The sequence below is a fragment of the Ctenopharyngodon idella genome, chromosome 18 (genome assembly GCF_019924925.1).
Source record: "Ctenopharyngodon idella isolate HZGC_01 chromosome 18, HZGC01, whole genome shotgun sequence".
Classification (NCBI taxonomy): Eukaryota; Metazoa; Chordata; class Actinopteri; order Cypriniformes; family Xenocyprididae; genus Ctenopharyngodon; species Ctenopharyngodon idella.
Window position 1 is genome coordinate 19,885,396 of NC_067237.1, and position 72,089 is coordinate 19,957,484.

The following is a 72,089-nucleotide window of genomic DNA, read 5'->3' on the forward strand; positions in this document are numbered from 1 at the left end:
AGGGGGATCCTTTTGTTTCTGTTTTTATTGAATGACCTGTGTGGTTAGACCCTATTAACTCTACACCCAAAATAGCTCTGATGCTTATGGAGATGAGAGCTTCTTTGTCTTCACTGTAGTAAAACTGAGACAGGTTGTGTTAAATCCTTGTTGCCTAGTCGAAATGCATATTTTAGGTTGGATGCTGGAGCTCTGAGCTGAGGCAACTTGCAAGAAAGTGATGCAAAGCGTCGTAGACTTTAAAGAAAAAGAGACAGGAACTGAGGAGAAAACAACTTCAGCACAGGATGCCACAAAATGAATTCAGTCTGGGAAAAATGAAACAATTTATAATCTGTGAGCCACATAACAGTATTTTAGCTGATATTTTCTGAGAAATATGTGGAGTGATGTCTTGTTAGGCTAATTTCTGGAAATGTGGTGTGTTTTATGGGCTTGTGGGTAACCAACGCGTGAGGAGTAGCTGTACCCGTAGAATGATTTAAGTTTGTTTTTACAAAACTTTATCACAGGAAAAATACTTTTTAAAAAGCCCTTTCATGTCAGGCAAAAGGGGAATTTACATTATTATATGTGGTGCTTTACAAGTTACTTTAGAAGGGAACAGACACAAAGGATGGAGGGCTCATTTAACACTAAAGTTCCATATAAACCTTCAAATGAATTTTTAAAGCCAGAATTGTGTTGTGTGGAACAAAATGTGTTTGCCTCATGCCTTCTGCAAGTAATGAAGTGACATGCAAGAATTCCTGTGATATGGTGAACCTTAAAGTTTCAGGGAAAAGGACAGTAAAAAACTCTCTTAAAAAAGTGATGGTAAAGTTGTATCAAAGTAGGCCTAATAAAATACTAAGACGGCTAGGCTATCAATATACAGGTCTATCTAAAAAAAAAAAAAAAGGGCTAATAAAACTCAATGTTTGCATCTATTTTTGTAGAGTTAAGGCCCGTTCACACCAAGAATGGTAACTATAAAGGTAACGATAAAGATATAGTTCTAAATATGAAAGAATATCACCGTCCACACCACAGATATAACGATATAGAGAAACAATATCGTTGGGATCACTTTCAGAACGATTTTTTCCCATCTGTTGAACGATAAAAAACTGACAGCCAATCAGAATCCATTTTAATTTAAGGGCTCGCGCATTTAAAATGGCAGACGACATTGTGGAGAAGTTAATCGCTGAGGTCCAGAAAAAGCCACCGTTTGACAAGTCAAACACCCTTTTCAAGGATACTTTAAAGAAAATGGATAGGCCTATATGGAAAACAATCGGTCATATCTTCGGAATAAATGGTGGTAAGTATTAACGATATATGCCAGCCTAGCAAACAATGTAAAATAAAATTACCTCAGGTATCCAGCGCTAGTTTCGACAACATTGTTTTGCTTCCTTTGAAGTTGCTGTGACTAGGCGTTGTTTTTAATTCCACTATATTGACTTCCGTCAGCTAAATTCTCTGCTAGATTAGATCGATTGCACCAGCTATTCACTCGAACATAGCATGCTGAGGACATCTGCTGGTTAAAGCCGTGTAAATGCAACAAGAACAGCAAAGACACACACTTTGAAACCGCAGTAGCGCGTGAGTTTAGAATAAACAGACCGTTGTTGTTTGTTGGTGTGGACGCAGTTATCGTTATAGTTTTCTTTATAGTTATCGTTCTTGGTGTGAATGGGTCTTTAAGGACGATAACTATAACGATAAATATTAGCGTCCACACACAGCATCGGACGATATCGTTATGTTTATTCCAAGCGCGCGCTGAATTTTGTCGTCTGCCACTTTAAATGCTCGAGCTCTTAAAGGGTTAGTTCAACCAAAAATGAAAATTCTGTCATTAATTACTCACCCTAATGTCGTTCCACACCCGTAAGACCTTCGTTCATCTTCGGAACACAAATTAAGATATTTTTGATGAAATCCGAGAGGTATATGACTCATCCATAGACAGTAATATAATCAAGACTTTCAAGGTCCAGAAAGGTACCAGTCGACTTGACTACAGTGGTTCAACCATAACTTTATGAAGTGACTTTATGAAAATACTTTTTGTGCACAAAAACAAAACAATAATAATGACTTTATTCAACAATATCTTCTCTTGTGTCATTTTCATACGTTGTTTACATCCAGCGTTTCCAGGTTCTACGTCAGAACGCCGACTCGTTATTGGCCGGCTCCTGCGTCAGCATCACACGCATGCGTCGTGCTGCTTACGTGATCAGCTGTGGCCAATACTGAGCCATCATTCGGACGTAAATACGGAAGCCTTCACTGTACTTACTGTGTCAACTGCGTAAGGATACTGACAGGGAAGAGAAGAGATTGTTGAATAAAGTCGTTATTTTTGTTTTGTTTTTGCGCACAAAAGGTATTCTCGTCGCTTCATAAAATTAAGGTTGAACCACTGTAGTCATGTCGACTGTTTTAATGATGTCTTTAGTACCTTTCTGGACCTTGAAAGTGTTGATTAATTGCTGTTTATGGACGAGTCATATACCTCTCGGATTTCATCAAAAATATTTAAATTTATGTTCCGAAGATGAACCAAGGTCTTACGGGTGTGGAACAACATGAGGGTGAGTAATTAATGACAGAAATTTCATTTTTGGGTGAACTAACCCTTTAAAAGCAGGATGGATTCAGATTGGCTGGCGATGTTGTATCATTCATCAGCTGGAAAAATCATTCTGAAAGCAATTCCAATGATATCGTTTAACTGTCAATATAGTTGTGGTGTGGACTCTGCTATTTATATTTAGAACTGAACCCTTGGTTATCGTTATAGCTATCATCCTTGTGTAAACAGGCTTTTTAGACTAATTAGTATTTGCTCTAACTGAAATTAACTGCATACAAAGCTAAAAGGAAACCAGACAAATGGAAAATTTGTTTGGCTTATTGCTCCATGCTTGAGCTGTTGCAGGTTACTGGTTAACAAGTGTGAGGCGGATCTTCACATTCAGGCTCAAACCAAGTTAAACAACACATTTGACAAACCTTGTTTTCATTTAAGACTTTTATTTATTGCATTTAGAAATGGATTTATTTTAATAATCAAGAACGAAGAAAAGTACATTTACGATTTGATACTCTTCAGAAACAAAACAAACATTTACAATTAGCTCAGACATAGTCTTCTTTGGAAAGAAAAGTGGTTGTCGATATAATAAAACATTTTTTTGTCCAGTGTTTAGACTAACAAACATGCCAGACAAAACCAGGAGAAGGTTAAAGCATGTATTTTAAGACGTGTTCAATTATTGTAGAATGCTAAGGGGAAAAACAGTGCAGAAATAACACTTCATTTCAACCATTTTGCAGTCACTTCAGCAATTGTTTGCATTTAACACTTTTTACTTCATATTCCTTTTCTTCACTTTACTTCCTATTACTTTCCTTCAAAGCATGAATTCAGATTTGTATGAAATACAACACTCAGCAATTGGAAACATTTAGAGCAAAGACAGCATAGAGACAGAGAGAGAATCACACACTTGACTTCAGTTTTAGACTAGTCAGAAAAGAACCGCTACACCATAATTTAATAATTCAATACAATTCTTATTGACCCTTGGATGCTGGACACAAGTCCTTCACATTGACATCTAGTAGGAGCATCAAGATAAGATAAAGTCACACTGAATTTAAGGAAAAGTCACAAAATATAATATATCATCAATATATCACTGTAGCTTTAAGATATTTCAAAGATACTCTTCAAAAATTTCATGTTTAAACCCTTCATGATGTGTGGCACTGCAGTTTTCCACTGTAAAAACCAGTTAATAAAAAAAAAAAAAAGGTGTGCATATGCGACACAATAAAAAACAATCCTCAACCTCAGAGAGCAGCAACATGGCAACAGTATTCTCCTAACTCCACACACATCCTGTCTCACACATACATTCAACCCTTATACAGTAAATATGCACAATTAGTGGTTAGTACATTAATAATTCTCAAAATATAGGGACGTTTGAAACATATTACTCTTATTAAATCAAAATATGTTTTTTTTTTCTTTCTAAAAATAAACTATTTCAGGTGAATAATTTGCATACAATATATACAGATGATAGTATATAATAAATGAACAAAAAACATTTTCAGTATTGGAGCATAAACATCCATTTAACATCGTCATATATTGTTTATTTCATTTAAAATCTTTGGGCTGATTCAAGCACAGCTAAATCACTTAAAGTTAAACCCAATATTTGAGCTCTGTGAATAGAATTTTTAAATTAATAATTTTAGGAAATTTTTAAAATGAAAAATATTGAATTTTTGATATGATTACATTCCAAAAATAATAGGTCCAATGTGATATACTGTGCCAGAAATGTTCAAGCTGCCTGATACTTTCAAGAGCAATTATGCATATTGAATTACAGACTTTTACCAAACAACTGGAATGTTTTTGGGGGTAAAGGAAAAATATCTGTGCAATAATTAGAGCAATAACTAATTTGTGGAATGGATTTGTGGGGGACTAACTTTACTGCCTCCTTCATTAGGAGCAAAGAAATTTTTCCCCCATCAATCTCTGATTATCTTTCTGTGCTTCCAACGGAAAAGCTTACCTAAAACTTCAGATTTCAAGTTAGTTTGGAATGTCAGAACGGATGCATACACCAAGAAACATTTGATATATTTTGTCGTCATGTTCCATTGAGGTTTCAAGGCTCCGAGGAAATGGATCAAATCAAAAGGTGCAGGGAGCACATTCCCTGTATAGATGTGTTCACACGCAGGGGTATCCGGGGGTGTTAAAAGATCTCTTCAACAGTGACTCTGAGTGCACAATTTAATTCACCTATGAGAAAGAAAAGGATTTAAATAAGCGGATTAGGTACATTAAAAAGAATATCAAGTTTCAAGCATGAGGAAAAAGTTGTCAAACTGGTCTGAACTAGTTTGCCTCACTATCAAACAGCCACATTGCCAATAAAAAGCTGATAAACCGGGAGCCATGCCCAGCAAAAAGGAAGCAGGTTCTCAGTCAAAGAACAATTGGACGGAAGGGAGAAGTCCACTCTTGACGCTCACTAACCCTCCAAATAACACAACTATTTCCATTGTGACCCGTGAGGTCACTCACCAAGCACATTCACAGTCAATAAACAACTACTGGCTTTAAAACACTAATCTATTTAATGTGAGTATAGCAGTGTGCCATGTTAGTTAATGCACAGCAACACAAAAATGATCATTTAACAACATTAACAACAAAAGTCTGTCAAAAGCGAAACATTGGCATGCATTTTTAGCATGTGAATACTTTTCCATATCAAAATGTTTAAATATTAATTTAAGGCATAGGGACGCATCTTCTATTAATAGTCTGTTTTATTCTGATGAGACAAAAGTCCTTAGAAAATTCAATCTTGGATCTATTTTTCTGCACCATTTCCTTGTTGCTCACACTATGTTGATACTAAGTTATTTAAAGTTTAGTGTTTACTGGAGAAGAAATATGTAGCTGCACTGCAGACAGCATTTATTACCAGACATCAGGAAAGAAACAGAATCTTATTTTCCTGGTAAGGTTGAAGGTATTTGATAGGCAGACTTGAAAACATTTAAAATGTGAGCCAGACCCACATGCCACTTGTTTAAAACCATTATTCCCCTTCCCATGAATTAGTTCTTAAAATGTCAATTTCATTGACAAGCAAGCAAAAGTAAGGCACTACAAATTAAATCACTAAAAGATGACAGAAGTAAATACAAGAGATCTAATTCCATGTCATTGCACATAAAGCAAGTCTTGTTAAAGCTCTCACCTGTATTTGACATCGAACAGGGTCGAGTCGTCATCTTCGTCATTTTCTTCATTTAAAGGAGCCATCTCTACGCGCTCGGCAGGAGTTGTGATAATGTCATACTTTCGTGTTTTTCTGATCTTCTTTGCCGATCTATTCAAACCAGGATTAGAGAGAACATGGTGAGTGAGGTTATGACCACCTGTATGTTTAATAGCATATGAGAGTTTTCCAGTTAGGTGAATAGCAATTAAAAATTCTGATTCATCTATATGATTCCGATTCCTTAAAGTCACCATGATATCAAAGTTGACAATTCTTGTTTTTATGGAATATTGCAGTAAATGATTTATCCGTGCACATCTTTTTAAAATTCATGTGCCCTCATAATCTTTAATCAAAATAACTTCCCTTCCCTCTTGCAGCAAAATCTCTTTTCTGATGACGCGTTTACTGGCTTGAGGGCGGGACAACCTGTCACTCACATGAGATCACAGCAATAACAAACCACAACAATCCAATCAAACCAATTCCCAATGGACAAAATCAAATCCTGCGACTCCCGCTCTACATTTTTTCTTATTCGAGAAGCCGTTTCACTTGGATATACGTCACTATTAACGATTGTTTTAGTAGTTTTGAAAAAAGAAATGGCCATTTACTTCCGTCCATAGTCTGTTGCCAAATGAGTTCGTTTCTGAACTGATAGCTTATGAATCAGAAATAATACAATTGTTTTGAGAGGTGTTTTTTTTTTTTTTTTTTTTAAGAGGTAACATGTTTTCCAATCACTGATCCTGGCTATAAATTAAATAAAAATACATAAGAATACAACATAACATGTGGTAACGTCATTCATTCATTTTTATAAAATACCACAACAAAAACTCATAATGTGTACCTTTAATTACATGTTGTTTTTGTATTGACAAGTCAGTAACTGCATTGTTTTTAAGTCTCACGAGCTACAACATACCACAAACATATGGTTAGTGTTTTGATTCACTACAAAGAACCGGCTCTTAAGAGTCATTTGTTCGGGAGTCAGACTACACTGTACATTTTTTGCTATATAAACCGATCTGGAAACACTGTCAGAGTAGTTTAGTTTCGTTAGCATCTGCAGAAGAATTTACGTTCGAGGACCGATAACGGAACCGAACGTCATGAAAATCATTAAATTGCAGTATTTTTAAAAATGTCTCCTAGTACGAATAAGATTCTGAATAAGATTCGGTTCTCGGGTTCCAACCAACAAGCGAACCATCTGCTTCCAAAACCGTTAGAGGATTAAGTCAGGGATAACAAGTCAGCGTTACCAGACAATCCAGAATGTTCCTAAATTGACAAATTGTGTATAGATGTTGTGTTTAGGTATTAGGTACAATTCTGTCTTGTAGCCTACAGTTACACGAAATCTAAAGTGACATTTACCAATGAATCGAAAATGACGCCCTTTTCAATTAAAAGTACGGTGGCATTTTCTTAAGAATAACAGATGATTTGCACTAGCACTCAGACTAACACAAACATAAACCATTTAAATACATGCCAATTTATATATTACCTGAATATTTTTATGACAAGGCACGTGATAAGCAAGGTTGTTAATACGCAGATAAAAATCGAAATGTTTTTGATGGTAGGAAGATCCCTTAAAATGGTAGAAATGCGAGATCCAACCGCTGCATCTGTTGTATTAGGATGTGATGAATAGTCTTCTTGTGGGGGTAATGTTGAACTCAAATGCGTCGCTGAGGATGGACGCGTATGTGGCTCTCCGTTCACCTCCTGAGCAATGACAATAAGAACCACAGCAAAATAATATGGCCACATATTGTTTCCCGATTTAATCCGCTTACTTAATGTCTTGTGTATTGAAAAGAGTCAGTATAAAGAAGCTCTGCGCTCTGTAACTCGAAATGCGAACAACAGCTGTTTGACGAATGATGGGAAATGATGCTCTGAGTCTGACATCTCAAATATTCTACAGTTCACAGTCGGTGGTCAAACATGTCCAAGATCTCGCGAGTATCTTCTCATAATCTGTCTTCCACTTCTCGAGTGTTCCGTTTCATTCTTTTCGTTTGCATTCACACGCAGCTCGAACCGTCATCCAGGATGTTTTCCTGGGAATGCGTGTCGGCAGGAGGAAATGTGGATTATCCACACCCGGAAGAGCTCCGGGAGGGTCCAGAGAGAGACGAGGAACCAATGTGCATCAGCGTTTGGCACCAACGTGCTGTTATGGAAGAAGAGCGCCTGTTGATAGTTGTGTTGGCGAAATATTGAATTTTTTCACGAGATTATACACCTTAGACAATCTTAAGAATACATTTGAATCTATTTGTGTCATTTTATATTCCGTATCTATCTATCTACAGTGTTGCATTGCTTAGTTACTTAAGTAATGTGCTATGTTACTTTTGTGTTACTTTTCCTCATCTGGGCTGGGCTTTCTTGTTTGTTTTTCAATCGTAAAGACCCTTTCACACCAAAAGTGATATGAATAATAAAGAAATGAACACCTGTACAGCTCAAACAAAGAGTAACTTTTAAGTAATTAAGTAATGTGTTAATTTACTAGTTACTAAAAAGTAATCTGAAAGTGATCTATCTATCTACACTATACTGCCAAAAGTTTTGGGACGCCTGCCTTTACATGCACATGAACTTTAATGACATCCCATTCTTAATCCGTAGGGTTTAATATGGAGTTGGCCCACCCTTTGCAGCTATAACAGCCTTGGGAAGGCTTTTCACAAGGTTTAGGAGTATGTTTATGGGAATTTTTGACCATTCTTCTAGAAGCACATTTGTGAGGTCAGGCAGTGATGTTGGCGAGAAGGCCTGGCTCGCAGTCTCCGCTCTAATTCATCCCAAAGGTGTTCTATCGGGTTGAGGTCAGGACTCTGTGCAGGCCAGTCAAGTTCCTCCACAACAAACTCGCTCATCCATGTATTCATGGACCTTGCTTTGTGCACTGGTGCGCAGTGATGTTGGAACAGGAAGGGGCCATCCCCAAACTGTTCCCACAAAGTAAATGAAGCATTAAGAGTTCCTTTCACTAGAACTAAGGGGCCAAGCCCAACCCCTGAAAAACAACTCCACACCATAATCCCCCCTCCACCAAACTTTACACTTGGCACAATGCAGTCAGGCAAGTTCCATTCTCCTGGCAACCGCCAAACTCAGACTCGTCCATCAGATTGCCAGACAGAGAAGCATGATTCGTCACAGAGCACATGTCTCCACTGCTCTAGAGTCCAGTGGCGGCGTGCTTTACACCACTGCATCCGACGCTTTGCATTGCACTTGGTGATGTAAGGCTTGGATGCAGCTGCTCGGCCATGGAAACCCATTCCATGAAGCTCTCTACCCACTGTTCTTGAGCTAATCTGAAGGCCACACAAAGTTTGGAAGTCTGTAGTTATCAACTCTGCAGAAAGTTGGCGACTTCTTTGCACTGTGCGCCTCAGCTCTGTGATTTCACGTGGCCTACCACTTCGTGGCTGAGTTGCTGTTGTTCCCAATTGCTTCCACTTTGTTATGATACCACTAACAGTTGACCGTGGAATATTTAGTAGTGAGGAAATTTCACTAATGGACTTATTGCACAGGTGGCAACCTATCACGGTATACCACGCTTGAATTCACTGAGCTCCTGAGAGCGACCCATTCTTTCACAAACGTTTGTAGAAGCAGTCTGCATGTCTAGGTGCTTGATTTTTTACACCTGTGGCCATGGAAGTGATTGGAACACCTGAATTCAATGATTTGGAGGGGTGTCCCAATACTTTTGGCAATATAGTGTATCTATCTGTCTGTCTATCCTAAGGATCCTTAAGAAGGAACAAATGTGGGTAGAAACCCATGTTTATTTGGTGGGTAAAGTGCTTTGCAAAGAGGCTGTTGTTGAAGTATGATTCATTAAATTCTATATTTAACAGCAACATAAATCATGAAACCCATGTCTTAGCAGAGAAAATATCTATTTCTCAAAAAGGGCATTAAATGTACCGTAGCGAAAACGGCCTGCTTAATTTTAGAGAGTGGAAAATAGCTGTGAAAAAATACTGTTTATATCGCAATAAAACCTTTACTAATTTCTAACCATAGTGGATCTCAGCAGAATAAATGCATGATTTGATCTCTTAAAGTCATAAGAGAAGGAAATGGGTTATTGTTGGATTTGGCTTTCCTGTTCCATCCTGTTATTTAACAAAATTTAACAGGGAAGTCCCAGTCCATATGTTCTCCTAAATAAAAAAGCATATAATATGATATTTTTACATCAATAATATGGATTAAAACCAAACATGTATGAGTAATAAGTTTTTTTTTTTTTTTTTTAAATATTAATAATGATAATAATACATGAATACCCTAAACAAAGAAAAAGATTTTAACTTTAGATTTCACAAACTGTAAATTTAAGCAGAGCATACACCATTCCTGGTGTATCAGACTGCTAAATAAGTTAGGCAAACAAGATTATGATTTTCTGGGAAGTTATTGAATTATTTTCAAAGTGACACACTTCTAAAGAAAGAGAAACATTTTTAAGTCCTCCTGACTACCAGCTATGGAATTTTGTCCTCTGTAGAGGACATTATATTTTAGCGAATTTCTCTGAGACCTTACATGTCACTGTTTTAGCTCTGGATGTCCTGTAAAGAGCACATTCAGGGATTTTCAGAGATACCAAATGTTCAGAGGTTTCACCATGACCACTCCTGGTCTCCTTGGTCTTTAAATGGCTGACATTAATTTAGTGATCAAATTTAACACCCTTATGGAAATAAGATAATATTTTGTTATTATAATTTACATCTAACTAATTTTCAAATTGTTTGTCATAAATCAACATCTCAGGAAAATGTTATAGTGTTTCAAATCAAAATATGACTTTCTGTTATGAAACAGGACATTGATTTCATTTTGGGAGACACAACAAGTGGGAAAGAAATTATATATCAATATTTCTATGAAATATTAGATATTATTATGAAAATCTTGCCAATTATTACTCCCGTAATTACACTTCTTTTTTCATTACATGTTGCTATAAGAAAACATTAATATGCAAATTACATCCAGCGTGTAGTAGATACATTTGTATATAATGGAAAAAAAACAAACATTTATGACCATTTTACACACATATAACATATAAAGCAAAATGGTATATCAAATCATTCTGTTATATCTTTCATAACATAGTTGAGAATCATCTTTATACAAAGTTTGGTATAAAACATCCTGAAACCTAAAAATTGATTTGTGATTTTAAAAAAATCCCATTGTCTATTCATGCCTTATTTTATTTTTTTAAAAATTAAGTCCTGGTGTCCACTATAGAGGACATAGCATAGCACATGAATAAAATATAATTTTTCAAAAATTTAATTTTTAAATTTTTTTCTTATGCTCTAAACCAGTGGTTCTCAACCGGTGGGGCGCGAGTAGGCTACAGGATGGGAGGGAAAAAAAAATTTTTTTTTATCACTAAACTACTGTCATAAAAAGTTATAGTTTTGTATATACATAACTCCTGAATAAAATTAAAATGTGTTTGGACTGATTTAAAAAAAAAAGTTTTGAACAAATTTGATTGGTTTGTCGATAGTGAGCGCAAATGCAGGTGATAAGCGGTTTTATTAAGCGAGTCATTGTGTCGTTCATTCACGATTCGTTCAAACGTCCGATTCATCAAGAACGAGACAGATGTTTGTGAATGGGTCATTGGATCTTTGACTCAAACGATTTGTTCAAAACACTGAATCATTCAAAACGCGATTGAGTGTTGCTGTGAGATGCGCTATGTTGTGATCTTTGTTTGAATTCATCGGATCTATTTTCGCTGCTAAAATAGACCAAAACAGTCATTATTTCGTCTAAAATGTAAGTGACTTAATATTATTAACTTGGTTGTTGAACTGTCATATCAGTGTCACATTTTCAAAAACGAGGTGATGGTAAATTAAGTGATGGTCAGTTGTCAGCTCTCTTGGTCGTCAGGTCGTGTGATGAATGTTGCTGAACTGTATTCAAATGTTATAAATATAAAAACACCACATTTTGAAATTTAACTGCAGTATGTCAATTTAGTTTATTTGTGTGTGCTGCGCTCATAGACTTTAGAAAACGGCGCTCATTTGTTTGATTTCTCCTCGAGAAGCTGCGCAAGCCTCAAAAGTTTAAGGTCCTTGCACCCTGACTGAGTCCGAAACTGTCGTATTCGTTTTTTCATATTCGTCATTTGGTGGCTCTCAATTGTCAAAAACACCCCTCAAAATATTTGCTACGGGTGCGAAAAATGCAGAAAATCGAACCATCCGAATTAATTTTTATGACGGACGGAAGTTTCAGAGGCTGCAAACGTATAAAACGTGAGGTCGTATTTAGTTATATATATGAACGAATAAACTAGTCAGAATGTAGGCTACAGTTAAAGCTTTCCTTTACCTGCAAGCTTCTGTAAAAAATGCAGATGATGCCTACTATTAGGCCTAGTAATAATAACAATAATAAAGCATAAATTAATATCAGAGGTCTGGTGCCAATTCCCAATTATAGCAATAGCCTAGTAATGATAATAGGCCTACTGATGATAATAATAATAATAATAATAATAATAACAACAATAAAGCATGTAACCTCATATAATTATATAGCAATAGCCTAGTAATGATGATAGGCCTACTACTACTCATAATAATAATAATAATAATAATGCCTGCAAGCTCACTTTAGAAGTCTGGTGCTACTGCCAATTATAACAGTAGCCTAGTAATGATAATAGGCCTACCTACCGCTACTGATAATAATAATAATAATAATAATAATGTGGGCCTAAAAATAATAGCCTAGGGCTATCTATCTATCTATATCTACTGGGTCCCCTACTGCAATGAACCAGCTTTGGGGGGCCCAGCTTGCAAAAGGTTGAGAACCCCTGCTCTAAACAATGTAATGACATAAAAAAAAAATTAAATTCACAAAACTTTTTTTTTCCTGGTAGTCTGGAGGGTAAGAAAATTAAAGTAAATTAAATACATAGTTTATATTAGCCACATGATGGCGCTATCTACACAGATACAGTCAGTTGACCTTTCTGCCGAAGAAATCTGGGGCCGGTTGCATATTTTTTTTATTTTTTTTTAGGCTATAATTACTTTATTATAGTTATTATAAAGTAGGTAACACCTTCAAAATATACATCACTGTCTGAGATAATGGCAGAAATACTTATACATGTTTGATGCACCGAAATGACAGAAGTGTTTTGTTGTGTGCTCGTGTCAAGCACAATATATAAGTGCACTTATATACACACAATATTCAGTGCACTTGTTTCACTGCTACTTAAATGAAGCATCACATACAGTACAATAGATTTACCAATGAAGATATACATCCTCGGATAATACAGGCAAGTTCTTAAGAAGTAATCCGACTTCATCAGTAGTTATGCCTCCGTCTGTTTACAAATGTAGCATTTTTTGCACACCTACTTAACAATTATTTGAAATTAATCAGTTTTTCAAGACAAGGTTACCCTTTAAAACCCAAATCTCAGAAGCTCGCTGTTTAGACGAAGCTCAAAAGAATGAGACACGAATTATATTTAGGCTAATTGTAACATTTTGCATCGTGACATTCCATCATGTGTTTGTATTTGGGCTGGTTGCATATACTGCTAAGATTAGTCTTACAGATTAGTCATCACATTTTTTTCTTTAAGACTTTTTAAGTCAGCGACATTAAAAAAAAAAAAAAAAAAACTTCGATTGGTCTAATTTGAAAAAAAGTAAGACTGATTGCCCCTTGACTTATCACCATTATGTTAAGACAGTATGACCCACTAGGGGCAGTCAGCTTACTTTTCGGTATCAAATTAGACCAATGTACATTTTCACGTAACTGACTTAAAAAAGTTATGAACAGTCTTAAAGAAAAAAATTGATGACTATGTATGTGTGTCGTCTCCCTTAATGTTACATCTTTGAGCCAGGTGTAACACTTGTATGACTAGTCTCAGCGGTTTATGCAACTGGCCCCAGATTATTTCAAAAAGCAAATTTTAAGATATCTTCAACGTCAGACTCATTGCACAAACTTTTTGATTTCAAACAAAAAATGCATAGGGCACTGGTTGATCCACAGTCCAAATAACACCACAAATTTCATAGAAGGCCACAAGAGGGCTCTTATTTATCTTTTTATTATTTTTCAGTCCAAATAAATTTCACATCTTTGTTTGATTCAGTACTGCACTAAAAACAGTGTTCCGATTTGTGTGCTGAAATAAAGGGTCATAATATAGTGTCATTTATTTATTACAGTATTTTTAGTTCTGAAAAAATACAGACATTATGGCATCAGGTTTTGACACCTCTTTCTATCAATACTTGGCTTTTTGTTTTTTAAATGGTATGGCTTGTACACAAATAATCTACCTTCCATTACTTCCATGAAATGTCCACCTGGTTCATTTGTGGCCTGTGGCACCAGTGCCTACGTGGCATGACTATAGAGGAGAAGGGAAAGGGAGCCAAGGGCTGATACAATTACAGTTGCTAAGTAACCAACTGCGGTATGCAGACTAGCTGTTGGAGAGAAATGAGCCCTTGACAGAGCTGAGGTTCTGTTACTGTTTTATATTTATATTGCAAAAATGTTTTATATAAACTATGGATGTTTGGTTTTGACTGTTGCAACTTGTACATGAAACCTTATGTCATAAAATAAACACCGTAAATTCTAATGATTTCACTCAATTGACCCCTCGCCGGGAGTTTGATTGACAAAGGATCTAACCGATCATAACGGCGAATCCGCCATTTTGTCCGACAAAACAGTCAGGAGTTAGAAGATTAACCTCGGTGGACTTGAACTTGAAAAATGGTGTGTACCGACGTCTTTCCGCGTTTGAAACAACATTCTATCTCATGTTCATTCATGTTTATTTGATGCTATAAATGAACTAGTAGGAAGAGATGATTGGTTCACGAGCCGCTTGAGCTGAGGCGCTATAGCAATCTGTCACGACACATTAAAGAGCCACAAAACGGTTTTTATTGTTCGAATTTTTTTTAAAAATTACACAATTTGAAAGCTGGGATTTTGTTTAATATCATAAGTAACCTGCTCTATCTTGTCTTTCGACGTGTTGTGAGTGTCCTCTTTGCTCCGCAATGTATTTTTCACTCTGTGTGGCGTGACAACGCAACAGTAACTAAGGGGGGCGGGTCTTTGCGAAGGGTCAATTAGCCTATAGGTTTTAATTAAATAGCAAATTTGTCTGAAATGTATAACTCATGAAATTACTTAATAATAACCCCATGAATTACAATAAGTAGCCTTTTAAATTAAATAAATAAAAATAATAATAACACTAGTAATATTCCACTCGGGGCCTTCTGTGCCAACTCACTTCAAAATATTTTTAATCCACAAATATAAAACATTAAAGGGATAGTTCACCCAAAAATGAAAATATTGTTATCATTTTCTCACCCTCGAGTTGTTCCAAACCTGTATAAATTTCTTTTGTTCTGCTGTACACAAAGGAAGATATTTGGAAGAATGTTTGTAACCAAGCAGATCTCGCCGCCCATAGAGTACCTCAGGGATGACGTGTTTTTGTAGGCAAAACCCGGAAGCGAGTTAGCATTTTAGGACTTCCGGTTCCATCGCCCCCAAGTCAATGGGTTTTCTGAATGGGTTTTTGCTAAATCGCATGAGGTCTGTGGTTAACAAAGCCTCTAAATATTTTTTTCACGTTGTGATCTATGACATAAAACACACCAGTTATAACCCGCTTGTGATTTTTTTTTTAAACCTTTATTGTGTCTTGAAAAACGGCGGTTGCTAACAAATTGCTAAAAGGGACTACTTCCTTTAGCGGGGACTTTAGACGTCATCATGACAAACAGGACATTTGGACAGCATTTCTCATGAAAAAGTGGATAAGTATTCATACACAGTGCAGATCATAATCAGCGAGCATGTTTTTAAATAAAGTTGTTTTTTAAGTAAAGTTTGAGGAAGCTTGGTGGTGGTGACGTTGATCCGCGACCATGGTGTGCTGTAGTCCGTTTATAGCCTATTGTTAGCTTTTTATATCTGACGACTTTATTTAGGCTTCATAATGTATAAATGTGGTGTTAACTTGTAAAGATTATCTTGATAGACAAAACGTGTAAGTGTCATAAACCTTTGTTAAACACAGAGCTTATTTTTTGCGATTTTCCAAAAGTGTATGGGAAAAATGCATAGGCTTTCGATCGAGGGAACCTGTGCGCCGCTAACTTCCGGGTTGGCCTACAAAAACATGTCATTCCTGAGGTACTCTATTGACTACCATAGTATTTTTTCCCTATATGGTCAATGGGGGCGAGATCTGCTTGGTTACAAACATTCTTCCAAATATCTTCCTTTGTGTACAGCAGAACAAAGAAATTTATACAGGTTTGGAACAACTTGAGGGGGAGTAAATGATGACAAAATTTTCATTTTTGGTTGAACTATCCCTTTAATGTCTCCACAACTCCCTCATTAACAAATAGACACAAAGAAGTTTGATATTCAACATAATACAATATCACAGATTACTTTTTTCCAGAGACGCCTTTCCTTTTTGTTTCCATGCAAATCACCTTGTATGAATTCATATGAAATTCAACACCTCGTGAAATAGTAATGCCAACTCATGAGATTAGGTTGGAAATTTCTTATAGCCTATGTTTTTAGAGCAGTTTTCAATTTATCAAATAGCCTGTATTATCATTATTATTTAAAGAGACTTTTTGAGAAAATTTGTCCAATAACATTCAAAGATGCCGCTGCATTTTTATGTCAATTATTCATACTCACATTCTTGTGTTAGCAATTTTATTTTTTCCAATTTATTTTTCTTTAAAATTAACTTTTGAGGTATTAATGTTGGTAAATCTTCAAGTAAAGTCTTTTCAAGTAATGTTAACCACAAACCCATAAATCAAAAGTTGATTTATATAAATAAAAAACAAAGACAACAAATGGCCCCAAAATGCTAATCCCCTTCTTGGTTTTATGACTACAGTCTAAACAGCTTTGTTATATAAAATCATGTCTTTATATAAGTGTAAGTTACATTATGTAAGTTAACTATACAATATGGCTACATTAGTTGTACAGTAAGCTATTTTATCAGTTTTTAGAATGATTTGCTGTTGTATCCTATTTGTCGTTAAATTGCAGTGTTGTCAATATGCCGGTGTAAAAAATTAGTATGTTTTCGGTCACTGAAATCAAAAGTTAGTTTACATACACAATCATGGATGCTGCGTTTCTTCTACCCAGAATGCTGCAGTGAGAGGAAGTTGTCTATGCTTACGCTGAAGCTCAGGGCTGTCCGTCCACTCGATCAGTATAACAGCACAGAGAGGACGAGGAGCGCACACAGGAGCGAAGAGACAGCGGTGAGGGGCGAAGATGGCGATGCGGCGCGGTCTGAGCGAGAAGACCTCATTAAAACGAAGAATGTCAACGAAGAGAATGGCGTCGACCTGCTCAGATGAAAGAGCAGATCGCAACGGTGAGAACATGGTAAGATTTCATTATAAATTTAACTTAGAAACGTGTTTGAGCGAGTGGTACAGACGCACCAATATGGTGGAAAAGGAGAGGGTTCGACGAGGTGTTGTAAAATGGCCATGATGGGGCCATTGCCAAGTACTGAAAAAAGGCATTCCGTCGATTTAATCGACGATTTTGAGGTAAAAACATCGTGAAATTGTTAGGAAAACAATGGATGGATATGTTGCAGGAAGACTGTGAAGATTTCAACTGGCAGCAACGAAGAGAAACAAGGATTTAACTGTCTACGCATTTTAAATTCGCTTTGTCCTTGAGAGGACAAAATGTCCTTGTAACATTCGAAAGCGGAAAAAATATATTATATTGAAATATTGTTGTGATAATGCACTAGTGGACGTATCATTTCCAGTCTCAACATTTTGATTGTCTTTTGTTGGTTTCAAATGTTTTCTTTGAATAAACAATTTTATTGAACATTCTAATGCATTTATTGTGTGTTAATTACTGAAAAATAATCTTTTTCTCCGGATGTACATTGTTTTGAACTTGTTCAAAGAACGTTGTGAATATGTCAACTTGCCTTAGGATTTAGTACATTTTGATGTTTTACTTTATTTTAAGATTGTATTGTTTTCTGCATAAAATGTAATAGTTTTACTTTTCATTTCATGGGTCTTTTCCACTTGAGAATGTACTTAAATAAACGTATCCACTTGTATTTCTTGTGTTTTGAAAAACATTTATGCTGTATTTTCGACGTTAAATAATAGGGTGTTGGCTTTTAACCCATTGTGGTCCAAAAGAAGTATTTATATTCTTCAAAAAATGTAGAAACATGTTTCTTTCTTTCTGTTTTTCCTTTTTGGTCAGAGATGTATGTGAAGTACATTTTCACCTGATTAGTACTGATTTAAAGTATTAAATGCCCTAAAATTTTACAAAAATTATTGATAAATATAAAAAAAAGTCCAATTTTAATCTGGAAAGTGTTTTTCATTGTTCTAGTTTCCACAATATCATAGAAACGTATAACCTAGAAAGTAATGCTGTTATGGTTGTCTATTTAAGGTGTAAAATGTTAGCTTTAAAATATGAGGTCTATGCTATAAATGTATATAGAATCAACTGTTCACTGCTGTCTAGAAAACTAATGTTGCTACTAATGCTGCATGTAAGAATAAATAAAAAATAAAACATGTGCCCTAAGTGATGATTCTAATATAAAAGATGTTTCTGATTTATGTATATTCTTCAATGTATATGAAGTACTGTCACGTTATGTACTTTAAGAATTTTTCAACAATAGTACTTGCAGATTACTTCGTTAACTAAAGAATTTGTATTTGATGTAGAGAAAATGCATGATTGAAATGGATGTTTCTTTTGAACATTTTGACACCGAAATGAGTGGTGTTATGTAAAGTATCCAATACAATACTAATTGTCCGAAATGTTTTTTTGTGTACAGGAATCAGAACGACTGGATAAAAGATGATGGAATTTCATTCAGTCTCATGCCATATAAATGTAAGTGACATTTAATGTACTTACTAACTAAACTATACATTTGCGCAATCTGTTGAGCTTTATTTACCTTATCATCGACCACCACTAGGTTGTGCTCTAAATCAAATCGTAGGATGCATCTTCAGTCTAACGAAGAATCTTTTTGTTGTTAAAGGTTCCTGATCTCCTGAACGTCAGAGAAAGATGAGGAAAAGGATTTTTGCCGTAAGTATTGCAATTAAAGGAACCTTGTAGAATGTAGGGTTTACGCTGTAGATAGCTACAGCGTAAACCTTTTCTTATCTTTTCTTGTATAACATACAGTTATTATTTTAGCTGCTTTATGTGGTGTATTTACTAATGTTTTAAAAATACTGTAATTTGGCCAGAAGTATAGTTAACAATGCAATTTTTTCACAATTTGAGCAAATACTAAATTTTTATAAATGCATTAAATTTTCTACAAATTCTAGTAAAATTTCAACAAATTCTGCACAGCCCGAGATTTTAATCCATTAAAGAATATAAAGAATCTGAATTTGCTATGGTACCCATAAAAATTGTTTTAACGAAAAAAAAAAAAAAAAACCATTAATCATGGTACTAACTATGAACTCTTTACACACATCCATGTTTAGCGAAAGATTACATTCAGACATTCGAAATAAAAAAAACTTATTTTATACAAACTATAAAAATAAAATATTTGCAGTTATTAATAGAAACATTATTAAAGGTGACAATATTGCACAATTTTGTTTGGGAATGGGGTGGAGAAATACTATTTAGGCATTCTATAAGCTTAGTATGTAACAAAATTATCACTTTTAATTAATTTTTTCTGGAAATTTCTTTTTTGACAACATACCTAAAAGTAGGGTTGTGATGATAGTATCGTGTATCGACGGTAGTCAGAGATATCGGCGATGGCTGATGCTATTGACGATAATTTAATCGTTTTCCCAATAATGTATTAAGTTACTATTGTAGGTATTATTGTTATCAGGCTAGTATTATCAAATTAATATTAAGGACCTACAATTTATTTCCCTAATTTCATAATGACATCACCACATAACACTCCTTATTGAAAATGTTTTTAAAACAGATTACAAAACCACATCCCACATCAAAACTGAATTGCAAGGTGATCTATTCACAAATTCAAGAGTGCTTTTTATAAAAGTAACGCATCAATCTTGTCCAGGTTTTGTTTAAGCCAAGGCGAAAATGACGTTGTTCGTCAACATTTTGTTTCCATAGCACATAAACAAAACATTTAATGACACTAATAACAGCACAATTAAAAATTATTATTAATGATATTACTAAAACTATATAGGCCTAATAACAGTCTTTAAGTCCGAACACAGCACAATAATCAGTTATCGATGAAAATCAAAAGCAGCTTCAAACACTGACTTAAAAAAAACTTGTTGTATGCAGCGTCAGATGCCAAACACTCGGTCAATAATTGACTGGTTTAAGTCTCTTTCACTGGCATAACTCTATCTTTGCTTGCAAAATGATAGAAAAAGATTCTCATTTCAAATTTAAATGAGTAAATAAGTAAATTATTGCACCCCCCACCTCCCCCCGCCAGCGATAATATCGTGTATTGGAGATCTCGCAGGCTGACGATATGACGCATGTGATCGCCCAACACTACCTAAAAGTATCATTTTATTTTCCTTATTGCAGAATCATTAATACCTGGTGCATTTAGATTTTTCTAATTGAATTTAAAATGTTTTAACTATCCATTCAATTAAAACAATTTTCTTATATTTCACCGACACGGTGAAAACATGTCGTTGTCCCTAGTGTGAACATTGATAATACAAACTTAAGTCACTTTTTTTTTTTTTTTTAATGCAACAAATGGGAAAAAAATAAAAGGACACACATCCCCCTCTTCAACAAATTTTTATATCTACAATAGAAAATTAACTCAACAATATTTTCGTTTAAAGAGTTTTTCTCTCAAGTTGGATTTGGGTTTGGTGTTGTTTCACATGGCAACCAATTATTTAAAAATTTTCCAACATGCCTCAATTCCTGCTCACTGTGGTTTCCAGTAGTATGATTTTCATGTCATTGTCACCAATGTAATAGAGCCTAATTAGTGATAACTTTTTTTGTGTATTATTGCCAAAGCAAGGAGAGCTGTTATTGCTTTCTAAATGATTTGACTCAATTTCACCTGGGAAAACTTAAAACATTAAAAATTGATTAGTCTTACGTATCCAGACCTTCAAACTGATGGCAGGTCTGGATTCCATAGCAGCTTTCATTGGCCAAGGACCGCCCAGAGTCCGTCTGACTGACATGTAAAACAACCAATCACAGTTTTTGTTCAGCGTCATGTTACGGGGTGTGAAAATGTAAAGCCGACGTCCCTGCAATGTCAGAAGAGTGTAAAACTCTGACATATTTTAAAGAGTCTATGCCCCAAACATTACATACTTCACATACTTTTGAAAATCCAGCGTTTAGTTGATCACATCATTGTCACATTTGTAAACACAACGGCTTTCTTTTTCCATGAGGGGGTTTGGCATCACGGCATCTTTGTTTCCAGGTGGACCGTTAAAGAACACGACATGCTCATCTCCCGGAAAACCTGTAGAATTTAAACAATCAGCTGACATAAAAAAAAATTATAAAAATTGATACCTGCCATCATAGAGATACAAACATAGATGCCTCATTAGCGGCTGTTTCTATGGGCTGCTATACATAAGCCATCCGCCATATTGGAACGGTCAAAGCCGGTCCGTGAACACTCGAGAGCAAGTTGACTGAGCGTCTGCAACCGTAGATAAACGCATATATGATTATCTATATCTGCAGATGATTTTGCTGAACACAATACAACAAGACAAAGGCGTCAGCCAACATGACATTTAAAAAGTTACCATAGTTAAAACCTGTAATATTGAGTTAATACATATTAAAACTCAAACCAACACATTTTCACCTGTGAAAGGTTATTCTATTTCTTCGAGAAATTTAAATTTAGGCGGTTTCAGAACCAGAAGCTGCACAATGTTGTGGCATCATTGATTCTTACTATGAGTGACGACACTAACCGTTCCAAGATGGCGGGTGCGCTGACGTGTCTGGAGTGGCCAAATGTGGCAAATGTGTATACATATCTATGTCTGCTATATGTAGGGATAAAAAGTAAACAACCATCTAGCAACTGCATAGAGGCACGCTAACAACCACCCAGAACACCCTGGAATCATGGCAGTGACTTTTGCATGGAAAAGAATCTCTTAGAGTTAATACTATTTGGAAGATAAATAGAAAATCTTTTGAAAGTAATGTAGGATTAAGGCTTAATTCTTTCCATTACTAAACAGATGACAAAGTTTTGCTTGAATTAATCATAAGGCAATGTGACACTTACTTGAGCAGCTAATGCAGTTCTCAACTGACAGTGTTTTGTTTTATACCTCTGATCTCACTGATTGTCCTTCTCCTTGTAGATGACGTTTGCCTGAGGAGGAAACGGCAGCAAAATTTCAAGGAAGGGAAGACTACTCTGTAAGTCCTCACAGTGTTATTTGTATTATTAAGGTATTACTACATATGTCTGTCATTTTAGCTACATTTAGGCCCCAGTAAAGTAGTAAAGTATTTTTGCCCAGGTACATGTAGTAGTTAATAAACAGCATTAAATGGATTTCATCAAAATAATTAACTTACAATTGCTACAGTTTTTTACAGTTTATATTAAATGTAAAGAAAAAATTCAAAGCTCAAAGGAATGGTGCTAAGAATTTTTGTTTAATAATGGGCTTCCTGTTACAGCTTGGGAAGGTGTAAAGGTGTGTTGTTGTTTTTTTTTTTGGATGACTGTACATATAATTTACTTGTCTTTAGTACCTGAGCGTGCTTGGGTGCTCTCTTCACCACTACTTGTTTTCAGTGGAAACCTTTCTTGAGATCAGTAGCTATGTTTTCAACCAAAGTTGCGAATTTTACTTGTGCGCAAAATTGGAGTATCGCATAAAACATTTGCCAATGAAGCGTTTCCATCACATGTGTTCAAGAGAACAAAATCATCACTTCCTGGGAAACCAGTGCAAAATATCTGTAATGAAAATGGAACTTGTTGCAATCGAGGAAGCCACTGAAGCTCTTTTCTTACATCATAAATGATTTGCATCTCAGAATGCACAGACGAAACGCAGTAAACGCTGTGATGTTATCTTGCGTTTGGATACCTAGTGTTTGGAACACAATCATGTGAGACACTTCTGGGAGGTCATTATACCAATTGATTCTGATGAAAGACTTTGGCTCAGGCAATTCAGAATGACCAAACCAACATTTGAGATGGAACTGATCCGCTGGTTAGTCCAGTTATCCAGTCACATCTTCTGTGTTGAGGAAAAGTCACACAAGGTTTTTTTTTTTTTTTTTTTTTTTTTGCGCTTCAAGAGATTTCAGTAAATATGCGCATGTCGTCTTATCTGATTTAAAAAAAGTACCTGCCTCAATTGAGCGCATGCGTTTTTTTAAAATCGCATTTTTAGAATTTATGCTTATCTTGGCATTTCCATCCAGCGTAACACTTTCCTTGTGGAGTCAGTTCTGCTTTTGTGTAACTTGTTTTACACATCTTTGATTCTGTGCCACAATTTGCCTCCTTTTTTCACTGGCTGTTGCATACTTTATGCATTTAAAGTTTTCACTTGTGCCACATTTACACTGGAATACACTACAACATTTCCATTTTACTTGTGACATGGATAAAACTTTTTCTGCTTTTGATTTTGGGATGGGTATCCAGACAGGACAGACTAGAAATTATGGTCCTTTACCATTGCACATTAGTGTGCATTAGCCCATGTCCTTCACATTAAGTCACTGTTTAATTTGAGCTGACACCTAATTATTCTAATGATATATCTGATGAAAAGGGATCGAAATAGTTTAGAAGGAAAATGTTCTTAATTTGTGGCTAAGGTTACTGACATTTTCAGTAAGCAAATGCAATACGTCCGTTGAGAAGGAATCTGACTTCAAATCTTTTTTTTTTTTTTTTTTTATCACTGTTCTAAAGCCTGACTTTTTTAAAATGTACTTCATAACCATTTTTTTTTTTTTTTTTTTTTAATTGAGAATTTCTTCCTCATAACATTTGGGACAACTTGTTTACTTTTTGGTAAAATTCTCTTCATATTTGTACTTAAACACATCAGTATGCAAATTTCCCAGTTTGTGAACAGACCCTTTGCAGTGTTGCTTCTCATTTTAGTGGTGAAGCCACTAAAATGGCTTCACCACTTTAGTGAAGCCATTTTCTTTTTTCTTTTCTCCCCCCCCCCCCCCCCCCCCCCCCTTTTTGTTTCTTTTTTTTTTTTTTCTTTTTTAAATCAAGTCTCAGCAGCCTAAACATCATGAATGACTTAACTACAACAATTTTACTGTTCAATTATTTCCTCTAATACACTTTTAATTTTGGCTCAAGTTACACATTGTAATAACAATCACATAGTATGGAAAAACGCACTTCAATAATTGACATTCTCACATTTTTCACCTATTTCAATGCTTTTTAGACTCATCACTTGGATACAACTTTGTTCTTGTATCTAACATTAATTACCATTTAAAAAAAAAAAAAAAACATGATTATTAGAAGAAATGTACCTTTTGTGAAGCACATCCACAGAAATAATAGCTAATGACAGACATATGTTGTGTAATATGTTGTGATTTTTAAACTGTGGGTCTATCGTAAAGCTACTTTCTGATTGTCAATGTAATAAGTAAACCGATAAGTGAACCAAATCCAGGTACTATAGATTTTCTGGTAGTTGAAAGTAAAGGTTTTTGTAGTGTTGTTTCTTGTGAAAACGCTTCTGAAATTGTGTGACTAGAGTTTCTTGCACTTACATTTGTAGGTGAATGTAACGAAATCAAGCGGCCGCATTTGCGGCAACTATATAGCATTCTTCTGTTAGCATTTTATCATATGAATAACATTAAATTTTGCTGTAATTATGCTACTATTATAATATTGACAAGTTAGTTGTGCATGTTAATGTTGAAGTTGTCCTAATTGACCATAAGAAGCTACCTTGTGAGATTGACCATTCTCTTAAACTTGTTAATCGCTAGCTATAGAACCATATCAAACAGGATTCTGATTTGGTTCTGATTTATAAAAATTTTTGTTGATAGCTACACTATAGCCGTACGTTACCATTTTTATGAAAAGCTGTCATCGCATCTTTAAGAATACATTTGGGGTTTACATGTTTTCCCTTCTCCTTTTTGATTTCATTTAAGAACCAATTCTGGACAGTCAAGTGGAGACACTACTGCTTAATGAGGAAGATGGCGGCTCATATTTTGCTTTTGGATTTGGAAAGAAAGACATTTTATTTGTTTGTGATTTGCTATGATGTTTTACTTCATTCGCTGATGTACAAATGTATGTATTGTGTCATTTTAATGCATTGTTGTTTTAATGAAATGCCTGTATTTCAAAATTTAAAAATGCTTTTTTTTTGTTGCCTTTTTTAAAAGAAAAATAAAAAAGTTTCGTGATTGAACTATATCAAGTTGCACTTATTGGATGGAAAATAAAAATGACGTTTCGCAAAATATTTACTTTGCGGTTTACGTCCAAGCGTCCAACACAGGTTCAACTTTTTTTCTTTAAAAAAAAAAAAAACAAAACAAAACAAAAAAAGCTATTTTATTTACTTACCGAACTATGAATTAACAAGCTATGTGATATTTTCAAATTTTAATGACTTAGTTTTGTCTTTAACTGCCCTTAACGGCTCGTTTTATTTTTTGCTAGATTAATTTGTTCCATAACTTGAGACTTTCGCAAATTATTTTCGAGCTTTATCTTTTCCATTCAAGGATACACCCACAAATTTCCTGTTGAATTAAAATTACGCATTTGATCCAGCCTGCAAACTTGGCTCACACAACCGTCCTCTTTCAAATATCACGTTTGCAAAGTACATTACATATACAGAGCAGGTGTAAAAGGGTTAAAATTAAATTGTCTAAAATGGTGTCCAGTGTAGTCCAGCACTCACTGCAAAATGGCAGTCTCTTGTCTCATTTCCTGTCTATGCAGGAAGTGAAGGCTTACAGAAATAAATGTATTAACACAAAGATAAGAACTGCCCTTTATAACCACCAATCAGTCGTTAAAATACAGTACTCTTAGGTTAGCACTAACTTGAGGTATTAATCTATCTGTAAAATAACTAGTTTTTATTAAAAATAAAAGGGGTGGGTCTTTCGTGCATCACCTGAGCCCTGGGTAAATGGAGAGAACGTCAATCAAAGGCTAAGCTCTCAGAGCTGGGAAGGAGCTTTAGATGGCGGATGAACCTTGGGAAGGGGAGAGCGTTGAGCCTCGCAGGGCTCTCGATAGCACTTGTATCTCAACTTTGGTGAACTTTGAGTGCCTCTAGGGGCACCGTAATCGCGCGAATTCGTTCGTTTTAGTACGTTTTGGACTGTAAAGACGTTAATGCGTACGTTTTGTGACTTTGTTTCGTCGAAAAACGCTGTGGTGTGTGCGTAGAGTGGCCAGTCGTTGTTTTCCCTGCCTTGCACTGGCAGCCATGGCGGTCCTCCATTTTTAGTGCGCTCTGCTGGGCTCTTCTCATACTCTCTCTCCCTCTCTCTCTCCATTCAAATAGCCATCGGTGGATTACTGCTATTATTTTTCTTTTCGAATATTATTCCGATTGTTATTTTAATCTCAATCTTGGACTCTTTTTGATTTTTTTTATTGTTATGGCCAAAGTAACAAATCGGATATTTTGTCAGATGTGAATGTACTACTACAATCCTCCTCCTGTCAATGCAATAGGTATGTTTACATCGTTTCTTTTCTATTGTCGAATTTATTTGCTTTCATCGTTATGTTTTAATCGTCCTTTGTCTGATGACGCAGTAAGAATTTATGCATGTGGCTCTGTGAATGTATTGCCTTGAAATGCCATCGACACATGGATATTTGACATCGAATAGAGTCGAGCAGGTGTCATTCCAATTCCGATGCCTTTTAACTTTAGAAATACTGTAAATATTTATTTATTTTAAATTTTTAGTCAAGCCCAACTTGACTTTTTCCATGCATCGCAACGGACTTTTTTTCTTTTGATGGTTCATCCAACTTTAAACTTTTGACAGTTAATACCTGGACAAAAGATCACCATTAACAAATCCCAAGACAAAATCATGATGAAGAATAAGAGTAAAAAGCAGGAAGATGAAGGCTCAACTCAAAGCAATGCTTCCAGGTACGATCTTTCATATTTTCCTCTCTTTTTTAACATGTGTCTTGATTGTTTACCTTTACAAGCATGGTTGATCACCTGTGCACGAGTTTAAACCACAATGTCTGTAAATTATTTGGGTTTCATATCATTGACCTTGGGATAGATGTATAGCCACACCCTGATTTTGCTAGTATTTCTAAAAGTGAATACAAGGCCTATGGGCCTTTACCAACATTTATGCTCGAGATACACAGTGTTTTACACAGATTTGAGCAGTGATTATAATGTTTTCATTTGTAAAGTGATAGTGTGAAATGACCTTGTCTGATTAGTAGTATGTGCTGCATTGCACCATGTAAGGTTAATGACATTTTAAACACTTTTACTTTAACATTACATGACAGTTTAGCATTTGATAGATGTAAATTGATGTTGCAGTCCTTGTATGCAGAACCTGATTTCTGATTTCCTGAAATATTTTAATGAAATCCATTTCACACAAATACAATGTTTAAAGCAATTTAATTTTGTCTGAAGTGACATATGGGCATATTTGTATGTTGTATATGCTTTTAATTTTATTTTCTTTGTTTCATTATTAGTAGCAACAAAACTATTGCTTTTATTTAATGTGCAATTGTTTTTTTTGTTTTGTTTTTTTAAAACTGCTGACAAGCTGTTGCTTAATACAGGAAATTTTAATCACTTTTATGTGTTTAAATGTTTTATTAAAAAAAAAAAAGAAAAAAAAAGTGGTGTCTGATCCTAAAGTAGTATTTAGGAGTCACACATGTGAATTAAAATCTGTGTCCTATTCTTTAAGGTCTTAATTGTTTATGGAGTAAGCAATTATTATTTTCTTAATGACATGGGGTATTACCTCATGTAAATATTAATACAGCACAAGCTCAGCAGTCAATCATGTATTTCAAAACTCGCACCTCTTGAAATAATTTACTGTTGTATTGGAGCTCATTAAAAAAAAATATTTTAGCATTCACTCTTTTTTCTTTCTTTTTTCTTTTTCTTTTTTATAAGAGTGTATATTTGTTTTTTAGCATTGCTGATGACCAAAATGTATGTTTTCCATATATGTTCAATTATAACACACATCCAAACCAAGGATGTCTTATCCTGATAGGAAGATGCAAAGCAAATTATTATAGTTACTTTAGTACACTCACAGTTACTTTTATTTCCATATGAAAACTGGAACTAATTGAGTTGTAAATAATGTTATTGGGTGGTTCACATTAACAGTATCTCATCTTTTTACAGAAATGTATTGTTTACATATGCATTATTAATTTAGGCTAACAATTCCTTAAAATATTACAAAATGATTAGGGGACATTGAAAAGACAGCGATGCCATTTTTCAAAGGTTCATGATTTGTTTATCCAGGGAAATATAAAGGAAAAAACTTTTAACACGACAATTGGAAATGGAAGATTTAATGATCACTTATTCAGTTTTGAAGCCTCACAAAATGTGAAAGTCAAATAATAATTGTAATGTATTCAAATGCTATAATTGCCATTTGAAATGGATTTTGTCATTAAAACTATACTGTGAAACACCGGCGCACATCTTTAATGTAATTTTAAAATAGCCTATATATTTTAACTTTTACCAACATGGGACATCATCAGTGGGGCTTTTACCCTGTTACAAAGTGGTCATCATATCAGCCTTAAAAATAAAATACAAACAATAGCACAGGATGTGTTGATGTTGTGTTTAGTGCTTATGACTGGGTCTGTCATTATTTTCATGGTTGTTTGTCAAGAATTTTCGTCTGAATTGATGGCACAGCTTTGAAGCCCCTGCATATGTTCCAGACACCAGTGTCTAAATCGAAAACCCCCTCAAATGTATGTTATCTTTTTATAATTACACACAGCAGTTCTATGTAATAGTGTATATGTGATCATGAATTTACAAATGAACATATATATGTTGATTTTTACAGGTTACAAATAATTTCTTCAGTGTTAAAGATGCTTGTGAAAGCCTAAATCAATTTATTATCTTCAGAAACATGTCTTCACTGTTGTTTAGCTGTGGCAGCCATTTTCTAAATATTTCTAAAGAAACAAGAGCTGAAAAAGGTGTCAAATGTGATATTTTTCCTATATTATAGTCAATATAACTTATTTGAGGTGTTCATATGGCTTAGCGCTACATAAAAAGCACTGTTTTGTTTCATCACAGTATGAGACTGGCTTCATTAAATGGCTGAAAGTCCTCAAAGTCACAAAATGGCTCTTGCTTTGTGCTGCATAGCTTGTATTAGATGCTGCATTACATAAAAGCTTCTTGGAACTACAGGAAGCGGAAGCAGGAAGTGTTTTGGAGGTCAGATGACTTCATACTGAGTTTTCATTGGACCTTCACTTGGCTAGCAATAAGCAGCCAATGAGAATTCAGTTGAGAGGTTAGGGCCGCCCATATATGATGTCATTAGCCATATAAGGACAGTCTGGCTGGTAGGGCTGCTTTGTCAGCAGCTGTTTTGCTCCTTGAGCACATGATGGGGGTGGTTGTTTCTAGCAGCGCATTCCATCATAGCACTCGATGTGCTAGCGCTCACGGTCAAATCTGCGTTATGGTTTCCCATGAATGCCATCGTGTCAGATTAAATGAGCAGTACTGAGACACTTTTACACGAGGTTTAAGGAAACACGTTGTTGTTTGAGTCACATAATAAGATAGAATAAAGTAGATTTCAGTGTCTTTAGCTCATTTTTAACCATGTAAGGAAGATATAAATGCTCTATTTTGAGATTTACATTTATAGTAAGAGGGGGTGGGCTTGTTTCAGACAGAAGCCATTGCGTTTAAATTTAGACTCAAAGGGCAAAGGACAGCAGAAGTGGTCATTGACCTGCAAGATGTACTTTCACATTTCATAAAGGTTATTTTGGAATTGTAATTTTAATTTATTGCACATTAAAAGACTTTCTTGGAATAAAATGAAGTCATAAAAACAAAATAAGTAAACCAGATTGTATGCAAATGTCTCATCACACTTGATTAATTTAAATGTATTTTTTTTTCCATTATTCTGTCAATTAAATGAATCATTCCAATTCTACAGGTGTTGTCTGTTTGTCATTAAAGGAGCTTGTGTGGTAAAACTTTACAATAAGGTTTCATCAGTTAACTATATTAGTTAACATAAACTAACAATGAACAATTCTTCTACTGTATTCATCTTAGTTAATGTTAAGTTCAACATTTACTAATACAGTTTTAAAGGCAAAAGTTGCATCTTTTAACATTAGTTAATGCACTGTAAGCTAACATGAACAAACAACAGCTGTATTTAACAACAAACATTAACAGATTAAAAAATGCTGTAAAAAATATATTGCTCATTGTTCATGTTCTCTAATGCTTTAACTAATGTTAACAAATGAGACCTTTTTGTAAAGTGTTACTGCATATATTTTTTAAAACAAGTGTTAATTCCAGCTACATGCAGAAATGTTTCCCATGCTACATTTATATTATATTGGATTTCCTCTTTCCCAGTTTCCAAATCCTTAGAATGCTATTGTTTACAATGACAAAGACACAGCATGGTTTAAGACACTTCACTTTAGAGGACTTGGCATTTCATTGTTGGACTGAGATAATTGGATTTTACTTAAAAGACCTAAACATTTTTTGTGAAAAGCCAGATGTTTAAGTCGGATAATTATGCGATTTAGAAATAGGAAATAAGTTGAGATTAAGTTAAATAAAAATTATTTAAAATTTTTACCCATTGACAATTCATAAGATATGAGATTTTTCTTTTTTTTTTTGCGATAATTATGTCTGGGAGATTTCAGATTAAATTTATGAACATGTACTGTTCAGAACCACTTGATATATTTTTATTGTTTCTCAGCATGCACATCTTTAATGTTATAGCAATTCAGCATCAGAGGAATCTAACCGCTCGGGATCAGAGTCCGGGAGTCAGTCGGAGAGCGAGCAAGGAAGTGATAGAGCTCGTTCCCGGCGTTCCGAGTCCAACAGCACCTCCGATTCTGAGAGCCACTTTGAGTCAGGGAGTGAATCCACTGGGTCCAAATCCCGTCAGACCTCAACACAGGCCAAAGACAAACCAGTCCGGAAGAAAGACAACCTGGCAGACGTGAAGAAGGTACAAAAACAGGCCAGTCTGAGTATTAGGAGAAATCCTGAATTATTCCCATTGGATTTAATCTTGAAGATTTAATTTGGCTGGTGATTAATTGCTTTATCATCTAAAATGAATTGTCTCCCTAATTATCATAGATGTGGGAGGAACATCCAGATATTTATGGTGTTAGAAGATCCAGTCGCAGCAGACAAGAGCCTGCCCGCCTCAACATCGGAGCTGAGGTAGGCTGGCTGTGCAAAAATAATTCAACACTGACCCCTAGTGGTTTCTTGCATTCTCAGTTGACATTTGCAGTATGTTGCCAACATGTTCTGCTTCTTGGACCAAAGTAATTACCGACATAGATACTTACTAAAGCATAAATATTTATGTTTGGCCCTGGACTCCGAACTGATCAGGCTTGGCAGCCCAAGTAGTGTAAACATACCCTGTTTGTGTTGAAAGCCTTGTTTCCTTGATGAATCTGAAACATGACATTTTCATGCTTTTTAATCTAGTGCCATATATTCAAAATGGATTTTCATGGGTTTCTAGGGCAGCAGTGATTCAGAGGGGGAAAGTCCCAAAAGAAAAAGCTCACGGCAGAAAAAGAAAGAGTAAGTGTACTGAAAGTATTAAATTAGGTCTCCCACCCAACTTTTTCCATAATGTACTTACAAATATCTGATTTGCTTTTTTCCCCCCTTCTTCTCATAATTGTCTCCATATATAACATGCATTATGTAACATTTAGATTCACCCATAGTTGTGCATGTAAATGTTTTTTAAGCTCTTTTACATAAATACATTGTTTATATTCATGTTGTATTGTTCATATTCAAAAGCATTTGAGAAAAGTTTATTAAGATATTTTGTTATACTTTGCAATGACATTCATACCTTTTAAGCATGGCTAATAACAATTATATAAAATGCAAAAGACCTGTAAACAGTGAATGTAAGCTTTTAATTAAAAAAATTGATTTGTTATAAAATGCCATATTACCATTGAAACGTTTTTTACTTTAATACTTTTATTCAGCAAGGATGCAGTAAGTTGATCAAAATGACAGTGAAGACACTTGTAACATTACAAAAAAAAAATCTATTTCAAATAAATTCTGTTTTCTATTCTGAAGAATCCTGAAAAAAAAAAATAGCACCATGTAAGCACAGATTTCAACATCTGTGTTTACATGGACCTTAATAATGTGATTGTAATTGGACTAGAAGCACAGTCGGAATAGAAAAATCACTTGTAACTATGTCAATCGGAATGAATTGGCCAAATCCGATTAAAATTCCATTCGGATTGTAAGGGCTGGTTTAAACCTTTTCTAATCAGGACACGTAAACACTTGACCGGTTTGAAAACTAAAACTGGAAAGTACTGCACATATGCAATGATGTAGAAATGACGTAATGATGTATGTCGCACGAAACAGGCTGTTGTTGAATAAAGTCGTGTCACTCTAAAATTCTTCTTCCACTCATCGTCTGTTAAAGGCACAATATGTAAGATTTTTTGATGAATAAAATATCCAAAACCCACTAGAACAATCTTACATATTTTGTTGACTTGTGTACTTACATTATCTCAAATCTTTCCAAGAATGTTTAAATCCAAAGAAATAGGCAATTTTAACCAGGACACGGACCGTGTCTGTGCGTCGCCTATCAATGACAACATACCCGCATTACCCTCGGTTTCTGGTTTTACTTTGTATAAACCATGGAAACACCAAAGACGCTTTAATATATTATGCGTTTTATTAGACAGTTGAGTAACTGTGTGGATACATTCATCAACAGAAAACGAATCATGTTATATAGCTCAACACAGTAAGTCTTATTGTTTAAATCTCGTTTTCTTGATTTACCACGAGTACCATGTTTTACGATGTCTAATATCGATCTAGCTTACTGCAGTGTGCAACAAGTGTCTCATAGCAGCCGCCGAACGAACGGAGAGAAGCACTTTCAACACACAGATGTATCTAATATGATAAAACAGCTCTGCTTTACCCCACATAGAGACCGTAAGAAACAGAAATGCTCGTCTGCGGCATAATAAAAGTTCCACTGCTCTTGAGACGTGACGCGCTCGTCTCTCATTAGCAATCGCTCCAGCAGCCTCTTTCTGGTCCAACGTCTGCTTCAAACTACAGTAATTTAATACATTAGCTTATCCATGAATATGATTTCTGCCTGAGTCCCGTCGGATTCTTTTCCACCAGCTGTAGACGTGAAGACAACACCTCCCATGATTCCACAAAATTAAGGCGTCATTAAGCTATGCCTTTGTTTTGAATAAGCGACCTCTAGTGGCGAAAAACTACATATTGTGCCTTTAAGTGGTGCAGGACAGCATCTCACCAGTCATTGCTTCAGACTTTCATCCACATGCCTTTTTTTTGGGCTTAGGAAGGGGCGTTTTTACTGCTTGATAAATAAAGCAGCACGGCACAAAGCTTCATGTGCTCGTCGTCTCCTAATTGGGAACCGAAATAGATAAATATTAAGTTTGCTTTTTTAAAACAAAGAAAAGAAGGTATGGTATGAGAATGTGCAAAAGGCGGGAAACTCTGTATATTCATGCAGTATGCGCATGTCAAAAAAATCTATTCAGATTTGAAGCTTGTGACATAAACGTGCACATCAACCCGGTCACTTTATTTAGCATTCATGTAAACAGTATGTTCGGATTCATCAATCAGAATGAATTCATTCCGATTAAAACAAAAGGTGTCCATGTAAACATAGCTATTGATAATAAGAAGAAATGTTACTTGAGCATCAAACCAGCATATTAGAATGATTTCTGAAGGATCATGTGACACTGAATTAATGAAGTAATTCAGCTTTGCCGTCACTGGAATTACATTTTTAAAATGTATTCAAATAGAAAACAGCTATTTTAAATTGTAATTTCACAATATTGCTATTTTTTTATCAAATAAGTGCAGCCCTGGTAAACATGGGAGATTTCTTTCAAAAGCATAAAAATTCTGTTAAATAATAGTGTATATGGACTGAAGCATCTCTCCTAGCATGTTAGATTGCCTGTGTGGTTGTGGGTAATAAGTGGAACGGACTGGCTTGCAGCTTTACGGTAGGGTAGCAGTTGAAGCTGTTAGAGGACCAATAGATGAACCTGTGGTATTTCTGTGTTGAAAGAAATACCTGGAAAGATGATGACTCAAAAGACGAAGAGGATGTTGAGGAAGAGGCCAGCAGTTCAGAGAGTGAGCAGGAAGAGAAAAAAGTTAGATCCAGACGACTTCCTGCTAGAAGGTAAGAGTGTAGCGAAGCCTGGCCTTCAGACAGCGCATCGTGAATTATTAAGTGAGCTGTCTTAAATAAAAATGATTCATGAGCTCATTTTTAATTTCTATGCTTGCACTAAAATTAGTGATGTGATTTTTGCTCTAACAATTTAGGATACTTGCGCTGATTTATAAAAAAGCATGTATCCTATTTCAGGCATAATGATTAATATAATAATCGATTAATGTGTATAATATATGAACTAGAACTGCTTTAAATGTCTGACAGCTGTCTCAAGGCTATTGGCTCATGAGTCAGGCTGGTAGGCGTGAAAATGAATCGCTACACTAGCAAACACATCAGGGACGCGGAACGAAAGGCAAGAAGCCTAGTATGCTGAATGAGTGCATATAAATGTGTGTCTGCTCTTCGCTTCCCTTCCCAGACCACAGACCAAATCATCTGCTGGCAAGCAGCAGCCACAAAAGGGCCGGAAACAGAGGAAGCAGGAATCCTCGGATGAAGAAGATGAGGATGATGACGATGATGAGGAAGAGGAGGAGGATACCCCAAAGAGACAAACAAGGCGGCGAACAGCAACTAAAGTCAGGTATGGATTGTTCTTATCGAGGAGTGTATGTAGATCATATATATTTGAGATAATATAATAATGTATTCAAAAATACATTCAAAATACAGTGAATACATCTATATTTGTAATTTTTGCAATGTATTCATTTTGATATTTTTGGGTGGTGGGGGTAAAAATACTTCATTTATTTTTTCCTCCTTGAGTATAAGCTCCATATTCTCCAAAATCATACTATATGGGCCATAAAAGCCTGATGTATCAAATATTCTACTTAACAAAAACTCACATGCAAACTTTTATTTTTAGATTTGTTATATTTTTTAAAACATTTCAATAAAATGATGCATTTAAAAAAAAATATTATTTCATGTCAGGCTTTCAAATTATTGACTCTAAAAAATGTCATGTGGTGTAAAAATGAACCCTAATTTCCGCACCACATGACATTTTTAGAGTCAATAAATTGAAACTTTTCTTGAAAATGGTAAAGTTTTTTTTATTTTTTTTAAAACATACAAAACTAGCATGACTTCAAAGAGTTTTTCCCTTTTCTTTATCATTGATATTCTTATGTGATTGACCCATAAAGTACTATGACTGAGTCAAATAGTAATGTTGAAGCATGTGTTGCAGTTACAAGGAGGACCAGAATGATTTCGAGACCGACTCTGATGACCTTATCGAAATGGCAGAAGGAGCCGAGGAGCAACAGGATGACGACAGTGAGACCATCGAGAAGGTCCTTGATACCAGGATTGGCAAGAAAGGAGGTAAAGATTCTTCATACTTAATGTTCAGTGAAACACACAGCAGTTTTGCTTATTTATTAAAGCCCTTCGCTCTTTTCTCATCCTTGTTAACAGCTACCGGAGCTTCCACAACCCTCTATGCTATTGAGGAAAATGGGGACCCTGGAGCAGACTTTGACCCTGAGAAAGAGGAAGGGGAAACTCAGTTCCTCATCAAGTGGAAAGGCTGGTCCTACATCCACAACACCTGGGAGAGTATGGATTCCCTCACTCTTCAGAAAGTCAAAGGGATAAAGAAGATAGAAAACTTCAAGAAGAAAAACGATGAGCTTAACGCTTGGTTAGTGCTCACAAAGATGCCATATTTCCATTTTCATATGTTCTCTAGAAGAAACTGGCATTTCAAAACATGAATGCCATTTTTACAGACCTGAATCTGACAGCAAACATGTAAATTACAATTGCATTTTTTAGGTTGAGGAAAGCGTCACCTGAAGATTTAGAATATTACAATTGCCAGCAAGAACTAACCAATGACCTGAGCAAGCAATTCCAGATAGTAGAGAGAGTGATCGGTAAGTGCTGACTTAGTCACCATGAAATCAATATTGACAATTCTATGGAATATTGCAGTGTTTATTATTAATGATTGATCCATGCACATTATTTTTAAATTCATGTGCCCTCGTAATCTTTAATCAAAATAACTTCCCCTCCATCTCTTCTCTGATGACGTGTTTACCTGCGTAAGGGTGGGACAATCTGTCACTTACATGAGATCACAAAGCAATAGCAAACCACAACCATCCAATCAATTCCCAATGGACAAAATCAAGCCCCACCTTACATTTTTTTTCTTCGAGAATCTGTCTCACTCAGATATGTGTCACAATAGGGAAGGAAAAACTATCGCAACTTCCATCAATGCTGACTTTAATGAGAGAATCTTACACTATTCAAAAGTTTGGGGTCGGTAAGATTTTTTTTAATGTTTTTGAAAGAAGTCTCTGATTCTGAATAATTTTTTGTGGAAACCATGATACTTTTTCTAGGATTCTTTGAATAGAAAGTTTAAAAGAAGAGCAAAAACAATCTCTGTAACATTGTATTTACTGTCTCTTTTGATAAATTGAATGCATCTTTGCTAAATAAAAGTATTAATCACTTTCAAAAACAATCTTACTGACACCAAACCTTTGAATAGTAGTAGATGCTGTTTGCCTATTATGATCTGTTACTAATTTTCCTTTTCTCATTAATCAGCCACAAGAACAGGGAAATCACAAGCACATTCAGATTTTCCCTGTAAGTTCACTGCTTTTGTGTGCACTATTTCTTATTTACTTGGTCAAATGAGATGTTTACTACTTAAATAATTTTCTGATATGTTGCAACAGCCCATAAAACCGCTTCCACTGAGCCAGAGTACCTGTGTAAGTGGATGGGGCTGCCGTATGCAGAGTGCACATGGGAGGATGGTGCTTTAATCACAAAGAAATTTCAGGCCTGCGTTGAGAGTTTCCAACACAGAAATGCCTGTAAGACAATCCCCTCCAAAGACTGCAAGGTGAGTGTGAGAGCTTTGTTTTCTTTTTTTCCTTATCGGTGTTATGTTTTGGAAAAAGGGTGATGAAGCATTGCGCCACGCTATGTTATGTGAACCCTGCCATCTTTTTCTGCCCAAATGGAAGGTGTTGAAACAGAGGCCAAGATTTGTGGCCTTGAAGAAGCAGCCTTCTTACATTGGAGATGAGAACCTTGAACTCAGAGATTACCAGCTAGATGGAGTGAACTGGCTGGCCCACTCCTGGTGCAGGTATGTAATGTACAAGTGGAGATTTTAGTCAAGAATTTTACACATTTCAATTTTCTACATTCTGCAATTGAACAGTGTAACAGTATAATGGCTGACAGGACAGTAAAGTTTGTTTTTCTGAGGCGAGAGACTTTTATTTTGTTACGAAAATAACATTAGAATAATGACACTGACATATAGCTTGACAACATGAATCAGGATGTTTTAGTTACATTTTTAGTCTCTTTTTTCATTTCTAAATATTTCCCTTAAGCTTTAATTTATTTTTAGTTTAATTTTAGTAATTATAATACTTCAACTTTCAGTTAGTTGCCAAAGCAACATTTCTAATTTGTTTAACTTTTTCATCTAATATTTCTGTTTTATTTGATTTTTCATTTTTATTTCAACTAACAAAAAAAAATTTATAGTTTGTTTTAGTTAAAAATAAGTTGAGTCCATCTACATTTTTTGTTCTCTTCATCTCTGGTTTCTGTTATGTTCTGTAGGTGTAACAGTGTTATCTTGGCTGATGAAATGGGCCTGGGAAAGACCATTCAGACGATCTCCTTCCTGTCCTACCTTTTTCATCAGCACCAGCTTTATGGTCCCTTTATCGTGGTGGTGCCCTTGTCAACCCTTACCTCCTGGCAGAGGGAGTTTGAGACTTGGGCCCCAGATATGAATGTAGTGGTGTACCTGGGAGACGTCACAAGTAGAAAGACAGTAAGCTAGTACACATACTGAGATAATCCAACTGCACAAAATTACAAAAGAATGCTATTGAGGTATAACACTCTGTTTTTGACCAGATCCGGGACTATGAATGGATACACCAGCAGACAAAAAGGATCAAGTTCAATGCACTTTTGACCACATATGAAATTCTACTGAAGGACAAGGTATAATAATCTTTGATTTAATCTTTTATACCAATTCTGTATCATTTAAATGAGTTAGTTGTTCTTCATTATTTGCGCATTATTGAGTCAAGGCTGTGTGTGTCTATGTCTGCAGGGAGTGCTAGGGAATATAAACTGGGCTTTCCTCGGAGTTGATGAAGCTCACCGGCTTAAGAATGACGACTCGCTGCTATATAAAACTCTGATCGACTTTCGATCCAATCACAGGCTGCTCATTACTGGGACCCCACTGCAGAACTCGCTCAAAGAGCTGTGGTCCCTTCTGCACTTTCTTATGCCTGACAAGTGGGTACTCGCATTTTAGGAAGGGGATCATAATATTTAGGGATCCTTGGCATCAAAACTTTAAAACCTCTGTTTTTGACTTTTTCTCCCATTAGGTTTGAGTCCTGGGAGGATTTTGAGGATGAGCATGGTAAAGGCAGGGATAATGGATATCAGAGCCTTCATAAAGTTCTGGAACCTTTCCTACTGCGTCGTGTCAAGAAAGACGTGGAGAAATCCTTGCCGGCTAAAGTGGAGCAAATCCTCAGAGTTGACATGTCTGCCCAGCAAAAACAGTTCTACAAGTAAGTGCTGTTTTATCCCATTTCATGCCTCTTTCCAAGGCTGTGTGCTTTGAGACAGTAACAGAGCTCTCTAAATTGAGTAACTCTTTGATTGAGCCAACTTTTGATTCCAGACTCTAAGACTGCACGCAGTTGGAATGCAAGTGTTTGGAGAAAATCTGCTCATCTCATCATTGTTCATTTGTAGTCTTAATGTATTGTTTGACTTTTTCAGATGGATACTAACAAGAAACTACAAAGCCTTGTCCAAAGGCACCAGAGGCAGCTCTTCTGGCTTTCTTAACATTGTCATGGAGCTGAAGAAGTGTTGTAACCATGGTTTCCTCATCAAACAACCAGAGGAGGTTGAGAATGAAAAAGCACAAGAGCACCTACAGGTATGACTGTCTTAGATTGGAATTCAATGGGTTTGTTCATAGGAGAATGTCATTTTCAGGTTGTTTTTGATGTTTTTCCAGAGCTTGGTGCGTGGCAGTGGAAAACTGGTTCTCCTGGACAAGCTTCTCACACGACTGAGGGAGAGAGGCAACCGTGTGCTCATCTTCTCTCAGATGGTCCGCATGTTGGACATCCTGGCTGATTACCTGTCTATGAAACGATATCCATTCCAGGTATGATCTGTGTTAAAGTGTTAAATTGTTTATCTGTTACAGCTTCAAAGTAATGACGTGGAGCCTGATTAGAAGGATGTGTAATAGACAAGTACATGTTTTATCGACTGGTTGACTAGTAAAAACATTATTTAAGCTGTTCGTAAATTGATTTTCCTTGTACACCTTTCCCTGGCGTAAACATCAATGAAATATATTTTCCAACAGAATCCTGCACCTAAATTTTGCACTGACAAATGAATGCATTGGGTGGCACTGTGAATACTTGAAGTGACGAGATGAAGCCAGGTGCTTTCAGGCACATACAGTTGTTTCAATATTTATATATAACAATTAATAATAATGTGTGAGGATCCGCTAGAGCTGCACAGTTAATCAATAAAAAGTCAAGATTGCGATTCAAACATCCACACGTGATCTTATTTATAAATGACAACAATTTGGCTGTGTCTATTAAACCTTCGTACCGGAGTTATCGTAGGTATAAAACAGCTTCACAAACAGTCTTTTCAACCACACAGTATCATTATTTCTGTTTTACAATAATTCATATTACCACAGAAATACTGGGATAAAAGTTTATAGTTCGGATATAAACATTGATGTCTACGGTACCGATCAAAATGGAGTAAATCACCTTTTGAAAATAACTTGATGCTTTAAATAAAGATTGTATCAATTACATCATTACACCAGTAGGTGGTGACAAGTGACTGTTAAAAAAATTTATTTGCTGTTAAATGATTCATTCAGAGATTCGTTCAGAAATACTGTTTCATCCAGTAATGAAACAAGTCTTTATGAGTGAGTCATTGAATCATTCATTCAAACCATTTTTTTTTTTATTCAAATTAATTAAATATTTTTATATAGACTGCAGCAATTAACATTTTGTCAAAACCTCTAGTACATTTAATTTTATTTTGTTTAGTTGTCTTTAGAAACATGGGAGAATCGTGATCTCTGTTTTAAACGTGATTCTCAATTTAACCAGAATCGTGGATCTGCCTTAATGGTGAAAAGAAAATGTGAACCGCTACATGATACTCTGTCGCTTATCAGTGTCCCTGTACTTTCACCGCTGTTTTTTCTCAATAAGAACATGTTAAATGAAAAAAAAATACTTACTATTTTTGTATAGAGACATGTTTGTATATGTCCATTATATTAATGGCTTCAGTCAAATTTTCAGATTAGTTTCTCTGTAAGTTTGGGGTGAATGTTGTTTTTTTATCATGATTTTAATATTTTTTTTTTATCAATACAATTTATTTATTAAAATTCATAATTCTTTTTAATAAAAACAAACAAAAAAACAGTGTAAGTTCTTGAAGTTGACTTGTACTAAAACTATTCTTAGTGGTTTCAAATTTCACATGCATATTTTTTGTTTCTTTACATTTTACTTTTAAAGAAATTGATTACCATATTTTCCGGAATACAAGTCACACTTTTTTTAATCATCTGAAATGGACTGGGACTTATATTCTGAAGTGACTTGTGCAATTAACGTCAAGCAAGCAATACAAGCATGCACATTTGGATTCATGCTGAATGAGAGGGGTATGCGAGCCAAAGTTTATCTGTATAGCGGATTTCCCACACGCTGGTAGTTTCAGTTTCAGTTTAAATAAATTAATTTAGACTTGCCGCTAATAATGAATGCCACTATAATTTGTTGTTTTACTTTTATTTGTCATTCCTGTTCAGTCCTGAATATCTTCAAATTAAAGGATTTGTTCTGGAGTGAGAGGAACTAAAATGCATGTTTTTTGTGTTTATAATGTTTGTAAACATTTAGTTTTATTTTTTACAAGTATTTTACATTACATTACATTATTTCTGAATGTAATAATAAATTGTGAATAATACACATATGTGACTTATCTATGTTTTTTTTTTTTTCTCTCAACAATGCAATTTTAACCCAGTGCCACTTCTAGTCAGGTGCTTATTTTCCGGAAAATATGGTACTTGTTTTTGTATGTTACAGACAGTGTTGGAGAGAAGTGTTGCCAAAAGTACTGACTTCGGTACCAAGTCGGTACTGAAATTTTAAAAATGTGATGCTTTGAGCGCTGTTGAGCAGATTTGTAAACGCCTCTGATTGGCCATTGTGTTCACGTGCTCATCAGATATGTCTGTGATTAATAAAGTAACTGAAATAGTTACGCTACTTAAGTTATTACATTTTAAATAGGGTACCTTGTAATCCGTAACCTATTACATTTCCAAAGTAACCATCCAAACACTGGTTAGAGTATTCAATTACATTGAATTATGCAAATACCCTTCCATAGTGTCCTTGTTTAGTTGAGAATTTGCAGTTTTTCATCTAATGTTGGTAATCTAGATGTTTTTTTTTGTAGTCTCTGTGGAGACGGGAGACATTCAGAGGTGTAGTCTGTATGGCTCTGGTGATTTAGGGAATCATGTGTCAGGGTTGCAGTATGTTTGCTCAGACAGCAAGTTCCCCAAGCCTATTTTTATCCCCCAGTTATTTTTTGATCGGTGCAGCTTTGAGCATTAGCACAGCTTGCACCTCAGTGTGTTTTGGTCTGGTGAATGTCTTCAGTGTCGTCATAATTTTGTGGTGACTGAGGGGGTTTTAGGGTTTTATGGAGCTTATCTAGCTGAGGTGCCCTAGTTTGGTCAAAGTGCCACGCTTGACATTCCTTAACCGTATCTGTGTTTTCTCTAATGTTCAGCGTTTGGACGGCTCCATCAAGGGAGAGATCCGAAAACAAGCACTGGACCACTTTAATGCTGAAGGCTCTGAGGTAAGAACCTAAAGTGTGGCATGTGAGTTTGTTTTGTTTGGGCAGAGCTTCACTGTCTGGAGACATTTGCTATGGTTGTGATGGCGTTCTGCGTCAGAGCTCACTTGACAAAGCACTTTGCTGGATTTGGGAATGCTTGATCCATGGGAAATACAGGCCTTGTGTATTTATCATGACAGGAGATTGAAAATGTAATCATAAAGGGTCAAAGCGATTCTGTCGGATTGGACCAGGAAGGCCTATAAAATCAACATAAAAATCATTCAATATAAACTTAATTATATAACAAATATAATAAAAATCATTCAAGGTTTTTTTTTTTTTTTTTTTTGTATTCAAGTGGTGATGTAACATCATTATTCACTAATTTAAAGATAAAATGTGTAACTTTTGCACCACAAGTGTCACCAAAAAATAATGCAAAAATATCAAAGCAAGAACAATATTTTCTAACAGTAATGATTTTCCTCGATCACTTCGCCTGTCTGCTGTTGGTTGGTCAAACAAATTGACACCATTGGACAAGCTTTTTGAGAAAATAAACCTACTATGTTTATAATATACTAAGAATAATTAGATATAGTTAGCCTATTTAAGTAACTTAGATTTTCAACCAGCTTTGTATTTTAAGTAGTATATGTAAATGAACAATGTTCTCTTTCTTCATGTTACCTGCACCTAGATATATCCCATTTATTAGTCTACAAAAGACTTTTGACAGCTTGAAACTACTTGAAAATTAAAGATCGTACTATTGCATTTTTGTATCCCTGCTCAGACAAATCAAATCAGTTGAATCAAGCCCAATGCATTATGTGTAGGATGTAGAAGTTTTCCCACATTTTTGGCAAAAGGGAGTGCCACTGCTTTTTTTTTTTAGTAGCAAAAAAAATCACCTTTCTACTGCACAGACAGCCAAGGTTTATTAGAAGCCCATCTTGTCAGCGGTGAATTTCCCCTTTAACCTGGAATAGGAGGTATAGATTTAAGCATCAGTCACTAAAGAGATGGGCATTTGGTGCTTGTTCTAACTGTCCATCTGTGTCTTCTTCAGGACTTCTGTTTCCTGCTGTCCACCCGAGCTGGAGGTCTTGGGATTAACCTGGCCTCTGCCGACACAGTGGTTATCTTTGACTCAGACTGGAATCCACAGAATGATCTTCAAGCCCAGGCCAGAGCCCACAGGATTGGCCAGAAAAAGCAAGTAAGTACAGCTCAAACCTAATGTGTAATTGCACTTATTGCTGAATGAACCTCTTAGACTCAAGTAGCAATATATAGATTGCATTTAAATATTTTTGGCTTCTTTACATAGGTGAATATCTATCGTCTGGTCACAAAAAACACTGTGGAGGAAGACATTATTGAAAGAGCAAAAAAGAAGATGGTTCTAGACCATCTTGTCATTCAGAGAATGGACACAACTGGGCGAACCGTATTGGATAACAACTCTGCAAATTCAAAGTGAGAACCTCAAAAATTTCTCGTCAAAATGTTTTAAGCATGTATTGAACTGAACATATAACGCATAATTAATACCTGTGTGTTGGCCATTTCCAGTTCAAATCCCTTCAATAAAGAAGAACTGACAGCAATCTTGAAGTTTGGAGCAGAGGATCTGTTCAAGGAACCTGAGGGAGAGGAATCAGAACCTCAGGAAATGGATATTGATGAGATCTTGCGGCTTGCTGAAACCAGAGAGAGTGATCAGGGATCTAGTGCCACTGATGAGCTTCTGTCACAGTTTAAGGTACTCAGGAGTCTATTAAATCTTTTAATGCTAACAGGGTTTCTGCGGGTTTTAGTCTTAATTCGCCCTTACACAAATTAAGGCTTTAAAGTGTAACTTTGCCAATTTGTATTGTTACAATGTCGGTAGTATATGTAAATGAATAATGTTTACTCGTTCTCTGTGTTACCTGGACCAAGAAATTCACGTTTATTTGACAGCAAAAGGGCTTTCGTGAAAACTACAGATTATACTTCCACATTTTTGTATCCCCGCCCACAGACAGTGGGATCGACAGAGGATTATTAATAGAACAGTTATTGTAAGGGTAGATTTATCACTGAAAATTGTATCGTACTTTGTCTATTCTTTAAACAGCATTATGATAAAATTGGTAAAACAGCTTTTCTTACCAGTACGCGACAGCGTTTTGCTTCAGGCGGAAATGACAGAATGGCAGTTTCTTTCAGTTTTCCCCTCCGTTTTGCCTAAACACGTTGTTTATGGTCATCCAGTTTGAAATGTTGACTACAAACAAGGAGGTTTTTCAGATTTTTCTCTCCGTATTCTTTGCTGCTTTTAGCCATGCGCTGGATCCTTCACTGGAGTGGAAACGTTTACTCTTTGAATTCTTGCACCCGGGAACAATACAAGTCAACACCATTATGATTAAAAGTTTGCTGAGAAGTATTTCCTACTAAAGCAAGGCAGTATTTGACTGTTGTTAGCGTATCCATAGCAGACTAATGAGAGTGGCCATGGATGGCAACATGTCAATTGCATTATGGGTGTTAAAGTTTTCCTACTTATTTGGCAAAAGAAAAGACAACAGCCTTTTTTGTCTGTTTTCTCTAGTCAGGTAGCACCGATTTAAATAAAAAAAAAAAAAGAGAAAGAAAAAAAAAGACGCTTTTCTACTGTCTAGAAAGAACACCTTTAAAGGGTTAGTTCACCCAAAAATGAAAATGTCATTAATTACTCACCCTCATGCCCACACCTGTAAGACCTTCGTTCATCTTCGGAACACAAATTAAGATATTTTTGATTAAATCCGATGGCTCAGTGTGGCCTGCATAGCCAGCAATGACATTTCCTCTCTCAAGATCCATTAATGTACTAAAAACATATTTAAATCAGTTCATGTGAGTACAGTGGTTCAATATTAATATTATAAAGCGACAAAAATATTTTTGGTGCGGCAAAAAACTAAATAACAACTTATATAGTGATGGCCGATTTCAAAACACTGCTTCATGAAGCTTCAGAGCGTTATAAATCAGCGTGTCGAATCATGATTTGGATCGCGTGTCAAACCGCCAAACTGCTGAAATCACGTGACTTTGGCGCTCCGAACCGCTGATGAAGCTTCATTAAGCAATGTTTTGAAATCGGCCATCACTATATAAGTCATTATTTTGTTTTTTTTGGCACACCAAAAAAAATAATATTAATATTGAACCACTGTACTCACATGAACTGATTTAAATATGTTTTTAGTACATTAATGGATTTTGAGAGAGGAAATGTCATTGCTGGCTATGGAGGCCTCACTGAGCCATCGGATTTCAACAAAAATATCTTAATTTGTGTTCCGAAGATGAACGAAGGTCTTACGGGTGTGGAACGGCATGAGGGTGAGTAATAAATGACATTATTTTCATTTTTGAGTGAACTAACCCTTTAAGTAGGTCTTAAATCAGAGTAGAAAGTCTTAAATTTATAAAGTCATGGCATTACACGTTGCATGCCTTGCAAAAAATGAATATCTTCCTCAGTATTTTTGTCTTGTTTTCCAGTACAAATATCTAAACATCTTTAAATCAAGATAAATTTACTTGAGATTCAATTGTAAAATGAAGTCTTGAAAAATGGAACAAAAATGATCTGAGAACAAATATGTGTCAGTGAGTTATGAAAACTTCCCTTTGAAATAAATTGTTGTTGTTTGTTCTGAGCCAGATATTTTGGGGTCCAAACACTAATAGTTTTATAGTCTCTAAAGAAACACATTTTTCAAGTTGCCAGACATGATTAAATATATTACTGTCCATTTAAAATGAAGAGACAATTTTACATATATCATCTGTATATTGTTGGATCGACTGTTTCTCATCTTTCTCTTGAAAATATCCCATAGATTCAGGTCAGGCATATTGGCTGGCCAATAAAGCACAGTAATATCATGGTCAGCAAACCACTTGGAAGTGGTTTTTGCACTGTGGGCAGGTGCTAAAGTCCTGCTGGAAAAGGAAATCAGCATCTCCATAAAGCTTGTCAGCAGATGGAAGCATAAAGTGCTTCAAAATCTCCTGGAAGATGGCTGCATTGACTTTGCACTTGATAAAACACAATGGACCAACACCAGCAGACGTCACGCCCCCCCCCCAAATCATTATTGACTTCAGAAACTTCACACTAGACTTCAAGCAGTTTGGATTCTGTGCCTCTCCAGTCTTCCTTCAGACTCTGGGACCATGATTTCAACATGAAATGCAAAATTGACTTTTATCTGAAAAGAGGACTTTCGACCACTGTTCACTGTCCAGTTCTTTTTCTCCTTAGCCCAGGTAAGATGCTTCTGACATTGTCTCTGGTTCAGAAGTGGCTTGGTAGTCCTTTTCCTGAAGATGTCTGAGTGTGGTGACTCTTGATGTGCTGACTCCGGCTTCATTCTACTCATTGTGAAGCTCTCCCAAGTGTTTGAATCGGCTTTACTTGACAGTATTGTCAAGCTTGCGGTCATCCCTGTTGCTTGTGCACCTTTGCCTACCCAATTTCTTCCTTCCAGTCAACTTTGCATTTAAAATGCTTTGATATTTCACTCTGTAAACAGCCACCCCATTCAGTAATGACCTTCTGTGACTTACTCTCTTTGTGGAGGGTGTCAATGATTGTCTCCTGGACCATTGCCAAGTCAGCAGTCTTCCCCATTAGTGTGGTTTCAAAAAACAAAAGATACCCGGATTTTATACTGTAGGGATGGTCATTTAATGAAACTCAAATGTAAATATTCTAATATTTTGAGATACTGGATTTTGGACTTTCATTAGCTGTACGCTCTAATCAACAAATTTACAATTATGATAACATGCTTTATGACAGGAAACATTTTTACACAGGGTTTTTTATTACTTCTGTGTATCTGGAGTGATTTCTTTTGAAAGTCAGTTACCCCTTTTGTCACCTGTGTGTGTTGCTCAAACAGTTAAGTTGCATATTTTCTCCTGATCTTTAGCACATCATGAACTGTGCATTTTTTTTTTTTTCTGGCAGGTGGCTAACTTTACCATGGATGAAAGCACACCAGATCTTGAGGAGAGGGCTGTGCGTGACTGGGATGATATAATTCCAGAGGAGCAGCGGAAGAAGGTGGAGGAAGAGCAGAAGCAGAAGGAGATGGAAGACATCTACATGCTGCCCAGAAGCAGAAGCTCCAACAAGAAGGTGAGGAGGTGCTTCTAGGTTACCTGAGCTGGTTATTGTCTGTATTTACATGCACTGCCTAGGGTTGTGCAAGCTCAAATTGGGGAATGCTGGGCGTACACAGTTTTTGGCGAGTTGGCCCGAATTTGACTAGTGTATAGACTCATTTTTATGTGAACTATTCCTTTAAAGTCAGTAAAGTTAATTAATAAGAAAAAAATCTAGATCAAGAATCGATTTGGAATCGGATTGTGTCTTTCAGAATCGGGATCGAATCAAATCAGATTGTGAGGTGCCTAAAGATTTGCACCCCTGTTTTTTTTGCAGAAATGCTTCAAAGGATTTTCAGTTATATAAGCATACGATTCACTTATCAGCATACATTTATACTTTACATATGTGTGTGTGAGTGCACATTTATATGAACATTATAAATGTATGTACATGGCAGACAGTCGTGTGAAGTGCTCCCTGTGGCTTTTCAGTGCTTTTATCCTCTCCTGTGAGCCGGATCTGTAATATCTTGCGCCGACTGTAATGACTCATTAGATTTTATAGCCGCGCGCTGCATTCCCTTGTGATGGCAGCACATGTTGAAGTATGCGGCATCGTAGCTTTTGGAAATGAGTCATTAAGTTTTACAGCGCAGTGGACTCCCCGGCGATAAGGCCGTGCGTGTTTGCAGCCACATGCTCATTACTCTTGCTTTACGCCAGAGATGATTTAATCCAGAGCAGAACAGAGGCTCCACAAAATATTCAGTGAAACCACTATTTCAATATTCCTAAAACTTTTTTGTTTTTCCATGCAGTTTTGTTAATCTCTGTTGTTAATCACATTGTGTAAAAGCTGCATTGTGATGTATTTAGGCGCAGGCCAATGACAGCGACAGTGACGTGGGATCCAAACTGAAGAACAGATCCTCAGGTTCAGATAGCGAAACAGATGACAGCGAGGATGACAAAAGGCCCAAGCGGAGAGGCAGGCCAAGAGCTCGCAAAAACAACGTGGAGGGATTTACTGACGCAGAGATCCGCAGGTATTATAACAGAACGTCCAATCACACATTTAAGGGAGGCTTTGCTGTAAACATTGTCATTTCTTAATGGTGTATTTGTTTTAGGTTCATAAAGGCATACAAGAAGTTTGGAGCTCCACTTGAGAGGTAAGAAATGCACCGCTATGATCAGAAATTTTGTATTCTACTGAAAGGAATACTTCACCCAGAATTGAAAATTAGAGTAATAAAAAAAAATCACAGTAATGAAAAATAACAGCATACTAGTTTGAAACGACATGAATAACGATAATTACAGTGAATAATGATAATTACAATTTTTGGATGAGCTATAAATATATACATGCATATACACATGCATGTATATATTTAACAAAAAAAAAAAAAAAATATGTGTGTGTGTATGTATATATAATATATATATATATATATATATATACACACACATATTTTTTTTTTTTTTTTTGTTAAATATATACATGCATGTGTATATGCATATTATATATAAAATATTAATATTAATAACATATTATGTAAACAAACTTTATTTTGGATGAGTTAACTGCGATTAATTGTTTGACACCACTAAATTATAGTATTTATTAATATTTTTAAATATTTTAATTGCCTTTATATTATATATTTTTAATTTTAGTTTAAGTTTTAGCAATTTTGTATTACGCTTTTGTCGTCTTCTTTTTTTTATTAGTTTTTTTAAACATTTCTATTTGGCTTTAGTTTTATTTTAGTTTTGGAAACTTTAGTACTTCAACCAAAACTTAATTATTTTAGTCTTTTTTTTTTTTTTCTCCATGTAATATTTATATTTTATTTTGGCTTTATTTCAGTTAGCAAAAATGACTTTTAATAGTTTTAGTTTTAGTTAACAATAAAAAAACGCTGTCATGTAGTCTAGAAGCAGTATTGCTGAACTGGTTATGGTGTTTTCTGCAGGTTGGAGGCGATTGCCCGTGACTCTGAGCTGGTGGATAAGTCCATTGCAGACCTGAAGCGACTGGGGGAACTGGTACACAACAGCTGTGTGACTGCAGTACAGGAGCATGAGGAGCACATGAAAGAAAACCCTGTGGAAGGTGTGTGAATGTTACCATAGCAGTGCTGAGTAAAAATGCTGATTTTATTTATTTTTGTCTTTTAATTTGTTTAATTTCTTTGTTGTAGCGAAAGGGCCAGGGAAAAGACGAGGCATTAACATAAAGATCTCTGGAGTTCAGGTTAATGCAAAGTCCATTATCCAGCATGAAGAGGAGTTTGAACCGCTGCATAAATCTGTGCCTCCAAATCCTGCTGAAAGGAGCAAGTGAGTCCAAATATAAATTTTATATATATCCGAATAAATATCCATTCCAGGGTTGTGTGCCATTCAAAATTTGAGAATGCCTTTTTTTTTTTTTTTTTTTTATCACAGTTCAGTTCACAGAATCTAGAATAAATGCACTTTTTAATCATTTTGTTTTCAGTATTAAATTTATCTGACAACTCAAATGTTAAATGCATACAACATATGGGATATTTTCTGAAATATTAGATGACATTAATAATGTTTGAATTACCACCACTTTATTTCCCAGAATTGTCGGTTACTCAAAATATTATTTAATCAATAGATTTGGTATCCAATGTCTATAGAGTTACATTTGTCTGCCAGAATGTATAAGAATGTATAAGATTGTGCGAACACAATGTGGTCAATTTTGACTGTATCAAACTTAAGCCTCGTACACACCGATTATTGCGTGCGCTTATCGCCAACGTTTTTCGTGTTCATACCCAAGCGATTTTCCCTGGCGATGCGCCGAGATAACGTGCAATTTCACTCACTGACAGTATATGGCACTTGTGCTGAACGGTAATGCAAATAAACATATTTATGATGTTAATAAAATTAAAGAAGTTAAAAATACAGACATAAAATGGCATATATGGCATATACATGACATGAGGAGATGGTAGTCAGAAATGGTTGTGCAAATAAGTCATACCGACAGTAGTGCAGGTAGTGCAAATAAACATATTTATGAAATAGACATTCACAACTATATTTCTTGAATGTAAAAGAAAAAAAAAAAGATGCTTTTATGCCTGCCGTTTTTCGTGTCGTGTGCACACTCACATTGGCGCCATTCATTTAGTATCGAGGCGTTAAACGTCGGCAATAATCGTGCACGATATTCTTAAATAATGAATAGAATGCCACTAATGAGAGTGAGTAACATTTTCTTTCTATGTTCTCCAGATTTCAGCTTACCTGTCGGGTGAAGACTCCGCACTTTGACGTAGAATGGGATATTCATGACGACACACAGCTGTTATTGGGTATCTATGAGCACGGCTACGGCAACTGGGACCTGATCAAGACCGATCCTGATCTCAAACTTTCTGAGAAGGTACATAGAGTTCTGCTTCTAACAGTTAAAAGAGTGACATCAATGATGTGCAAGTTGGCCTAACCTGACCTCAAATGCTTTGTCTTTATTTGCAGATTCTCCTAGATGACCCTGATAAGAAACCTCAGGGAAAGCAGTTACAGATGCGAGCAGACTACTTGCTTAAGATGCTGAAGAAAGAGCAGGAAAGCCAAGATGCTATTAAAGCAGGAGATGAGGTGGAGATCATAGGCCATTTTAAACTGCTATATTTGAAGATGCACACCACATTTGTTGGATGCACAGGTTTTTAGTCTTGGGGTGCCTAGTGTTTTTGAGCACAATATGATATTGTAAAATAATGGAAATGCTTAGGGTTGGAAGTGTCTTCTTATCATGTACTACAGTTTAGTTTCATTCAGTACGTTTTATGACATTTTCATTCTTTGTATCTTCCCACCTCGTAGCCCAAAACCAAAAAGAGGAAACCTCGAATCAAGAACAAGGCCCCTAACAATGATCTGGTCAATGAAATTGCCTCTCCTCGTCTCTCCGATAACCCATCAGAAGAGGGAGAAGTGAAGGTATGTTACTTTTAATGCATCTTATCAACTATATAACAACATTTACTTGTTAATGTAGGGATATACAGACACAGAATCCACAGCACTAACTAGTTAGGTGGCATTTTTACAATCCTCTCATTTTCCAGGACGATGGAGCTGAAAAATCACCCACAAAGAAGAAACAGAAAAAGGATAACAAAGAGAACAAAGAAAAAACAGGAACTACTAAAAAAGAAAAGGAGGGGGACAAAGACAAAAGGCGCTCCAAGTCCAGAAAAGAGAAGGTATTTTATATGTTGGCATCAGAGTCTGTGGTGTTACGTTTCACCATGAGAACGTTTCCTTTAGAAACCTGGACCTTAAGTATGATGTTTCACTGTGTCCTGTGCACAGTGGTTGTTAGTTTCTTGGACAACAAGTTGACTCAAACTTGAATTTAAATTATACTGGTATTAAAATGAAATTTTCTGTATTCTAAATATAATATTTTCAGGTTACAGCTTTCATTTTTTGAGAATTCGGTTACTGTTTATTTTTCCCAGGTTGGATCCGATTAAATCTGTACATAATTTGTGACCCATGCTGGCAAAATGAGTTGCAATGAGCAAATTTCAAAAATGAGTTATTTTTATTCTCTATTAAAAAATGATGTATGATTTGTTGGAATCTGTCTGAGCTACAGTCAATAGAATCAGCAAAGTCAATTTTGAGAAAAATCGAGTTTAAGTTTTCTGAAGGTTCCTAAACAAAATCATCTAGCAACCATACCCTAAAATCCCTGGCAATACCACCAAATTTGGCACAAACCAAGTCAAAACCAACATCTATAGGAAAATAATATATATTCAACTTTTTTTCCATGATTTCTCAATTGTTTGATTAACATTAATGAAACAGACAGCCTATATATTAAGACCTACTGTACCGCACGGATCGTATATAATGTTACACGTCAGATGTTTTCCCCCAACAGTTAACCAAACATTCACTTAAGACATAACAGATAATGTTTTTCGTGAATACTAGCCAAGACAGACATTTTGAAATACTGTAATTCTGTGAATATGTGTATATCGGGATCGCACGCTGCCTGAGGCGTTTCTGTGCATGCGCTTCGGATCTGTCGGTCAGTGCAAGTAAGATCATTTTGTTTACATCAGCATGAGTTTGAAAATCACATTTCATTGTTGCAGACTTAGGCCATCGAGAATACGTTATGAATGTTCACAAAGTTTGAATGCTGCGCTTTACAACAATACCAAACTTGTGCTGAGGGGAAGTGCCAGTCGTCAAGAAGCGAGCAGAGAAAAACTGCATTATTTCATGGTCAAAGGAAAGGTACTTCTCTCAGAAAGCATACAATTAAAGATACTTTTAGATGTTTAATTGCTATTTGGAGCATCGGGATCGCTAGACAAGGGCTTAATAAACTCATTTCTGTGAAAACCTCAATTTCAAGCAAAATTGACATTTTTCACTTGTTTTTCCTGTAGCTCGAAATTAGCCCATGCGCATTCTGACTCACTTTGCCAGCACAGGTCACATATACTAAAGTTATATCTTGTGTGAAAATGTCTCATCAGCTCAACTTCTCACTTTTTTAGGCCAAACCAGGAGGAAAAGGAAAGAAAGCTCAGGGCCCCGTGCACATTACTGCAGGAAGTGAGCCTGTACCAATTGGAGAGGAAGATGATGAGCTGGACCAGGAAACATTCAGCATTGTGAGTGTTAAAATTCTGCTTTTTTCGTGTCATTCATTCCTTTACCAGGCGTGATCTCTAACGGGAATGTATGAAGAACTTACAATGTCCTGAGTGGAAAATTGATTTGTGGTGTAATGTTTGTGTGCAGTGTAAAGAGCGGATGAGGCCTGTGAAGAAGGCTCTGAAGCAGTTGGATAAGCCAGACGAGGGGCTGTCGGTGCAGGAGCAGCTGCAGCACACTCGCACCTGCCTGCTGAAGATCGGAGACCGCATCACAGAGTGCCTTAAATCGTACAATGACCCTGAGCACGTCAAGACCTGGCGCAGGTATCTCAAATGCATATGACACATCCAATTCTAGGAGTTCCAATTATATTGAAATATTATATTTAACCCTACGTTGTTTAATTTTTCCAGAAACCTCTGGATTTTTGTGTCCAAATTTACTGAGTTTGGCGCCCGGAAACTGCACAAGCTGTATAAGATGGCTCAAAAGAAGCGCTCGCAGGAGGAAGAGGTAAGCTCATCTTAAATCCACAGTTCTCAATGACATTGTTCTCCTCATGTACCACTTACTCACCTACTCCTACATATTTCATACAGAAAGAGCATAGGAAGAAGGATGATCCTGCCAGGAAAAAACCCTTCAGACCTGAACCGTCTGGATCTAGTCGAGATTCTACCGGTGCCCAGCCCACAACCAAACCCCATCCTTCGGTCAACCATCCACCTGGACCTCCCTCTCACGCCCACCACAGAGAGCAATACAACCAGCCCAATAAAAGGCACTTTCCTAATGATGGTGAGAGATGCAACACCATGTTTGACGTCCGATGTTACAGTTTTTCAGATCTGAGAAGAAAACAATAAACGTAGCAGGTTGTGCTGTAATACTACTGAAAAATGATGATCCTTTATCTCTATACCAAAATCTCAGTTGGCCAAACAGGGATTCATCTTTTATGATTCGTTAAAATATTGGTGTCCGGGATACTGTGAGACCAGAGACTAATGCACTGTACGTTTTTAAAAGCTTAAATTTGTGCTGTAAGTGAATAGTACTCATAAACGACTTTTGAAACGGAGGCTTTGACCCAGAAACAGTATTTGTTACAACATAAGCGGATTACTGTTTGATTAGCTACTATACTTGTGGTTTTGTTTTGAGATTTTGAACAACCATAAATTACATAATTTATGATTCCAGTTTGTTGTTTTTATGATCTCATTTGGAACCTTGTGGATCTTTTAACAGATAGGGGAGAATGGCAAAGAGACCGTAAATACAGCTACCCAGGTAACAGCAATCAGCCCTGGCAAGGGGATCGGCATCACCCATATGAGCCTCACAGGTACAAGGACCATCACTATGGCGACCGTCGTCCTCATGACTACCGCTCAGGAGGTTACCGTAACAGCGGTTCCCCTCGCAAACGAACCTATGACCAGTATGGTAACGATAGAGATCATCGGGGCCATCGAGACTATTATGACAGGTAAGCAAGAGGGGCTTTATATTAAAGCTACACTATGTGACTTTTTTTATTTTGAAATGAACAATTTGAATAAGGAGCGATTATATCATAAAACCATCTTCCAAACTATGTTTTTGCCTTACCTTAAATGGGTAAACTTCCCATGAAACTTCGTACTTTATTCATCTGCAGTGTTTTGGAAAGTTAAAAGTAATGCATTACAATATTGCGTTATACCCTAAAAAGTAACTAATTGCGTTACTTAGTTACTTTTTATGGAAAGTAATTAATTGCATTACTTTTTCTTACCTGGGCTAGGCTTGTATGTGTAATAACAAATAATAGTTCTATTTTTGGCAAATGTAAAGGCTCTTTCACACCAGAAATGAAATGAATAAGCCTCAGGCTGAAGGAAGTGCAAATTCACTCCTGTACAGTAGAGGGTGCAGCTCAAACAAGCCTGCCATTCTTGATTGCCATAATTTTTGCTTAATGGTATGGTTGAATTGGATCATCAAAGGTCAGCAGCAAAGACATTGGTTAATAAAGTTATGTTAAATAATAGAAATATATGTATTTAATCTATTTTAATTATTGCAGGTTTGCATAATATTCTGAGTTTGCATTTCACTATCTTTATTCATTTTGAGCAATTCTGATTTTTTTTGTGTGCAAGTGAGATGAGTAAATGCATGTTCACATTTAGTCTAGAACTACAATAACCATCATGTTCACACACAACACCTCTGCTCTTACTCCCGATTTCTCTCAACATGGGGATAGGAGAGCTGTCAGTCAATACATGGCAAAACAAAGTAACTTGCATTATTTGAAAAAGTAACTCAGATATTTTGTTGTAAATGTAAAAGTAATGGGTTACTTTACTCCTTACTTGGAAAAAGTAATCTGATTACCCCAACATGGTTTGTCTCTGCATGGTTATGTCATATCCATAAATAGAAAAAAGATGCTCAGGCTACTACTATATGCAGTGGGAGTATCTTGAAACCACAACAAATGAACCTCAAACTGAAAAGAGTTTGCAAGCAAAAAGGGAAATCGACAGTAGGCTACCTGTAATAAAAACATGGTCAACATAGTTTGCATAGCATCACATTTTCTGTGCATTGACTAGGTTCACAAAACAATGTTTATGTTTGTAGAAATGCCTCTGAATCTCTAAAATAGTTACTACTTTAGTCTATTTGCCTTGGCAAGTTATAGTTCTTGCTGTTTTCTGATATATGATTTAAACGAGTCAAAACAACATAAGATACTTACCTCACAAGTTTTTTAGGTATCTGTCTTTCATCATCGGGAGAGTTTTGTTTTTTGTTTTGAGGGTTTTTTTTTTTTTTTTTTGACATTCTCACTAAGGAAATCATCTGTAACCACGTGTACAGTTGTGCATCACAACTCACATAATGACCAAAACATTGTTTCTCTAGCTATGCTTCACCCGAAGGCCAAAAGTTATATAGGTGTAGCTTTAGAGGATTGGTTCACTTCAGAATTCAGATTTCCTGATAATTTACTCACCCCCATGTCATCCAAGATGTTTCTTTCTTTCTTCAGTCGATATGAAATTAAGCTTTTTGAGGAAAACATTCTAGGATTTTTCTACATATAGTGGGCTACCAACAGGTTGAAGGTCCAAATTGCAGTTTCAGTGCAGCTTCAAAGGGTTCTACACAATCCCAGACGGTCTTATTTAGCGAAACGATGTCATGTTCTAAAAAAAAAAAAAGTATATACTTTTTAACCACAAATGCTCGTCTTGCACTAGCTCTGCGATGCGCCGTACATTACGTAATCACGTTGAAAAAGTCGCGTGTGACATATACAGAAGTATCGAGCAAGTGTTTACAAAGTGAACGTGCAAAGACTAAGCCAAACGGCCTTTACAAAAAAAAAAAGGTAAAACAGTGATGTCAGACGATTTTGAATTTGGAGGAGAAAATGGGATGGAGTTTTTCGCCCTACCGTGGTACTTCGGCCTACGTCACGCATGACCTTTCCAACGGAATTACATAATGTGTAGCGCATCGCATAGCTAGTGCAAGAAGAGCATTTGTGGTTAAAAAGTGTATACATTTTTATTAATTTTTCAAGAAAATGACCGATTGTTTTGCTAGATAAGACCCTTATTCCTCAACTGGGATCATGTAGAGCCCTTTAAAGCTGCATTGAAACTGCAATTTGGACCTTCAGCCCGTTGGTAGCCGTTGAAGTCCACTATATGGAGAAAAATCCTGGAATGTTTTCCTCAAAAACCTTAATTTCTTTTCGACTGAAGAAAGAAAGACATAAACATCTTGGATGACATGGGGTGAGTAAATTATCAGGAAATTTGAATTCTGAATTGAACTAATCCTTTAAATTTGTTAACGGTGACATGAAAAATGTTTGCTGTTGTATACAAAACTGCTTTGTTGCATGCAGAGCTGTAGCGCTAAAATGTATCTTTTTGATTTCAGACATCCTGACCCTAAGAGGAGGCGTTCGGATGAGTACCGCTCCCCGAACTACCACCAAGGGGGAGGAGGGCATCCACAGGACTTCAGAAGGATGCCTGACCACAGAGGACCCCCTGGAAACCATGGCCCCATGGGGCCTGATCACTACCGCCCCTTCCACCCAGACAAACCCCCACCCCTGATTGACCCCCGTTCCCCTCAGTCTCAGAAATCCCCACTTGAGTCGATCTCACCTGCTTTGGATAGAACTGCAGAGCAGAAACCTGTGACGGACTTTAATTGGAACAACAGGAAGACGTGAAGTGAATATGTAATGCAGAGACGGTCTGTACTGCCAAAGGACGTGGCAGAAAGGCCACCCGGGCAATAAATGGAGGAGACGTAACCAGCCACCACCAAACTCCTCTTTATCGCCACTGTGTCCTCCGCTCTCTTCTAGGTTTCGTGACAAGGTTAAGTCTGCCATTTTGGACTGAGGAGAAAGAACAAGGCATGGTTAGTCCTGTGGACTATGATTGAACTTTATAAAGTGTTGAAGTTAGAAAGTGCCTCATGTATTTGGTCTTTGTTGAGAGTCATTAGCAGAAAGGGACTACCCCCAAAGCAAACTTTACTTTGATGTTCATGTCTTTTTGTGTTATTTTGGTTTGTGCAAAAAAGGATTATTTCATGAAAGTAGCCTTTGTGGGAGGAGAAAAAAGGAATCATTTTAATTGCACCTTCAGATGTTAATTCATTGTTCTGTTGAGCTATTCGGTTCGGTTTTGCTCTCTAAAATACCCATACCCCTGTGATTGTACGTCATTTTGAGGGGGAATTACATGTTTTGTCTTTTGATATTTGTTATGATCATATAGGAGTATTTGTGATGAGCAACAACTGCAACAATTATTTGAATTGTTTTTCTCAAAATTATTGAATTAGCTAAATGTGTCTTCGCTATTGCAGACCCGCCATTTGTTAATATTGTAATGCTTAGATGCCCTGTTGGAGGACAGTAGCCTTATTTAAAAAAAGATGGAAGAAAATAAGGCTGAACAGTATTCAGGGTCCATGCAGACCTTGTCAGAACACTAGATAATCATAACACGTAAGCTATCTTTGTCTTTATTTTCTTACGACTGTAACACTTGGCACCACTCAAGTCCACTTTATGGTCAGTGCTTGTACTGTTGCATCTTTTTATTGCACTAAAAGGACAGTACTTGCTTGTTTTGGACTATGTAGTGATGGTAGACATTACCTGAATCTGATTTTCATGTTTTTTTGAGTTGTTTCTCAGTACGAGTGTGCTGAAACTGATACCGTTGACCTTTAAGTGGAAACGTGAGTACTGTATGAATGGACAGATGCGTGTTTAGGGAGTGGGCGGGTGTCACAAGCTATTTTTGGTGAACCAGATTTTGTGCCAAAACATTCACAGACTGGCATGCTGGTAAATACCATTCATTGTTTATTTGATGTGTTTCTCCATCTGTGCCTTATTCTTATGTAGGTTCAAACACCGGATTGATATAAGGACATCTAGCAGTACGGTGCAGTATTATGCTGTTATGTACAATTTCAAAACATTTGCCAGGATGGATTTTTAACTTGGTGCATGTTAAGCCAGCTCTGGTGAGTGGGGAACAATGTGGTGTGCTCAATTCCAAAACATCATGGTAGCAGGACTAGGAGAGCAAGTGAGCTGGTGAGACGTGGACATGTCTGCTATGAAATACTTGAGATGTGTTAATTCTTTCCCACCCAAGCTCCTGCTCACACTCCACGGACATGTTAAGCTTTGAAACAAGCCAATTTAAAGTAATTTATATTTGTGAAATGCCACTGTTCAGATTAATTGTACTGTACATATGTTTATAGACCTATATGTATTAAACTTTCCTACATCATGGACAATCTTTGTTTTTGTTTTTCATTTAAAACTAATAGTATAGTTCATATTTTTATGGAACCTACAATGTCAATTACAGTACTGATTCAGTTTCAACAAGTTAGTTGGTCAAGTTTTTTTTTTTTTTTTTTTTTTTTTTTAATTTAATGTGATTTAGGACAATCCTCTAAATAGTAAAAAAAAAAAAAAAAAAAAAAAGTTTGAGCTTAATTGCCTCAGCCAAAGTTTTCATAACTAGTTTTATGGAACCTACATTTTTATTTATATTTTATTTAATGTGATTTAGGATAATCCTCTAAATAAAGAAAAGTTAAAGAAAAAAAGACGTTTGAGCTTAATTGTCTCAGCCGTTCGCTTCGCGCGCTTTACGTGCATGAATACTCTGAGAGGAATGACAGGGATTGCTGAGGTAAGAGACTTCACTACATAATACACGACACACATTCAATATTTTGTAGTTTTTCAGCACGTTTTAACATCAACAAAGTACATTTCGCCTACAGTTAAATCAAAAAAGGAATAAATATAAAGTTAGAGCGCTGGTAACGTCCCTCATATCGACACCAATCACGTGTTTTGTTGTAATGTCGAATTAGTTACGAAACTTGTTAAAATCTTTATTAAATCTTTCTGCTTAGCATTTGTGTAAGCTTATTCTGCAGTTTTATAGACCTCAAACACGGTAACGTTCATTAATTCTACTCTTGACAATCATAGTTGTAGTCTAACATGGTTTAGCAATTTGAGTTTACCTATTATACCATCAGGTGGCAGTCTTAGCCCAACATACTTGGATTGAAAAACTAAAGCTATAGTTTGGTCACTTCCTTAGTCAAAAACATGAATTCAAACAAGAAACATGAATACAAAAACCTTCACTTCAAAAAGAAATCAACATGACACTTTTATTTTTATTCAATAAATAATTTACAGTATTTACAGGTGGTGTGTGGCACCGCTTTAGTCCTACATACAAAAACAGACTAAGCTGTCTGGTATCTCCCATTCAATGTTAATACATTTGAAAACATTATCATTCACTTTTCTTTAGCGTTACAAGTCTGATAACCTTTTTCACCATCAAGTTAAAACCATGTAAGAGCTAGGTTAAAGAGAATAAAAACATAAAGTGCTTTTGTAATAAACAACACATGAACACCGCAAGTCACACGTTTCCTACCTAGTATTTAGTTACTAAGTAATATACTCTTGTTCCAAATTAGATCGTAATTAGTCCCTTATCTTGTTTTTGTGGTGTTTGTGTACACAATATCCCTTTAAACTTAAAGGTAAATTTCACTACACCCTCTGATGTACCAAAAAAACAGCACAAAATAGTATTTGCCGAATCACACAAACTTATATACATGTCACATTACACATATAAATCCAAAAAGCACTGACAACACAAGCACACTTAAACACAAAAGTCATTACAATCATTTTGTATGCTTTCAAATGTCTCTTTAAAGCCATGAACTGCACCAACACAAGCTTTCTTAGCAGTAGTAAGGCTCGCAAAACTTTACAGTGTAAGAATAAATTACTGTGAAGTCTCTCAAAGGATTCTTTATGTATAATTAATATCTAAACCATAATTTCATAGTTCAAACTTCTTACTAAGAGAAATCAAACACTGATAAGAGACAACTGTGACAGATGACATGATGATGTTATGTGGGCTTCATATTCCACAAAGACCTTTCCAACAGTCTCTAAACATGGCCTATAAAACAATTACACTACCAAGGGTGCAGTTTCACTCTTCAAAATAGTGGTGCTATGTATCATGTGACTTTAGCTCGCCAATACTACTACAGCTATTTACAATACTGAGTGCCAGTAATCCTGAGCCTGCTAATAGCTTAAGAGCGAATGCCCTCATTTCAAATGTCACAAGAAATGCATGGCAGATGTTCATAATAGCTCCTGCACTGGTCCATCCACCATACTGTAGTTAGCAGCACCTTCTAATATTATACACAATCAGAACATCTGGTTTGAGCCTAAATACTTAAGTGAACCACAAAGGCCCCATGAGAAAGAGAAAATTCAGCTGTTTGGGAAATTGTTGGCACCATGGCTTGTTCTTTGGCAAAACGCCTCTGCCATAAATTCACAGATCTACAGAGTCGTGAGCTAAACGAGGCCTACAGCACAGCCACGTCGACACCCTTTTGAAATGGAGAGCAAGGCGTTGCTCTTTAAGAAGCAGTAAGGATGATTGATGGATCGGCCTTGTGGGTCCCATCTCAAACTGCAAATATTGTATGGAGGAACTTGGCTCTCTCCTGGATATATATGTTAATTGTAACCTACTGCATACTGACGTGATTTTTTTTTTTCCATTAACATGTTTATCTGAAGCAGTTGTGCTATTTTCAAAGACAACTCTGTCTTGGGCCACACCATTGTATGGCTTGAATTGTTTATTTTTCGACTTGATGGCATTTACTTTGTGAATAAAGAAAAGAAAGTTATTCTCTATCCACCTGAAAATTTGTTCAGGCTGAATTCGAACACCCAATTTGACAATGGTGTGAATTCAATAAATGTTTTTTTTTTTTTTTTTCAAAATGATAACACCTAAGCAGTATGAGTGTAGTTTAAAGTCTGCTTGACACTATGGTTGACACCCCCTTTTATATATATATATATATATATATATATATAAAATGTAGGAAAGAGTTCTTGGCAGGTAGTAAAAGTTCTTACTGACCCATGAACCACCACACCAGAGCTACATTAGGACCCTGGGTGCAATATACAGCTATTATGAAACACTTCACACACACTCTCTCTCACACACACACATTCATGTAATCACCCACACAATAACACGTTTTTCTCTTGCACACACATAGACAAACTATACAAAAGGCCTGATGTTATGGCCTATTAATTTTCTCTGTAGACAACATGACTTACTAGTCTGACACGGCCTTGGCCAGGGGGCTTTCACTAGAAAGCTAACATTTTTCCAGAGCTGGAGCTTCTTCAAAGAGAGAACTCCTGCTGGCCCTCCATCGTTTGGAGACGTTAATAAAAGCTCCTGTCATGTCCTTCAACCTGGCTCCGGGAGACATACTTCACCTCTCACTTGGCATCAAGTGAACTGAAGACCATCTCCAAACTCTTCTTTCTGCAAAGGATCATCCGTCTCTCACTCCTGTCAGTGGCACGTCACTCTGAGAGCAAGGATGGTTTAATCTGACCCGAGTCTTAGGCTCTCTCAGCACTGCCTTCTCTGTCATTGAGCAGTTATGAGATCAGCAGGATGACTGCAGAGATGGGTGGATCTCCAGGAACGCTTCTGCTTTGGCCTGATGAATGAACGTACGTGATGATAAGGTGAGATGAGTCCATGGCGTGATACAAGACACACAAGTGTGAAAGCCTTCGGCAGAAGCTCAGGCTCTAGCTGGGAAGCCCAGCCTCTGGTAGATGGAACACAACACAGTGAGAGTAGCATTTCACATGCATACAGCTTCTTACAACCATCTAACAAGGATATCCAATGGGGACTACAGACAAATGGAACACGAGTCAGTCCATAACTGTACGACAACAAGGCTGATGAGGACTAGGAAACTAAAACCCAATTTGTCTGAGGCAGAGTTGAATATTGTATCCTTTTCAAAGAGGTGGTATTTGTCTTTGTTGGAGTGGAGCATTTTAACATCCTCAAAGGCATAGTAGGCTGCCAGGGTGAAGTTAATGTCCCCAGAAGATAGCAGGTCAAAAACACAGGATTGGAAGTACAAATCCTCCACCGGTAGACGTTCTTTGCACTTGGCCATGGCTGACTGATAAGTGAAGCCTTGGGTAGGACTGCCTGGCCGTCCCCTGCCTAAGCCGTGGCTCTCTGCCGCCCGCGCTTTGAATGTCCTGAAGTCTATTCGCTGGTTGGCAGGGCAACCATGCAGGCAGAGGTAAAGATCCTGGTTGTCCTGGTCCTCCACCGAATTTACGACCTCCTCTGGCATCCGCACCGCAAAGGTGAGATAACGGCCAACTTGCCGAACTACGATAGTGGTGCCGATATAGCGTGCCTGGATCTCCACATGTTGTCCGGGCACCTTCTCTACCACACGTAAAGTGTTGGCCCCATGGCGGTCACCTCCATTCTTTGAACCATCAGCAAATGCAGCTGGAAGCTCGTCAGTCTCAGCGTGGTACATCTTCTGGTCTACACATTCTTGAAAGTTTTTGAAGATGATTGTTAACTGTGGTAAAGAAGTAAGAGTGAGAACCAGTGAGAACAAAACATTCACAAAATTATTTAAATTGTGCCATATTAAGATTAATTATTATTTTAGGCGTAAATACATTAAAACGCAAGGAACAGAAAACAAACATAAACTGAATTGTAAAATCTGTGCTAGGGTTGTCAAAAGTACTGACTTTGGTACCAAGTCGAATGTACTGAAATTTGAAAAATGTGACGATACTGGCATTTCCCCCTAGCATTTTGAGCAGATGTTGAGCAAATGACATGTCTGTGATTGGCTATAATCTTTCAAACGCTCCCATGTGTATCTGCGTAAGCGCTCTGTGAAGAGCGTCAAAGATGTCTATTTACAATGACCAATCAGAGGGGTTTTATGAATCCGCTCAACAGCACTCAAAATGCTAGGGGAAAATGCTGGTATCGTCAAATTTTTTAAATATCAGTACCAACTTTGTACCGAAGTCAGTATTTTTGACAACCCTAATCTGTGCTAGTTAACGCCAGAATCAGATTTTAGAAAAAAGTAGATAAAAAACAAAGTGTACAAAATTTAAAATGCAACATTTGTTCAATCAAAACCAGCCAACAAACAGCAGCCAGACATAAAGTGTTTTATGCACCACTGCATATGGCAAAAGATGGTCACTACTCCATTCTGCATAACTGAGCCTTGTCTTTATAAAACCAGAGGACTGTGTAGTGCAGACCCTCCAAGCCCAGAAGCTTTCGTAATGTCACATTTCAGCAGCAGCTCAAGATACAGGGGGCCAATGTAAACGCACTCTGGAGAAACACAGGTCCAGTCTATGTTACAGCAGGCCTCAGTATGCAGACACAAAGACAATCCATTCATGCTGCTCAGAGCCTGCCTGTGAACCCCGGATCCAGCTCCAGGGAGTGGACTTGCGCCAGCTAGAGAGCACAGCCTGCACAGGGGCTAATTAGAGAAGGCTGCTCCTACCTCTGACTCCTCCAGCAAGCTGCCATTAGGGGGCCAATGGACTGCTGACACATATGTGACCTCGGGACGTCCAGGCTGCTCTGATCTTGCAAATGATGCATATGAGTGTGTGTGTCTACGTCCGAGTGGAGACTTAGTTAAGCCAAACCACCCTATAATCACTAATGGTGCAGTGAGCTGCCCCCCTGTTAATGCCACCCACCCAAGGCTTGTTTTTCGCAGGACAGCGAGAGCTTGTTCAATGCTATCAATAAACAAGGAACGTCTTGTTTGCACATCTGCCTGCAGACCTGTTTTCGCTTTTGTCTCTGAGCCACTGTCATTTATTTAAAAAAAAAAAAAGCCAACTTAAAAATATCATGATCCCTTTCCTTTCCTACAAGAATGAACTGTGGGTCCTTCTACTTAATGGGGAATCATTAGAGGTTTTTGATGGCAGAAAATTGCTCTGTTTCTTAATGTGACTGAGTACAAAGTACTTGTGTTTTTCTGCCACGAGGAAAAACTCTGAAAAACATTTAACCCTGGTCACACAATTACAGCAGCCAAAAGGACATCAGACATGTCGGACACATAAACTTGTAGTCCTGTGCTTTCACCTTAGGCTCCACAGCTGGCCAATTCTAAGGCAGCTCCCCAGTTTGTCCAATGGGCCGTAAAGCAAAACAATGATAATTTATGAGGTATGAGGGCCAACTAATGCAGAGAAAATATCAGCAGTTTCCTGTATGGACTGAGCACTTAGTTAAAACAACAAGACTCTTAAATCACACACAAATAATGGCAAGGACTGCCACAGATATAGTAACATTAGTCTTGACTGTCCAAAAAATAAGTAAATAAAAATTAAGGCACTTGAGCCTGGTAACAACATAAGTTATTACGTCTCTTTTGTTTCTGACATTCTTTAAAAAAAAAAAAAAAAAAAACGTTAATCAGACTTTCATCAATTGTTCCTCTTATCACATCTTCATCTGTTGTGGAACACATCCAAATGCTAACTAGAGTCTGCACTTAAGAAGTCTGTTTTCTCTTCCCACTGGTGAAACCACGCTTTCATCATTAACTAGTTCCTTGCTGAAAAAAGTTCCTTATAGGTTGAGCTAGTTGAAAAGCAGCTGGTGAAATAAGATGACAGACCAATGCTGAAATGACTTTTGCTGGTTTATGTGAGGCAAAACAAATCCTTACCTTGCTAGTAGCCGTAGCAGAAGATCCAGGTACAACAGGAGTGTTTGTAACTTGCACAGACAGGTACTTATTGTGAATCAGTGGCCAGGCTCCCTCAACTTTACAGGTTTGAAAGTCATCGTTGAATGTGCGGAGATGTGGGTCCCCAAAAAAGCCGCAATGAGTGTAATTGGGAGGTGCAGCGTTACGTGGTAGACTCCGCTCATAATGGCACACCTCTGGCCCATCAGAGGGAACGTGGATGTCCGTTTGGGGTGGTTGCTGTACTGGGGGCGGGGGTGTGCGGGCACGAGGCTGGGTAGTGGGCCCTTCTTTGGAGCAGTTGTGTTGGATCATAAGATCCTCAATACCATGTTGGGCTGAATGGTAGGCCAGGTCACCCCGGCACGTACGGGCGGTGCGACGGACACAGTTGTTGTATGCTCGCAGAGCGGTGCAGAACTCCTCTTCTGGGCCAGAGCTGGAGGTGGAGGCCCAGAACTCGGAGTTACACTTGAGGATCTTACACTGCAGAGTTGCTGTAAAGCAAAAAGGGAGATAGCATAAACACACTGGCATGGTCAAACCAAGTTTACAGAAAGCTGAAATTAAATAAGCATCAACCAAAGTGGCTGACAAAACTGATTAAGCTTTTAAATTGAAAACTAACAGTTATAATGAAAAAACTTTTCATTTATCTTTTTAATCAAGAATAGCCCCCTATATTTGTTACAACCACTCTTCACTTTTTATACACATTTCATACTTCTTATTTTAATTATTTCAGTACTAACCTTTAAATTAAGTTCAATTTATTATGTTATGTTCATGAATGCCAGTTGCTCAAGGCCCTCATAACAACACATAAATTCTCTCTACATCTGGACAAAGTGAGGCTTTAATTCCATCAGTAATAAAAAACAACAACATTCCAACCAAGTTCCAAGTTTCTGTGTTTTGCCAACTTCCATCAAGTCTAAGTGCTCTGAATGTAGTATAAAGTAAGGCTATTGTTGTCTTGTTGCCTTTTCAAAAATAAATGAAACAAAAAACTTTAAAGTAGGCCAATCAACATTTGTTGATTTTATGTGAAATTCAAAATGATTATATTCTTATTATGTCTATATCACTGGGGAGAAAAGCTCAACACTTAAGAGCTATTGTAATACAAAACGTAAAGCAATAAGCATCTAAATAGGCATCATTACAAAGTAATGAACTCTCGACAGGCTTATCTAACTTCATTACCTCACCATGAATGACATCACTTTATATTAGTAAATGGGATATGCTTTATCGAAAAAAGCTGATTCCAAGCTCCCAGTTGGATATCTAGCAATTTCACACTGTTTAAGGTGCAACACAAATTAATAGCATTAAGACAAACTGGAAGGAAGCCTTCAAACTGACATTCACACCAACAAAAGTCTATTATTTAGAAGTGCTAATCATCTCACATCAAATTTACACTCATTCACACCTTGCTTGTGCTGTCTCTTTGCATTGCTAAGCAGATTGTGGGGGTGCTTTTGAGCAAAGCACCGTGGGTGTCAGTGACCGAGGGCAAATGCACATCTGAAAAAAATCACTTAGGGCTTTAACAGAAGGGGGTAGATGTTTGTATGTGTGTGTGTGTGTGTGTGTGTGTGTGTGGGTGTAGTCCTAGGACTCTGAATGAAGACAATGCAATTTGCCATTGAGAAGAAACCAGCAGAGTCATAAATTAGCCCTGTGTAAAGGGATTAGGTAGAGTTTCATCAGCCATGCAGGGCAGGAGGGAAGGGGGGCTGAGGACAGCCTTAAAGAAACAGGATCTCTGGAGAGAAACTGGCTCCAGGACCAATGGGTGGAACACAGAGTAGGTCTCACCATTCCACAGGTCAAACTGGATATGAGATAGCCACCTGTCCAGAGCAAAAGGCCGTAATCAAAGGCAAAAGCAATTTCAAGCACATTCCCCTTCCTCGGATTACAAGAGCTGAATTGAAATCCGAAGGCTTTTGAATCATGTGGTTTTTCATCATTTAAAGATGATACCTTTCGTTTAATAAAACATGACATGCCAAAACTACACACAACTTTGTTTCCAAATGATCACGCACCAATCTTTGCTGTCCCAGTCACAGACATGCATCTTCCACCTAACCAGCTATAAAGGGCATTTATGACCATCTGATAAGAGACAATAGGCTAATTTAAGATGTCAGCGACTAGCACTTGCATGATTGCCTTTTGTTTGGCGTTAAATAACTTGAAAGAAGATGGGACACAGGGTGTGAAATCAAACTGAACACTACTTACAACTGACCAGAACCTTGACAGATCAAAACAACACTTGTAAATTCCATTATAATGACATATACAGGAATTCATTATCACATTTGGAAAACACTGCTGACCAATAATCATGTGAGAGTGCCTACACTCTTCAACACACATTAGATTTTTCTTCTTTTAATACATACTACATTGTAAACATGCCAGGATTTTAAGAGCTTTACTTGTCACTTGTCACCTTTATTTATATAACGCTTTTTAAAATGCAGATTGTGTCAAAGCAGCTTTACAGTGATAACTGGTGAATAATTTTGTCCAGCTTAAGTAAATTCAGTATTGATTCATTCGGTTGTAAAAATCAATAATTAGTTCATTTATCTATATATCAGCACTGGAGAAAACAGTGATGTCATCGTCCAGCTCAGTTCTGTTCGCATACAATGGTGTCAATGCAGGCAGATCAAAAACATTGTGGAATATCAAGTGTCCCCAACTAAGCAAGCCAAAGGCGACAGCTTTACAAACAGTAATTTTCTGTTGTATTCAGATTTTTACTGTGACATCAATGCAGGCTAGGTCATTTATCTTTTAATATCAATGATAATACTATTATATTGATTGTATGTTACTATATATATATATATATATATATATATATATTGTATGTGTGTGTGTGTTAAGGGGAAGGTATTTGCAATATTGCAATGAATTTTAGAGGTTGTCATCTATATGCACAGACATCAATACTCGTTATAGAAAAATCTCAATAATGGTGACAATAAATAATTTTAGATAAAACACTGAACATTACAAAACAAGTAACTTAAAGTGACAGTAACTGCATAATTCAGGCTGGGAACTTAAGTGTTAGTATCACACTGTGGACATGAAAATATTGCAGCTAATCTGTACACAAGTTTGTAGTGTAGTGCAGACAGTGATAATGTCTGTGATTCAACACAACACTATAATTTCACGGTCTTTTCCTACTTCTGTTCACTGTGAAGTCCATGTAGTACTACCCAGTATTTACAGTACTGTAAATTCAGACTAATTTTTCTGTGAATTTAACATATAGACCTATATAAAAATGTATATAGACATAGTTTATGACGTTTTTAGATTTTTGTTGCATTTAAGAACCTTGTTTTTACCAGTGAAGACGGTCTTAAAAGACTTTACTGTGAAATCGTTTTTGGAAATTTTGCCCCCACAAGTCGAGCGAAGGCATGTTATAGATGTGGAGGGTTCGCTTCCCCTCCCCCAAACACAACAGCACGTCTCGGCCAGAGCTGTGGGAAACACTGCGGTAGTGCAGCAGAATCGAACCGAACCTTCGCACCATTACGCTTTTATCGTACGGTTTAAACGTTGGCTTTAAAACAACTAAAATCACCAGTCTAGCTCTGCACCCACATTTGTTTTTCCGCATCTTTTTAATGCGAAAAGTTTAGATGGAAATTTAGCACCGTCAATTTAAACGCATTATGAGTGGTGCAAACTTTAAAGTTATAAACAACAACATTTTTCAAGCGTACATTATGCAGGAATGTGCACTGAGGTGTTTTAGATGATAAATAACTTTCACCAGACGTAACTGGGTCATGACTAAACAAAATACACCCAACTGCATTTACTTTGCTGCTAAGTAACAAAGCATACGTTTGTCGGCGTCATTTCAACATGTTCAACTGCTCCAAGTGTTTTTGTAGCGATTAATAGGCTACATCATTACTTTGAGAATTAAATGCCAAGATTCAAGAAACACATTCGTATAATCATTTCCAGTCTTAAAACCAGATTCTTTATGATAAATGCTTTTTCTTACCTGCTGGGAACAGACAGAGAAACAGAACAAGGAACTGGCAGACTTGTAGCGCCGATGGTCCTGCTCCTTTCCCCATAACCATCCATCCAGCACGGGACAGCGCTCCTCTCCTCTCCCTATTTACACCAGCAATGTAAAGAAACGCGAATTAGAGCAATGCTGCAACTTTCCGTTTGATTAGGAGTTGCTGAAGAACCGCAACACCCCGAAATCATTCCGTCGTACAAATATCGCTGCTTTTGTCAGGTATTCTCCGTGTTCACACATTCCCAACCCTCACTAGAAACGTGCCATCGATCTTCGAGTTTGCTAGTGTCAAGAGGGCGCAGCCTACACTGCGTAGTGCACCAATAAGAAGTCACTGTTTCTCCACCAACCCCTCACTAGTTTCAAATTACGCCTGTGCTTTGAAAAGTACTTTACCCGTTTGCCATGTAGGCTGCGAACTCAAGAAAGTGAACACATTACTTGTTACTCTTTAATACATATCTAATGTGTAAATAATACTTTCCTGTGCGAGTTCATACATTTTCAGTTCTGACAATCAAAATGAGAAAGGAAATATATTTAAATCAAGATGCAAATTTGAGATGTTGTTAGTAGCCTGTATTAACAGAATATATTACCAGTGCATGATAATAAAATGGCATTTATTGGAGTTTTATACAAATTCACCCATTAATCTTATTTGTGCACAAAAAATTCTTTAAGGTCTAAAGAGAGTTAGTGTATTTCAAACGGAGTTGTCCACTATAAATGAAAGTACAATGACCCAAAATAGGTTGGAAATTAACATTTATTAATATAAATGAACATTTATTAACAAGTTTATTAATAATAATTAAACACTAAACATTTATCAAATTGCTTATTAATAAATGTTTACCTTTTGATTATTATTATTGTTGCCTCTAGTAATTATGTGTCTAATTTTTAATTTCCAACCTATTTTGGGTTCATTTTAAGCCAGCCATATAGTATTTTTTAAACAATAGTTGGGTTAAATTTAACCCAACTGCTGGGTTTGTCCATTTTCAACCCAATATGAGTTGTTTTTAACCCAGCATTTTTTAGTGTAGTTATAATTGTGATGAGGAATAAAATAACATGATTTTAATAACAATTTATGTATTTAATTTTATAATGGAAAATGTTTTTTTAGACTGTCCAAGTAATAAAATTTACATGCTTACATAGTTGAGAAGAAATTATTAAAAGGCTTAAAGCAGGGGTGTTTAATCATGAAGGGCCAACATCCTGCAGAGTAGCTCCCACACCTCCCTGGAAGATTCTTGTAATCCTGAAGACCTTGATTACCTTGGTTCAGGTCTGTTTAATTGAGGTTGGAACTAAACTCTGCAGGACAGTGACCCTCAGGAGCAGAAATCCCTATGTTAAAGGCTCATTTAAATACAAAAGAAAGAATCAGTTTATCATTAAAACTGCAGTGGGAATGTATGCTTTATTTGTACACTATGACAAACAGCAGACTGATTATATGAAACAGAAGGGACAGAAGCTTCTGTCCAAACACTTCAAATCAGAAATGGAAGAGAAGCTCTATACCACCCACAACTAAACTGCAACAACACAATGTATGATCACCTGTTACATAGTGGTCTGTCTCTGTCAACATAAATGCATCCACCTATAAGCATCATCATACATCACTGTCATCAATGCCCAGGGCTTTCAAAACATCTCAGCCAATATGTGATATAACACAATAACAAGCTTTATATCACTACATTTCTTTCATATTTCAGACTCCCAAATTACCTTTCCTTAACATGATGCACTGCTATATGAGGCTATTTATAAAATATGTAATCTTACTAACTTTTTTTATTTGTGTGAACTAATGAGATGAAGGATGCTTCCCATCTATAAAGTATAAAAGCTATTGATTAACGCAATCTGATCATAAAGGTCTTATTGAGATCTTGACAGGTCAAGGTAATTGAAAGGTCCTACAGAAGAAGAGGGAATGTGGATATGTAATGGTTGTGTTTTAGTGGTCAGCTGTTGCAGTCCAATAGATGGCGCTTGCACAGTGGTTGAGAATGAATGATATCTCCAGAGATGAGTTCTCCTCATGCATAAGGTTTTGAAAGAAGAACCACTATATTATTTACAGTTCAACTGTGATGTCTATAATTTCAGATTAGAGAAAATTACTTGAATGGAGGTACATAAAGCCAAAATATGACATTATGGTACCTTATCATTAATGAGAAGATATAGATGGTGTTGTGAACCCAGCACCGGTGTAGTCTAACCATTTGTGAGCTTAATTAACCATCAAAAGCGTATGATTTCTAGCGCGGCAGACGTTAAAATATTCAAATTTAGAGCAAAAGAACACAGCAATCACTAAAAAT

At 36.5% G+C, this 72,089-nt stretch overlaps 3 protein-coding genes across 7 annotated transcripts in view; 1 reads left to right on the forward strand and 2 right to left on the reverse strand.

Moving 5' to 3' along the window:
- Window positions 1-5,797: 5,797 nt before the first annotated feature.
- fam174b (family with sequence similarity 174 member B) lies at window positions 5,798-7,962 on the reverse strand. Its single transcript, XM_051871225.1, has 2 exons — window positions 7,348-7,962; window positions 5,798-5,933 (listed from the first exon to the last, which is right to left on the reverse strand). Exons 1-2 carry the CDS (start codon window positions 7,614-7,616, stop codon window positions 5,798-5,800), a joined length of 405 nt encoding a protein of 134 aa, XP_051727185.1. The 5' UTR covers window positions 7,617-7,962.
- Window positions 7,963-17,114: 9,152 nt separating this feature from the next.
- Window positions 17,115-59,246, forward strand: chd2 (chromodomain helicase DNA binding protein 2). 5 transcript variants are annotated; one of them, XM_051871223.1, is made up of 42 exons: window positions 17,115-17,375; window positions 18,835-18,893; window positions 19,048-19,097; window positions 22,367-22,424; window positions 25,182-27,169; window positions 28,938-29,022; window positions 31,070-31,304; window positions 31,439-31,525; window positions 31,839-31,900; window positions 34,461-34,577; window positions 34,996-35,160; window positions 35,776-35,912; window positions 36,006-36,231; window positions 36,366-36,466; window positions 37,155-37,196; window positions 37,289-37,458; window positions 37,583-37,707; window positions 38,196-38,412; window positions 38,499-38,588; window positions 38,704-38,894; window positions 38,990-39,178; window positions 39,393-39,555; window positions 39,637-39,789; window positions 42,498-42,569; window positions 43,624-43,773; window positions 43,885-44,033; window positions 44,130-44,319; window positions 47,572-47,742; window positions 48,591-48,760; window positions 48,845-48,886; window positions 49,694-49,833; window positions 49,922-50,060; window positions 50,997-51,147; window positions 51,243-51,365; window positions 51,594-51,710; window positions 51,839-51,976; window positions 53,297-53,413; window positions 53,544-53,722; window positions 53,813-53,912; window positions 53,999-54,197; window positions 54,651-54,891; window positions 57,348-59,246. In XM_051871223.1, the coding sequence occupies exons 8-42, from the start codon at window positions 31,439-31,441 to the stop codon at window positions 57,646-57,648; spliced, it is 5,124 nt and encodes a 1,707-aa protein (XP_051727183.1). In that variant the 5' UTR covers window positions 17,115-17,375; window positions 18,835-18,893; window positions 19,048-19,097; window positions 22,367-22,424; window positions 25,182-27,169; window positions 28,938-29,022; window positions 31,070-31,304; the 3' UTR covers window positions 57,649-59,246. The 5 variants fall into 5 exon arrangements, with proteins under 5 accessions (XP_051727183.1, XP_051727179.1, XP_051727181.1 ...); XM_051871219.1 differs by lacking the exon at window positions 28,938-29,022 and having other exon boundaries at window positions 25,182-26,736; window positions 27,060-27,169; window positions 31,070-31,316; XM_051871221.1 differs by lacking the exon at window positions 28,938-29,022 and having other exon boundaries at window positions 25,182-26,736; window positions 27,060-27,169.
- Window positions 59,247-60,132: 886 nt separating this feature from the next.
- rgma (repulsive guidance molecule BMP co-receptor a) overlaps window positions 60,133-72,089 on the reverse strand; it is a 12,752-nt gene continuing 795 nt past the window's right edge. Inside the window, exons 2-4 of the mRNA XM_051871224.1 lie at window positions 69,709-69,824; window positions 65,625-66,142; window positions 60,133-63,467 (exon numbers count right to left, since the gene is read on the reverse strand). Of these exons, the coding sequence (XP_051727184.1) occupies window positions 62,766-63,467; window positions 65,625-66,142; window positions 69,709-69,824 (1,336 nt within the window). The 3' untranslated portion in view covers window positions 60,133-62,765. The remainder of the gene's footprint in view (window positions 63,468-65,624; window positions 66,143-69,708; window positions 69,825-72,089) is intronic.

What these genes read in the sequence shown, in the direction of transcription:
- fam174b (XM_051871225.1), bottom strand. Translation starts at nt 7,616, where the DNA reads ATGTGGCCATATTATTTTGCTGTGGTTCTTATTGTCATTGCTCAGGAG. An exon ending in CTTGTCATAAAAATATTCAG is followed by an intron (nt 5,934 to 7,347) that starts GTAATATATAAA and finishes TGGTTTGAATAG; the next exon opens with ATCGGCAAAGAAGATCAGAA.
- chd2 (XM_051871219.1), top strand. Translation starts at nt 27,108, where the DNA reads ATGATGAAGAATAAGAGTAAAAAGCAGGAAGATGAAGGCTCAACTCAA. An exon ending in AGCACATTCAGATTTTCCCT is followed by an intron (nt 37,197 to 37,288) that starts GTAAGTTCACTG and finishes ATGTTGCAACAG; the next exon opens with CCCATAAAACCGCTTCCACT. An exon ending in TTAATGCTGAAGGCTCTGAG is followed by an intron (nt 42,570 to 43,623) that starts GTAAGAACCTAA and finishes TGTCTTCTTCAG; the next exon opens with GACTTCTGTTTCCTGCTGTC.